Raw genomic sequence first — 72089 nt, 5'->3', positions numbered from 1 at the left:
ATTCAATTGTAAATGGTAATTCGGTGCCTCTGTGTGCCAGTACAGGGCAGGTTCCAAGCACACAAAGGGTCTTTCAGAATCTCCGAGTCTTGAAGAAAAGCCAGATGAGAAATGCCACTTGGAGGTCACCACTGAGTGCCATGGGTGCAAAGGGAGACCCCCAATCCAGGCTGGGTCCAGGGGAGATCAGGAAACTTGTCTGGGAGAAAGTGTCCTCTAAACTGAAAAACACAGAGTGAGGTGGAATTCATCTAAAGAGAGAGAAACAGGAATTCCAAGTGGAGGGGAGAGCCTCGCAAAGGCCGTGGAGGGAGGGAAACCGTATTTGCTGAGTGCTGAGAGAATGGAGTAAGCGGCACCGTCAGAGTTTAGAGAGGAACCCCATTAGAACTGGGGTGGCCAGGGGAGCCGAACCGGAGAAGCTAGAGCTGGGTGCAGAGTACTGAGAAAAGAGCAGAGGATAGGGAAATGTGAGGAATCCCACAAGTAAAGGCACAGAGGGCAGAAGTCATGTTCCAGGGTCGATGAGAAGACCCCGCACAGTGAAGCAAAGGGAACACACCACCAGCACCATCATCCTCAGCCTGACTAGCATTTACATAGCATTTATGACACATGTGGCCCTTTGAGGAAACAGTGCACCATGGTGTCTGGCGTTTCTGCATGTTTTGTGAGCAGAGGCACTGACTGTCTTTGTTTTGGGCCATCTTTTTGAGATGACTTGTATCTCAGACTTGCAGAGACTTGGAAGACATCAGCCCCCTCCATCAGAGGGCAGGTTTGCTTAGAGCTCATTTTAAAAAAAAAAAAAAAGAAAAAAAACATCTGGGTTGCCTGAGCTCAGGGCTTCTTTTCTTAGTGCAACCCCAGATGTCAGGTTGTCCTCTGACCCTCTTCGGGACACCCTGTGGGAACTGGAGCTCAGGAAACTGTTATAGGAAAACACTGATACCCTGGCTGCTGCTACTGCTGTGAGCGATACAATCCTCATGTCTGACTTAGCACTCATGAAACTGTGCCAGGCAGACCTATTAGTTTGCAAGTGGCATAAGATCATAGACCCCTCACAATTCTTGCAAAACCTGTTCTAAGCACTTTTCTAGTATGAACTCATTTAATCCTCACAGAAGTCCTGACACAGAAGTGATTATTATCCTTATTTGGGCATGAAAAACAGTCTAAAAAGTCGATTGTGCTAGATCATGAAGAGTCGTGTGTGCTGTAATGAGTTTGAACTCTTCCATTTAGCAGTGACAAAACGATTTGAAACTAAGAAGGAATATGAAGAAAACAGCATTTTGAAAAGCTTTTCTAGCTGTAGTTTATTGGATGGATGGGCAGAGAGGAAATCCTGTTAGGAAACAGGCTCGCAGGTATTAAGAAAGAGAACCAAGATTCCAGACAGGCTTGATGGATGGACTAAATGTACCCACAGCAGAATTTCACAAGCCTGAATGTCAGGCCTTGGACAAGACTCCTTAACACCAGTGGCTCCAGCAAATGGCTGGGGAGACGTGACTTAGCAGCACAGCCTGGAGCATGAGGCCTAAGGCTTCCAGGGACGAGGCAACCTGGGGTGAGTCAGCAGAGGACTCACCTGCCAAAAGTGCCACCGTGATTCCCGGCTGCATGAAAAGGCCAGTGTCAGGCCAGAAGGCAACAGTCCAGCTCTGGCTGTCAAAACGGAACAAGTTCAGGAAAAATACTCAAAGATAAGAAAGCTACGAACCATGACACTAGTCAGGAAGGTAGAGATGCTCACAAATGAGAAACCAAGCTACACACAGCATAGCACTAGAGCTGTTCCCATGTCTAGAGGCTGTCCCACGGAGTGCGTGCACACACCTGTGTATTGCCTCAGGGTATGAGGACCAATAAATAGATTTTTAAAAAAGCTGTTCATTTAATTCCTTCCTGGAGAATCCCTTTGCATCCTCTAAAACCAAACGTATGCACCACAACCCACAAAGTCTTCCCTGCCTGCTCAGGTGCTTCCCCTCCATGAACCTGCAAGCTTCTAAACTTCTTTCCATCCACCCTTTCCACCCTGGGTGGAGGGTTCAAGGGCCCCCAGCCTGGAAATGCCTCACGGGCAGAGGCATTGTTCAACTCTACACTCTCAGAGGCACGTGGGTGCCTGGCAAAGAGGCTGGTATTGAATAAAGACAACCAGAAGTCCCTGGTAAATGAGAAAGAGAGTCATGACTTCTAAGAGACACAGAGGTCATAAAATAGATCCAGGAGTGCTGATTGGCAAGAAGGCTGGGAAAACAGGGGCCCAAAGGAAAGGCCTGGACACCGTGCCCCTGGCTCTGGCCAAGAGCATGTACATCCTGTTTGGCAGAGCTATTTCTGGTTGCTGGGCAGCTGCCCCAACCGTGCTCAGGCCTAGAGAGGAGGGGGACAGAAAGGAACCACCCACCTTGGGCAGTCATTTTCTGACATCTTAACAACCTCTTCCTCACTGGGCACATTCCAGGGGGCAAAAAAGAACAAGTGACCAGCCAGGGACTGATGTTTCTTTAGTGCCATGAAACTAGTAACCCAGGACAAAACTTCCACCCCTCACCTCTGTGTGTCCACCATGAGAACAAGAAAGTGAGGTAGAAAGAGAATGCAAATGAACAAATCAGACTTCCAACCTTTACTGAGCCCTGCTATCTGCTAGGCACTGAGAGATACATACCAAAGTTAATACCAAGTCACATAGTGCAACCAAGCGTGAACAGGGTAGGGGTTAAGCCCACACTAGCAGAAATCTCAGCTCCATTCCTTATGAGCTGCAGGACACTGGCCAATGACCTTACCTCTTGAGATTCAGTTCCTTCATCTATAAAAGGGGGTCATATGATGCCACCCTCACTGGACCGACGTGAAGATTAATTGGGACCACACTTGAGAAGTACTCAGCAGGTAAAGAGTAGGCATACCCTAGATCTTAATGCTTCTCTGCTTGTGCATCTGCACCCAGAATACCACCGAAAAGACTGGGTGCAGTGAGCTGGTTACCTGGCCCATCCCTTACACTCTGAGCTGGAGTTCTCTCTTAGTAGCGTGGGACTGTGGGAGAGAGCAATGAGGTGATGGTTGTGGGTGTGCTCTGTAAACTGCTAAGCAGTGATCAAAGGTAAGGAACTGTAGGTACTGTTATTCATTCTCTCACTCAGAACACAAAGCTCCATGCCTAAAGAGATGGCCCAAAACAGAAGGGTTTTTTGGAAGTGCTGTAGAATGGGAACAGGCACTCAGAGCTGCAGGCTTGCATGAGAAGAGGCCGTGGCACACAGGAGCCTGGGTGGTTTGGATTGCTTCTTTCCCAGAGAACCAGGCTCAGTGGGATGAATCTGGACAGGCTGACTAAACCCCTCTAGAGAGCATTTCCCGTCTCCCTAACCTAGATGGATGCCCTTCCTCTGAGCTGCCAGAGTTCCCTGCATTTCCAAGTGCATCACGCTGAATGGGAGTCGTTTATTTCTGCTTCCATTTTCTCAACAAACCATGAACTTGGGAGTCATGTTTCTCCACCGTTGTATTCCTACTGCCTAGCACAGGACCTCTCACACAGTGAAGGCCGAATGAATGCATTTGAGGGAAGGCCAGGGAGTGAGGGCATAGAACCAAACTTAAAGTCATATTTGAGCCAAGCAAAGCACTGGGAAGGTTTTCTGAGCCACTGAAGACCTACCAGGTCCTGAGAGCCCTTTGGCATAGGAAGAGATAGGGCCTGAATAATAGGGTTTGGTCCTCCCTGTCCAGTAGCTCCAGGCCCAAGAGAGCTAAGCAGTTTGGAATGGCTTGGCCTTCTTTAAGCCAGACAAGTGCCATCTGGTTGGGAGGGTTTGCTGTCCCCATCCCCGCCCCTCATCCCAGCACCGTTGCCTGAACCCTAATGTTCTGTCCACTAAAAGGGGAATTTGAAGTCTGGAAAAGCAGTGCTCAGCAGCCCTTTCCTTCATGAAAGTGAACCTCACACCTTCTAATTAAACCTCTCAGCACACCTGGGAGGCCACAATTACCTCCCTACCCCTGTCTGCCTTCCCTTTTTACAGTCGGGAGCCAAAAGGAGCTTTTGGGTGTCCTATTCCTTTTCTGCTCCGGGCCATAGAGAAGGAGCCTCGTTTTCAGGACTTTATGGCTCCTCACCCTGTGCTCAGACCCGCACTTACCTTTTTCATAGGGGAGCGGAGAGGAGTAATTACTGCTCCTGGGAACTTTGAAGGCTGGTATGTTCTGTGGTAATGGAGGTGTCAAATATGATGATTAGCATTAATAATAGACATTATTAGCAGCAGGACTTAGCTCTTTTGAAAAGGAGAAATGGCCCTGCAACTACTTTCCAGCTGCTGAGGCTGCCTCCATTGCTCATTTTGCTTTCAAAAGCGATCCATGACAGGGCAGGGTGGACTCGGACTGACTCCTGCCGTGATCACAGGCCAACCCAGCTCAGACAGACAGAGAACACTGGGAAGTGGTCGCTCTGGGTACTTAGTATTTAGTATTTACCAAGATACTGACCTGGCCCCTGCCTCCCTCGTCTTGAGTCATTCTCCCCCTGTTCTCTGTATCAAGACCAACTAGCCCTCTTTTATTTTCTCCACTGTGCTCTTTCCAACCCCAGGGCTGTGGCACATGCTGGTCCCTCACCTCAAAGGCCTTCCCCACTCTGTGACCCTTCACTGAGCTGATGGCGCTGCATCCTTTGGTCTCTGTTCTGTGCTGCTGGGTGCCCTGCACTTCTCTTCCACAGAACAGATATTCAGTCTTCTACCTTCTCTGCTGCACTGGGATGTGTGCAAGCACAGGTCAGAGTTCACCCATGAGCCACTCCATTTTCTATACTAAGTTCCACAAAGTAAGGAGGTACTTATCCTACACGTTACACCTCGTCAAATTTTTCTTAAGCAAGGAGTAGCAAGATATCCCAAGTACAATCAGTGCAAAGTTCCCCCTTACACCTCAAGGCAGGCCTGTACCCCCAGAGCTAGAAGATCCTGGAGAAACCAGAAGCCTGCAGAAGTCTCCCCTTTCCGTATCTTTCATTGTTTAAATCTTGTCTTTGTGAATACAAATGGACATGGACCTGTCTGTCCTTTCTCCACCCCTTGGCCACAGGTCTCAGGTCCTGAGGTGGACCACGGGTAATATCTACCCTTGGTTCACAGTGATTTATCCAAGGCATGCACATGACCCACACCTGGCCAATCACAGGGCTTTCATGGGATTTTTCTACCTTGCATTATAGGGAAAAAAACATTTTTCTCTCTCTGATAGCAAGCCGAGAAAAATGGAGCCTAAACTATATGTATCACTATATAGATTTCTATAAGTGTTATATTTCACAAATTCAAAAAGACTACAAAAGTTGAAGGGCAAGCCTGGAGCTTCAGCAGCCATGGTGTCCACCCCATGTAGGAAGCTCACAAAGAGCAAGAGAGGCAAACATTCACTGAGTCCGGGAGAAAGGACACAGGGAAGGAGGGCTCTGGCAGTACCGGAGACCCAGCTCTGGCCGTTTCTGAGGCTGATTCCATCCCTGCCCTTGATTTATCTGAGCAAATAAAGCCCCCTTTTTTGGCTTAAGCTAGATTGGATTTGGGTTTCTTTTACCAAAAAAAAAAATCATATTTGATTTATGACTACTTTGTTCTACAAAGGATTTAAAGCTAACATCCTTCCTCTGTCTTACATTTTATGATTTATAATTTATTACTTCACTCAAGATAATCTCTCAATACAGTTTTGTGAGATAAGCAAAGCAAGTATAATGCATCCATTTTGCAGACAGTATAACTGAGGCCCAAAGAAATAAAGGGACTCAGGTCACATAGCCAGTAAATGGCAAAGCCTGGACTGGAGTCCAGGTTTTCTTACCTTTCTCTCTGTTTTGCTAATGAATCACAGCTATCAGCACTAAGACAGAGACTGATTGCCTGGGCTCATTGTGCAGCATCCTATTATGGGTAATTATGTCCCTTTAAAAAGCACATCTTCATAAGACAGTAACATTTGCTAGAAATAATACTGAGAAATAATGAAAGCTAAAAACAATCACAAAGTCCAGGTTGAAATAATATATTTAACGTCAAAAAGATACCAAAATCCTGACTTTTCCCTAAGGAGGACAGGGTACTCTGAGCTCCGTGGAAGGAATTGTTGGGTGGATTTTGTAAGGAAGCTTCCACTGGTGTTGAGAGGGGTCAGGAGGTAAGAGGGACGAGGCTGGGGAAGGTTCTGCTTTAAGTAACTGAGATACGAAAGGAAGACGGGAAGTGGGAATCCACCACAGTAAATCCAGACAGACTTGAGTACAAATCTAGCTTGCACCAAATACCAGTTAACATTTCAGGTAAGTCACTGAATCTCTTTAAGGCTCTATCTCTTTGATTTGTATATAAAAATACCCAACAGTGTTGGCACATAGTAGTCGCTCAATAAATGTTTCTCTTTCCCTCACATGAGTAATGTACACACTTTCTCTTCCGTAACGAGAATCCAGTAGGAAACACCTGTGTGACCCAAGGTGCAGTAGGACACAGTGCACTGTGATTCACCACCTGGACCTTCCCCCACGGGGTCCCAAGCACCTGCTCCAGCCATGAGGCCCCTTCGCCTTTTCCTCCTCCCATGTCACTCAAACAATCCAGATTGACTGTCTTTATTTGGCCAAATTGCACCTTTCCTGCTCAGCCTACACCTCTATGGATTCCCAAGCAGAAGGTTTTCCTAGATGGTTTAGTCGCCAGTTAGCCTTGCCCTGAAAGACATTGTAATGGAGTCCTTTCTGCAAAGAGCATTACCTCTTCCAACAGAGAAAAGGGAAGGAAGCAGAAACGGAGGTGGGGGAGGGTCTGCAAGATAGAAAAACGGAATAGAGGAAATACAACAGACTTACTGTTTCAAGGGCTTTCCCCAAGAGATATATTAATAGCCATAGGAAAAGACTAGACTCCATGAAACATCACATTTACCATTTACTATGCCCACGTTCTCTTTCTTGTTTGTTTGTTTTTGGAATCTTCTACCACATGCCACTTTCTTCTATAGTCAAAAGCTACAGAACCTTCCAGGCTCAGCTCGACTGCTTTCTAACTTGTATTAATTAATTTATGTATGTGATTAACACCAGTTGAATTCACACCATGTGCCCAAAACTGTGCTGGGTGCTGGGAGCTGGGAATATAGTGGTGACCAAGATAGACATTGTTCCTGTTCTAATGAACTTGGAGCCTTGCCCGTTCCTCCCTAAAGATGATATGTGCCTCCTCTCTCCGCTCCCAAAACAGTTGCTGCTGCTGTTATTATAATTGCTTTCATGTCTTCCTTCCTTTTTTAAAAAACCTGTAAAGTAGTGTGACCAACTCATCTCAGTTTGCTTGGGACTTTCCTGGGCTTAGCACTGAAAGTATCATGTCCTAAGAGACAGCTCAGGCCTCACAAATGGGAACGGTTGTTCACTCTACTAAAAAGTGATCGTAGTCAACAATAGCAACAACAAATATTCCTGGAGGAAAATCACTCAATTGTTCATTTTTCAAATATTTATTGAGCACCTAATTGTCCTAGTATTATAGCTGGTCGCCCCTGCTTTATGTCATATCTCTGTCACTGTGCTGTGAGCCCTGGGGGCTGGGGCCCACATCTTCTGTTTCAGTGTTGCATTGCTAGCTCCCCACCCCCAGTGTCTGGCATGTAAAAATAACTTAGTTCTATGTAAACTACTGTGTTTTTATTGAGAAACAATATAAGTTTGTGCAAAAACAATTCTAAAGTAAGTGTTTCTATGATTTTTAAACAGAGATATCTATCTCATTTCTAGCTGGGAATATTTAAAAACTCATAAGGTCCATTAACAACTCTCTTCTCCTAGTTTCCCTTTGGCCCCTCCAGCAGATGAGGCATCTCTCCGCAACTATGACAGCGTGAAGGCTGACAGTCACACATATGCAGGACCAACTCTAATTACCCAACCCTAATTACATCTTTAGACAATCCAAGTTTTAACTGTAAACTGATGTGAAATACAAATTTCTGTCACCTCTACCTACTGGTTGTGGTCCTTCTAGTCAGAGACACAAAACACAAACACAAACTGCAATAGCTGGGAGCCCTTCCAGTATTAGAAGAGCATTCTCATGCCTCTTATGTCTCACCCCATCCACCGCCTGTATATACACCTGAGATTTTCTTAGCCATTCTGATAGTTCCTTCAATTCCCGTCAGATTAATAAGATTTTAATGGTTCTATCACATGGAGGGTTAGCAACAGGGGAGTGGGAGAAGGAGAAGGGGGGAGAAGGTACAGAAAATAAGTAGCATAGGCAGTAGATAGAAAATAGACAGGGGGGAGGGTAAGAATAGTAGGGGAAATATAGAATCTAAAGAACTTGAGACACGTGGTCATGAACTAAAGGGGGGAATGGTGGGGGAGGGGTGTGCAGGGTGGAGGAGAATGAAGGGGGAATAGAATAAATGTAATGGCATAATCAATAAAATTTAAAAAATAAATTAAAAATTAAAAAAGATTTTAGTGGTTCTACCACTCATTAGGTATGTGGCCTTAAAGAAGCAACCTCACTTTGATCCTCAGTTTGATTACTAGCATTACAGGAATGCAAACACACAACACAGGAAATTAGTTTGAAGACAAGGAGTGGACAAGGAGTGGAAGTGTGATTTTAAAACTATAAAAATTTTTCAGATATCAGTTATTAATTTTTTCTCTTTTTCACTTAAGTAGACTTTTTAAAGTTTTGTCTATTTTAATTTTCTCTCAGAGAGCCATCTCATGAGTTTATTTATAAATTCTACTATTTTGCTGATTTACTAATTCACTTATTATCCTTGTACTTTTTATTGTCCTGCTTTTCTTGGGTTTGTTTTGGTGCCCACTTTCTAAATTCTTAGGTTAGACATTTAAGTTGCTTTCTTTTAATTTATTCTTATTTGTAAGTGAAAGCAGGAAGGCTATAAATTTATCTCTGACCATGGCTTTGGTTGCATTATGTATATTTTCAGATCTGGTGTTTCATTTTTTTTCCCTAAGTAGTTCACAACTGTGTATTTTTAACATTTCCTTCTTTGAGTTTATATTACTATCATCCTATACTCAGCAGTGTAAGTCACGCCTACTGATGCAGGAGCACCCATAGTTATCGTGCTGAAGCTGGAGCATTACAATTTTCTGTAATCAGCTTTCTCTCGGATATTTTTTTAATACAAGTAGATCATGGCCCCCCAAAAAAGTAGAGAGTCTTTACTTTCTCATCATGAAAGCATCAGCCACAAAATATTACCAGCATTTTCATTTCAGTCATTTGTTAGTGAGCACATTTTTTTGTGTTAAATTTATTTTATTTATTTATCTTTAGAGGGGAAGGGAAGGAGAGAGGGAGAAAATATCAATGTATGGTTGCCTCTCATGGGTCCCCTGCTGGGAACTAGCCTGCAACCCAGGCATGTGCCCTGACTGGGAATCGAACTGCAATCGTCTGGTTCGCAGGCCCACACTCAATCCACTGAGCTACACCAGCCAGGGCTGTGAGCACATTTTTAGAATGTTCTCAGATCTTCTTCCAACCCCACCAATAACTAACGAAATTGATAATCCTGCTGAAAGAGGAGGTGTTAACAGCACTAGTCCATGGCCCTAGCCTTGCCTTATAAATTATGTTTCCAGGGTTGCAATCGACACGTGAGTCTTCCTTTAAGCTTAACATGAAACCCAATTTCTCCCTGCAACCTCCACAAACCACCACAATACAGGGGGATCTCTCTCTCCTTTCTTAGATCATATCCTGTGCCCACAAGTCTAGAGCTCAGCCCTGACTCCCAAACTAGACTGTAAGCTTCTGAAGAGTAAGGCAATATCTTATACTTCTTTTCATTTCTCCTTATACTCTCTAGAATTTAGTTCCAATAAATACTATGATTATTTTATTATGATTCTTAAAGAATATTTCTTGAGACAGTATATAATCATAAAATTTAGGGTCACAGATTTTTAAAACAACAAGTGGCAAAATCAAAGACCTTTTAAAACCCTTTAAGAAGGTTGAGACTAATGCCTTGGATGCATGCCTTGAGAAGAAATATTAGTATCCCAGGTATTACGAAACCTCATTTTTATACACTATGAAACACAAAAGTGACACTCTGATATTTGTCCAACTAGAGCTACCTGTGGGGTCATGTTCTATTAAGTATGACGCTCACACAGTTGGGGTCCAAAATGATTCTAATAGTAATGTCTCACCTGTGTAAAATATTTCATAATCCACAAAACTCCCGCATGTGTGAGCTCCTATGATGCACAAGGCAAACCTCTAGAGAAGGCAAGTTAGGAACTATTACCCCCACTTTGGGAATTAGGTTTATTTTGGGGTTCAGAAAAGATTGGCTAATTTACCCAAGGTCACAATGTCAGGAGGTAGCTGGAATAGAATTGAGCCCAGCTCTTTGGATTTCCCATCCTCCATTCTTTAGGCGGCAGCTACTCTAACTTGACTTGGGAACTCCTGAAACAAGTCTCTGTACTCAGTTACCGCTTTCAATGGCGAGATGCACACGCACCAAAATTCCCTACGGAGAGCCACATGTTTGCCGGTCCTGGAGAGAGAAGACACCGTCCCTGCCCTCGACACGCTCGCAGTTAAGCATGGCAAACCATATTTGCTGCAGGTGCTACGAGAGAATGAAGATTAATAATAAGGACGATAAGATGGTTTTGAGCACTTACTGTGTTCCAGTTTCTGCCCTAAGTACTTTGCATATCAGGTGGGTAGCATTATGTACCATACTGCCTGGTATATTGCAATAGTTTAAGAGTTGGCAGCCATTATTATTATTACAGTTTAAAAAAATAAAATTAGGGGCTGCTATCTGAAAAGAAAAGGGAAGAATATGTAAATTTTAAATTATTCAGAGCAACTTCATAGAGGAGCAACTAATGGTATGGGGAAATCTGATCCAAGGGAGAGGTGCTGGAGCTGGATGTGAAAGAACAAGAAGGGCGCACAGACAGGGAGGGGAAGGACATTCCAGATACAGCAGGCGCTTGCAAAGACTTGGCCTCTGGGCAGCAGGGAAGGGAGAGGCAAGGGAAGGAGGCACTGCCCACTGGGCAGCCAGAGACAACAAACAGAAGGGGAAAAAGGAGGGGGCCTCCAACTAGACAGCAGTGGAGGGGTGGGGCTCTCCCTGTGCCTGACCCAGGCAACTGAGGGTGAGGCACAGATTTTCCAAGGCTATTTGTTTGTAGGTTACATTTTTCCTGAACAGGATCCAAATCTCTTTGTTTTCGCAGAGAGCACCATAGTTTCCAAAGAAAAGAAAAAACAGACTTCTTGGTCCAAGGGCTTTCCCTGAGAAATATCCTAATGGCTATGGGCCAAGACAGGGTTCCACCATGCTCAGTGCTCAGAAAACAATAGCACAGCAGGCTGGAATCTTCAAGAATGTAGGAATTCAGTTATTCCCAGGGAGATTCTGAAATATAAGTAATACTTTCTGCTGGTTCTGATCCAGCCAAACCCTCCTACTTGAGGTCCCAGATGACTGCACACACACAGGGGGAAAACTTCCTCCTCCTCTCTGTTTGGCATGCCCCACTCTTCCTGCAAGGCTAGACAAAAGACTCCTCCTGTGAGCCTTCCCAGGCGGCACCCGCAAACCTCAGCCCCAACACCAGGTGGGTGGCTGGCTTTGATCTCAGTGCTCCTGCAGGGACCCACCTCTGTTTGCAGTCATCACACTGCCTTGTAATTACAGCACCCCCCATGAGTCCCCCAATCTGGATGCTGTGAGCCAACAGTGAACCAAAGGTAGGGAGGTAGGGGAAGCCCACCCTGAATGCAGGTAATCAAGGGGTGTGTTATCTGTAGTGAACTTAAAAAAAATAAAGTGAAATGTAATGAGTCGGTCTCTTTTTTATCATTACTGTGTGCAAGCAGTTTTGAACAATGTCGGGGATAAAATACTCTTCCTCTCCAGGGTAAATGGCATGGGGGCAAGTGGTGTACCCACCCCTGTGAACATTTTCCAATTACTTCTCTCAAGTAACATAATATGCTATCAATGATAGATTATACTGCTGGGCAGACTCTTCCGTCAGTCAACAATTACTCGTTAAGGCTCCTATGTGCCTGGTACCATGCTAGCCATTTTACATGCATTATATCCAATAGTCCCAACAACCCCTAAATATATGCATTCTACTCACCCATTTGTCAAATGAAGAAACTGAGTCTAGGGGTAGGTAAATGATTTGCCCAAGGCTCTACCACAAGGAAGTGTTAGAGGGAAATTTGAACTCAGACCTATGAGCCCGGTGTCCCTGCTCTTTCCCCTGTGCCTACACCTTGTCCACCCCATACCAGGGGCTAAAATTGCAAGCCACATGTCCTCTTCTTAAAGAGTTCACAGGCTAATGGAAAAAGGAATTCATGCAACTCACCATGATTCAGCTTGGCATGTGACACGTAGCTTTAGAAATAAGCCAGACCAGCACCCAACTAGGGCCGTCTCATTGAAGATCCCGGTAGGGAAGGAAGGTTGGCAAGAGAAGTAATCAGCCCTGATTGAGCTTATACCAGATGCTGTTCTAGACACATGCACGTGCTCTGCTGCTTGAGTCTTACCACAAACACCTGTTGAGGTGAGTCTCACTGACCTGAGTTCTCAGAAGCTACCCGGAGAGGCTAAGTGATTCACCCAGGATCACACAGCAGCTAGTAACCAGGAGAGCAGTGATTTGAGAAGAAGCCTTTCTTACTCAAATAGCCTGTCCTCAGGGGACAGCAGAACTCTGTTGAAGAGGGAATAAGACCACACTGGAAGTCTTCTCAGTGACTGAGGAATGTAATGACAAGATGGACAAGGAAGAGAAAAATTGTAATTCCTTATTTTTCTATTGACACCTTACGGTCTACAAGATGCTTTCTCAACCACTGTATCATTGAATCCCTATGAATTTGGCAGGACAGGTATGGCCTCCATTTGACAGATGAAAGCACGGAGGCTTTAGGAAAGGCTGTGGTGTGCCTTCAGTGGTCAGTGGCAACAGCTATCCTTAGGAGAACCATCGGGGCCAGGGCATCCTAGCCTGGGGAAGGCATAACTCTGAGTTGTGACCCACACCCCTGACTACCTAGCAGCATTAAGCTGAAGCTACCTAACTCTGCAGGTGGCATTTTAGTGCTATCCCCAAATTCCAGTGGGAGAAACTTTAACATTTCAGTTAAAACAACCTCAGAATGAATTTGGTAGATTCTTTTTTAAAGAATTAATACCAAAATGCCACCTATTTTACATTCAGAAGCTCATTCTTTTTTTCTATTTTGATCATTTACATTCATTTTAAAGATCATATTGTTTTTGTATTTTGCTCCCCCCCAAAGCCTTGATTTGTTGCTGACTAAAGCTATAAAAATCTGACCAAGGTGTCCAGTCCAATTTCCTGGCTGATAAATCATGCTTCATTCATTCACTCATTTATCAACAGCTGGGTTGAACACAGAACAAGCTGCCATGCTAATCTCATCTCACCCACAAATTACCATCTGACCCCAGGAGCTGCCATTGAGAACAACCCAGGACCTGCCCCAGCCACTGCCCACGCTGTCACTTCAGCCATTTTGTTTTTCTAATGGGCCCAGCTTCTAGCCACCTCGGGGCCTTTGCACGTGCTGCTCCCTCCGCTTGTGATGCACTTCCCACAGATTTTCACCTGGATCCCTCCCTCACTGTGTTTACAGCTCTGTCAAATGTCATTTCTTCAAAGAGCCTTTCTGGACCTCGCCATCTAAAATAATCTGCCCATTTCCCACTCCATCTGTCTCTTGTGATCTTGATCTTTCTCCAAGATATTCATTACCATCTGAACTAATTTGTGTATTATTTACTTATTTGTAGTCTTTCTCCCCCAGGAGAATGTAAATGCCATGACAGAAGATGCAGGGTCCAGCAGAAGTAACACCTGAGTGTGGTTGGTAGGGTAACAATGTGGGTGTCATAAGGTATAGTCTCAATTTGAACATTCCACCTAAGATGTCATATGATGTGCTTCAGTGTGATATTATATTACAGGATTACATGCTTATAATTTTATAACAAATGATTTTGTAATAAATTGGGGCATTATTTGTGCCGGAGCCTGTATTTTTGTACACCTTGGTCACTGTTATATCCATTCATGCCCAAAATAACACATGGAGGATAGTAGGCAATATTTTTTTAATAAACAAAAAAAATTAATGAGAAAAACTTCTCCACCCCAGCCTCTTGTTTATAAAATAAAACCCTTCCAGAGAAAAATTACAGAGGAAAAGGTATGGAAACTGGGAGATCTATAGCTTCGATCCCATGAGCAAAGTCTCTCTGTTACCTGCTTTCTACTTCAGAAACCACAGTGGCTCCGTTACTTCAACAGAGGACAGATGTCTGTGAGAGCTTACAGCCTGGGTGAAGACTTAAGACTACTAAAATAAAATGACCTGATTGTGACATTCAGTGTGTCTGTGAATGTGTGTATATTTATTTCATACATAGAGTGCTTGCTACATGCCAGGCACTTTCTATATGCCAGGTACTCTGCTGAAAGAATAGAAAGATATGGTTCCAACCCAGCCACTACGATTTGGTGGTGGTGGTGGTAGGACACCAGGAAGGTTATAACTGGTGTGTGTGTGTGTGTGTGTGTGTGTGCGTGCGAGAGAGAGAGAGAGAGAGAGAGAGAGAAACAGGCAGACTTGCAAACAACATTTGTGTTAACAAATGTCAGGAGATACTTCTACATAGGCAGTCTGGAGAGAGGAATCAGCCCCCTTTATTGGGTTATAGGTGGGAATCCAGAAACTTCTTTGAAGAAGCTGCATTTCGGCCGACCCTTGATGAGTAGTTTACTCAGCAAATGTGGGAAGAGGGGCAGTGAGGACATTGCAAGCAGAGGAAGAGTCTGAGCAAAGGCCTGGAAGGATGGCACATTCCAGAACTACAGGTGAGAGTCAGTCTGAAGTGCGGACTCTAAATCAGGTTGTGGTGGGAGACCAAGCTGAGAGGTAAGCAGTGCGTTTAGACAAAAGACACTACATTTGCAGTCAGACAGACATGAGTGCAAGTGTTGACCATGTCACTAGCCAGTAACGCCTCTCTGGGCTCAGCTTCCCGGGAAGTAAATGACCGAGGGTAGGGGGGCCCAAATCCGCAGCTGGGTGGAGGTGAGGTACTGGAGCAGAAGCTCTGGAGAGGCTCATTTTTTTAAAAAAATGCTGAAAACTTTGTCCCTTTGCTTTGTTTTTGAACCATATTTTAATTATTTTGAGTTTGAAATTAATTCAAAAAGGGTATGAGCTTCTGTGTTTATCTAGTGGGACCTGGATTATAGAAGGGGCAGAGAAACCCTGGCTGAGGTGATTCCTAAAGTCCCTTTTAGTTCTAGCTTCCAGTTCTAAGATGACTAACTGTTAGACATACTGGAAAAGGCAGGGCGGTGCTGCCCTGGCTGGGGTGGCTCAGTTGGTTGGAGTGTTGTCCCTTAGCCAAAGGGTTGCAGCAGGATCAATTCCCGGTTAGGGCACATGTCTAGGTTGCAGGTTCAAACACCGATCTGAGCACATACAAGAAGCAACTGATTGATACTTCTCTTGCATGTATCATTTCTCTCTATCCCTTTCTCCCCTTCTGTCCATCCCTTTCTCCCTTCCTCTCTCTCTAAAAAGCTATGAAAAAATGTCCCCAGATGAAGATTAAAAAAAAAAAAGCAATGCAATGCAATGATGCAGACACTGAACTGGAAGTCAGACCCAAAATTCTAATTCACATTCTGCCTCTTATTCTCTAGTGAGACAGGCAAGAGAATGAACTTCTTAGAGTGTCGACTTCTCTTCTGCAACATATTTTCCTCACAGGTTTACTGTGAGTTTTACTTGAAATAATGGACTTGAAAGCAACTGGAACGTAGTAGATGCTCAATAAATGTCAGGTGAGACTAAAGTCTTCAATTGCACTGCTAATCATAACACCTTCTGTTTGAGTGCCTACTGCGCGCTGAATGCTTTCCACAGGCTATCTTATCTTGAAGAAGACACTCATGATTTAATATTAGATCATCAATTGAGCTCACTGAATTGTCTAATGGTGGTTTTGAGCCTTAGAATACAGCTACAATGAATATAAGAACTTAGAGTATGCTACACAGAACCAGACCAGGCTTAAAATCTTTTAAAATTAAAGCTGCTTTTTATTACTCTGGAAACCTACCCACGGCCAGTTTTCATTTCCAACCGTTATGCTTTTTTTTCCCTTACTTTCCACATTTAACTCAAGGCTTCAAATGTGAAAGCCAAGCTTGAAATAATCATAACATTTAAGCGATGAATGTAATGACAGCTTACACTTGCATCACAGGAAGATCTATATTCTAAATTTAATAGATTTAGCCACTTACAGCAAAAATTATCACAGGGACCCCAAAGAGGGAGGGTGGGAGAGGAAGAGATCCGCACCCTTGACTAAAGATATCATACCCGCAGCCTGTTTTGAAAATGATTAAACAATGAATACACTAAACTTGCCTGCAGTTCTGGGAACTCCGCAGCACAGACAGTAATTCTCAGGGGCTGAAGCAATTACTATTATTAAAAGGTCTAAACCTTGAGTATGTGCTGTTTCAGTCTATTTGACTGTACGATCACTAAGTACTGGGAAAGAAGTTTGTGGAGCACCTACTAGACACCAACTACTCCATCACCCAGAACACCCAACAGCCACATTCCACTTAAGTACGTGTAACCCAACCCCCCAAAAATACAGGAAGAGGGAAACTAGAAGCGTCGAATACCTCCTTTGTACACAGTGCACACACTGTGCATATAAAACATAATAAAGTGCATACAAATTGCTTCGGCATATGTAAGGAAGGCCAGTAAACCGAGAAAGGAGACCCTGCCCTTTGTTAAGGAGGTGATGGTGGGGCGCCTGGTATGTTGCATAGGGGTTAGGAACATGGAGTGTGGGGCCAAATTTTGTGGACACAAATCGTACTTAGCAGCTGTGTGGCCACACATGAATCACTTAACTCCCTGTGCCTAGGTTTTCTACGGTGACATGGGATAACAATAATACCTCCTTCTTACTGTAATTGTGGTGTTAAATGAGCAGGTATGTGCAAAGTGTTTAAGACGGTGCTGGCAAATAATGAGAGCTGCAAACACAACCACTTGTGGACTTGCCAGATGCAAGGGAGGTCGTCTGTCCTCTCCCTCACCCTGAGATGTAAAGTGTAAGGAAGCCCCCTCTTCCAGGGGACAGAACTGAAGAAGGTACACCTGCCCAAGTCACTTAGTTCTTAATTGGCCTGAGATTCTACCCAGGCCCACCTAACAATAATAGCAAAATACAACATTTAATTGGTTTTGTAGATGCTAGGCCTTTACAGATAGGCACGCGTTTACTTCTCACAGCAATTATATGAGGTAATGTTGCTAACTCCCATTCTACAGATGCAGAAACTGAGACTGAGTAAGCTTAAGTAATTTTTTCAAGGCCTAATAGTAAGTATCACAGTAGGATTGCAGTCCAGGCCTGACCACTTGAGTGTCCTTACATGCGAGGGGAGGGCCATGATCCCAGGTGCCTGAGGCTGAGCAGGCTGGCCAGCAGTCCGAGTACCCCCAGCCCCTGCGGGGCCTGGGAATTGGGACAGAGGTTCTCGGCCGCGGATGGGTCTGGCGGGTCCAGGGATGTGTGGCATGGTCCCCGGTGCTCTCTCGCTGCGCTCGGTGGACAGCCAGTGAGCTGCTAGGGCAGGATGCAGACAGGGCTCGCTCCGAGGAACCCCGGCGCCGCTCCACCCCCCTCCTGTGCGGGCGCCTGGGCTTCCCACCCGCAGCCCTCTGCCACAGTCGCCCGCGGCGTCTTCCTTTCGCTTTTAGCCCCAGCCGAGCCACTTGCCTGTGATTACTCAGAATCGCCCCCACTTGGTTGGCTGAGTGACAAAGATCTGCAGATGTCCCAGGAAAGCTATTTCCAAACAGGACCCCCGCCCCCAACACACGGCTGCCTAGGCGGAAGTCCGGTAACCTCGGTTCTACGCCTGCTCTGCCTCCGCCTCCCGGTGGGACTCAGGATGGGCCTCAGTTTGCCCAGCTTCTAAATGGCGTTAACAACGCAGAGAAGGTGGACGGTATAGGATCAGCCAGAAATTCCCTTGAAGTTTCCTATTTTCAGCTAAAATAATTCTAGGAGTTTTATATTCTTCTCTATCAGTATATGTTTTACTGAGAATCTATACTTTTTAATTTACAAAGGGGTAATAGTTCAGGAAAAGTAAACTGCGGTTTATCCTGTGGTTTAAGAGCCCATCCCTGTTTGAGAACCAAGGAAGCTCAAGAAGAACCTTTCTTCTCCCACTGGGCTGTTAATATGACCCGTTGCTGTTGTTTACTGTGTTCTTCCCCATCAAGACCTTTACAATCTCACTGATGGCAAGTGGGGTGGGGAAAAGACCGAGTCTGCAACCAGATGTGTTTTGTTGGACCTTTCCATTCTGCTTTTTTTGGCCTGTGGGACCTTAGTCAAGCGAGTTAAACTTGGCAAGCCTCAGTTTCCTGTCTATAAAATGGGAAGAACACTCCTTGGACGGTTGCTGTGACGACTTGGGATGATGGGCCTGCCAAGTGCTGGGTGACCAATAAAAGAGGGTGCTAGTGGGTGGGAACACTGACGGTCCACGTCTGGATTTCCTCCCCCTACTCCCTCTCTGGCCCCAACTCCGCGCACCTGCGGGAGAGCTGGGCGTGGCCGGTTCCCAGACTCTGGAGGCCTCGGAGGAGGTGGCGACACCGGCTCCTGCCTGCCCCCAGGGCCGCCTCTGCAGACGGACCCGCGGCGACTTGCAGGCGGAAGGCCCTGGGCTTTACTTAAACAAAAAGCAGCCGGCGGAGTTTGCCTTGTATGGATGAAATGCTGGCAGGCCGGAAGGTCCGCGGGGTGGGGGCGGGGGTGGGGGGGAGCAGTAAGAGGCGGCCTGGGCCTGATAGGAATCTGAATAAATAAAATACCTGAATGAAAGAATGCATTGAAATGCCCTCCTAGGGTCACAGCCGGCCTTTGGAATCCTTCCAAACGCCCCGTCCTGTCCCATTTGATAGTTTGAAAAACAGGCTCAAAAGGTGACCTCCTGCCACCCAGATCCCACCTCCTAGAGTGGCCTGTGGGGGAAACTTCAGGGCCAGCCAGGAGGGAGAGCTGGGTCCGACACAAAGAAGGTAAGGGGACCCCTCTTCATTAGCACCAGCTATGTGCTAGGTAGTGTTCTTATTTGACTTCTCACACCATGCTTAGGCAGATATCCCATATCCCAAAGTTTCATCTGGGGAAACTTGGACTCAAGTAGGCAAAGTCACTGGCCCAAGAACACAAAAGCCTGTAAGTGGAACAGGTGGGAGTCAAACACAAGTCTTTCCCAGGCTCTTTCTATACAAAATCCCCGCCCCGGAAAGGTGCAGGAGAAAGGCACAACACTCGATATTGTGACGTCAAGAGAGCAGGGCCATTAGCCAGGTATTTCTGGGCACCACCCCTTCCCACATTTTCCTTCATCTGCCTACTGGATGTCCGAAGCCGCTTCCAGTTCTATCAGCTTATTTGCTGCTGCCAAGCCCTCTTGCCTTCATTAGTAGCTGGAAGTCGTACACCCTGTGACTGCTGACCTAGAACCCCCAGTCCTATCACTGACAAAGCCAGTGTTGCCCTGGAGGACACAGGGGTGTGCCCAGGGAACCCATTTATCCTGCCTCTGCCCCCGTCACGAGTCAGGAGGTTGTATCCGGTCTGGGAGCAATGAAAACTGGTTCAGCCACCCCCTTCCTGGCAGGGCCCCACCCACACCCTCCACAACAAGGCCCCCGAACAGGTTTCTTCACTTTCCCCAGCCCAGCTCCTGCCAGGGGGCAAAGAAGGGAAGCTGGTTGCTCATTGTGCTTCAGGATTGTTCTGGTTCTCATGTAACTTGTCAAACAGCCATCAGCCATGTGTGGTCAGCTCAAGCCACCTGGCACATGCAGTGGGTCACATACCTAGGGCCACTCAGGAAACCCTTAGGGCTCCTCCCGTGACATGTGAGCTTTGTGCTCAGACCACCAGCATCAGGTCCCGTGGAGAAGGTAGGAAAGACTTGCTCAGACCTCAAGTACTACTCCTCTTCTTTTTTCTCCCACCTTCCTACACACATTTCTGGATCACCTGCATCATACTAAGATCTCAGGAGCAGCAGTTGATGGTTTTCAAAGGAAAGCAGGTTACAGTGTCATAGTGTAGTGGTTAAAAGGCCAGGGCTTCAGTCACAGCCACACATACTCTGTGCCTCTTGTGATTCACATAATGTAATGCTTCCGAACTTTGGTTTCTTTATATCTGCAAAAGAGGGACAGTGATAATACCTACTTCATGGAACAAGACCTAGCCCAAGGTAGGCATTAATGAATGGAATCTATTGTATTATTTTGTTGTTGTTCGAACTCTTCTGATCCTCAGGACCCTCCCCTCCCCCCGCTGTGTGGTTGGCAGGACAGGTAACTCCATGTCCACGTAACAGATGAGAAAGCTGACTCCGACAAATTACTAGGATCATCCATGTCTCCTAAGGTTTCAGGACCAAGACTTGTGGGGAGGAGTGACCTCTTGAAATAAGGAAGATTTTATGACCTTCACCTGCCCTCCCTGAAACCCTAGATCACTGACGGAGACTGAACTGTCTGGGGAACTTCCTTTGACCTAAATCCTGTGGGCCATACCCAAACAGCAGCCAGAAAATCCAAAGAGCCACGCCCTCAGCATTTTTGCCCCAGCTTGCACTTCATGCTAGGGGATTTCTCTTTCAAGGACTATACTTGAAAAGGAATAATATATGCTGATTGGACACCCACTATGTGCTAGACACCACACCAGGAATGTTCCTGTGGGTTATTTCATCTTATGTGAGCCATCATATGTGGGCAGGGAAAGGGAGAGGAAGAGGAGCAGGAAGAGGAAAGAATAGCTCTCCGTAATATAACTTGACACATGCACATCTAACCCTGAGTGTCTTCCTAAAATGCAAAAGTGATGTTACTCCAACTTCCTTGCTTAAAATCTTTCTGTGGTCTCTCACGGCCTTGATACGAAGTTCACACTGTGGGAAATCGTACTTAGCTAGCCATGTTATCACATCCTCGGTGCCGCTTATATCCTGGCCTTTGCACGTTCAGTTCCTTCTTCCTGGAATATCCTTCCCAGCTCCGTCTTTTCCTACTTGTACTTGATTAAATACTATTCATCCTTCAGCTCTCAGCTTTAGATGTCACCTCCTCCAGGAAGCCTTCCTTCTTTACCCAAACAGGGCTAGGCCTGTGTGCACTCTATAAGTTTCTGCTCCTATAGATAGTGAGCCCCTTAGAGACAGGGACTCTGTCTGTATTCTTTCTGTGTTGTGTTTCTGCATTCTCAGCACTAGGCACAGTGTGATTCATAACAGACATTCGATAACTATTTAATAACTGTTTAATGGATAAGAAAAGGTTGAGCATAAAAGTTATCCCCGTTTAACAGAGGGGAAACCCAAGTCTCAAAGACAGCAAAAATGTCTATCTAAGGTCAGATAGCTGATAGTGAGTTACGGTACAGCTAAACCCCTCTAAATCCTCAGTCTTGTTTCAGTATTTCACTAACACTGAAGAAAATACAACTCTATTGTAAGTTTTCTATGTCTTTCAATATTGCACAGAAACAGTATCTGAGTCCTGATCATGTAATAACTATATATGCCAATCATGAAGTCTATAGTTAGTCCCTGGTACTGCTTTTAAGGTGCCTGAGACCTCATGACATGTTATAGAGGCCAACATTGTGATGTCTATTTAACAGAAGAGAAAGCTGGTTCAGGGAGGTTAAGTGACTTGGCCCAGATTCCTTCACACCCAAGTTCATCTCCAGCTCCTCAGCCCAGGTTCTTTCCACCTCCCCAGGCAGCCTTCTGACCGTGGCTATGGGACCAACTGTCAGGCAGTCCTACACCCCAACTGGACCCTGGATCTCCCTCTTGGCCCAAGTGTCATACTAATGCTGCCATTTTTCTCTGGCCACTCTTCTCTTGGGTTCCAACATCTGTACTGGCTCCACCTCCAGGGAAAAGACAGGGCATAGGAAGCCATCCTGGTTCCCAGTAAATGCACCCCTTGAGAACTGGGCAGGTAGGGGCAGATCCTCTCATTTTCAAGTGTCTCAACAAACAAACTAGTTAGCAATTACACACACCCTTGGCCAGAGCTCCCACCACCTTTCCCTCCCCATAGAAATTGCTTTCTAACTCTAGGGTCACCCAAGAGCTTCCTTGAGGTGCTGGCCCTGATTTACTTGTTCAACAAAATTTGCCCATCTATTACTCTTAGCTCTTCTAGCAAACAGTGTTCCCCTTAGAGCCCTGGCACTCTTAAACGATCTGAGATGAAGAAGTCTTCCCCAAACCATCCAGACTAGACTAGAAGTTCCATGAGGGCAGGAGCTCCATCTGTTTTTATTTGTCATTCCATACCCATCACCTAGTGCTGTGCCTGACATGGCAGACCCTTATTAAGTATTCACTGAGTGGCTAAATAGATAAACATTAAAAGATCCATTCATCTCTTAAAAGTTGCTTTCAGTCCTCTACTCAGAGATAGGAATCAAGGAGTGCTAGTGTCAAAAGGGTCCAGAGAGGAAAGGACCTACTCTCATCCCCCCCATTTTACAGAAAGGAAGATTCAGAGAAAGGAGAGTGTTCAGGGCAGACTCTAGAGTACCACTTAGGCCTCTGGACTTTGCCTAAGTCCCTTCCCTGTGTTTGGACCCTGCTCCAAAAGCAGAAAGATATTCTCATTTCATTCTCACAGCAACTATCTGGGGCCGGGATCAGGGAAGGGAAAGCATCACCATGGCCAAATGGCAGAGGAGAAAACCGGGGCTTAGAGAGGTAAAGCCGAGTGGACCCCGGGTCACACCCCAGAACCTCAGGCTTTCTCCACTACGTCCCACCCTCAGAGCTCCTTCACTCAGAGGCTCTCTCCCCACTGCTCCCTGCTTTTGTGAGCCTTAGAAGAAGATTTGAAAAGACAGGTCCTTAGGTTGCAAAGACTTTCACCTCTATTATTCATTCTGCTTCTGGAAGGTTGGGTCCATCTGTCTGTCCAGTGCAAAAAATTAAGACCATTTCAGTATGCAAAATTGTCATCTTCTCTTAAAGAGGCCCAGTGGCCCAAAAACTTGTCTCAAAAGCCAAATTTTCTCAAATGACACTGAGGACATATACTTTCTATTGTGGCCTTGGGTGAGTGGTGACCAGGGGTCTTCGGGAGACTATTAGAGCCCATCTCAAACCTCAGGGGTCTCTCTGGACTTCATGCACAGCAGGTCTCTCTGACCACAGGCTCGTCCAAGCTAGCTCCTGCCTTCCCTGTCATGGCTGGTTCCATCTCAGCAGCCACATACTGTGTAGATGGCGGGGGAAGGCCTGTGAGGAGGCTGCGTGCCTTAGGAAAATCAGAAGAAGAAAAAAGACCAAATGAGTGAGTGTAGCCATGTTGTGCTCTCCTGACCTGGAGTGACTATTTCTATCTCTGGGACAAAGCAGCTCGGCTACTCAATAATATATATAAAAAGACATTTTGAATACTAAAAGAGCAGAGGCAAAGTTGATATTCCCGTATCCTGCTCATGCACCAGAGATAATTTATAACTTCACTGAAAAATGAAATGTCCTACTAATAACTTTAAAATGCCAGACTGGCCTGTTATTTGAACAGCACCAGGCAGAAGCCCCAGCTCTGCCTCACACCAGCCGAGTGACCTTGAGCGAATGGCCCCACCTTCCTGAATCTGTCTCCTGGGCTGAACAGAGGCACCAATGCTGCCCCACTGGCAGGGTTTGTGGGAATTAAATCATGTCATGAATGTAAAGCCTTCAGCACCATGGCTGGCACATAGTGGGTACCAACAAATGTTAGTTCCTTAAAAAAGAAAAAGAATGGAGAATAAATTGTACTTTGAAAATAGAAGAGTCATGGAGAACCCCAAGGCCCCCAGCAAAGTGAAGCTCCACCGGGGCTAACCAGAGCCATTTCCCAATCACTCGTTCAAGGACCAGCCCTCACACCGTGGGACTGGCCTCCCACACAGTGGGTTCGCACACTTCCGTTCCTGTTCTCCTCGAGACAGGCCTTACCAGCAAAAATGCAAATTTAGTCACTCAAAATACAATTGTTACAACTCACCCAGCAGGCACGTGAACATGCTGTTGACATGTGCACACAAATACTAAAAATGCATACGATGCGATGCAGCCCCATAAAACACATGGCTGCCTTCCACATACCCCCCGTGAAACGGGAGAGCAGAGTGAAAAGAGAAGGAGCTTTGGAGCTGGATGAATGTGGGTTTGGAAAAAAAACACACTTTTTTCTTTCTCTTAATAATGGTATGACCTGGAGCAACTTACCAGAAATCTCAGTTTCTTTGCCTAAAAAAATGGTAATTACAATTCATACTTAGCTTATGATATTGTTTCAAGATCATATAGGACAATGTATATAACAGGATGGTCAGATCAGCTACACGTGCTTAAAGAGATTTATTGCAAAAATGCCAAGAATCTGAAATAGGAGGAGAGGGGGGAGTCTGGTGCCGAGCTCGCCTTCTTTATGGGGTTTTACCCAGTGAAGTGAGTGGTCTCTTCTATTTCTCACCTTCTTTGGGGCTTTTTTGCCTCTTATCAGTAAGGTAAAGTGAAGAAATACAGATCTGACAAAGATTAGAATGTGAATCATATTAGCAACTATTTTGCACAGCACAGAGCTTTTCCTGGCTTTACCCTGTTCTACCTGCACATCATCTTGGTGAGGCGGACTGCTAGCCCATTCCACAGATGGTAAGACTGAGGATAACAGATATGTGGCCATTCGTCTGAAGTCATACAGCAGGGAAACACCAGATATGGGGCTCAAAAATGAGTCTGCCTCCTCCAAATCCAAGGTTCTTTCTGTTATGGGGATCATTTCTCCATAGAGCAAAGAAGAGGAATTCTGAGTCACGGGCCCATCTCGAACTCTGTTCCACTCTGACAATCCATCCACCAAGACGATCTAAGTGGTGTGCACACAGGGCTGGTCACTTATTTATCAAGTTGTGTTCTTATGATTCATAAACTTTTCTATGTATATGCTATACTTCTTTTAAGAACACATTAAATGCAGTTTTAAAATCTACTGGAAAACCACTTTTCACTGAAAGTTTTTCTAATTTTTATTTTTAATATGCCTATCTGGTCGTGTCTCTCCTCCCCCTAAAATCTTTTTGTGGCTCTCCACCACTCTCTGGACGGCTCTTAGCACCCTGCACAATCTGACCCCTTGCCTGTCCCCTCAGCTCACTGCCCCCTACTTTGTGCAGGAGGCACGAAGGCCAGGCTGTCTTTCCTCTGTTGCTGCTTTCTAGAACTCCGCTCCTCCAGTCATGACTCACTCCTACTCCCTCACCCTTCAGGCCTCAGGTAAGATAATCCTTCCTCCAGGAAGCCTTCTGTGACCACCACTCTGCCAAGGTTGTAACCAAGACCTGCTAACCCCCCACAGTATTAGGCCCACTTCCACCACAGCCCTACTATGCTGAGCTGAGAATGCCTATTTCTCTGGCCCTTCTACCAGTCTGTAAACTCCTTGAAGAAAGGGACTGTGCCTTGTCATTTCTATTTCCCAGCACCTGGCTCAGCAGTGGTGCAGCAAATGTTTCTGGATCAGAGAATGAATGAATCAACTCCCTACCCACTTCCTACAAGGGTTTGTTCTACTCTTTACTTGAAACTCTGGTTCCTCACTTGTTTGTGCTGTGTCCCTTTGCCTAATCTGGAATTCCTGGATGGCACTGGAGTGGGTTGAACTGTATACCCCCAAAAGAGGTGCCCCTTCTGGAGAAGAGGAAGCTGAAGTAAGGGGAGGTGAGAAAGCCTGCTTGAGACATCACAGTGAATAAGTGGTGGTGCCGAGGCTGGAGCCCTAGGCTCTCAGTGTTACATTCCCCTTCACTAAGCTCCCACCCTCTACAACAGGGAGAGAAACAGGACAGGGAGGGTGAAGGGGAAGGAGGGATGGGCAGAGAAGGGTGATTCAGTGCTAGAAGACTCTGTGTTTTTGTTTGCATTGTCTAGAAACAATTGGCTAGCACACCTCTAACTTTCAATTCGTTGCACTGGGTGCTAAATTTAAATCTGGAGTGATCTTTATCTGATCTATGTGTGTCTGTCTGGGTGACGTGAATCATAGTAAAGCTACCAGAGTAATTCTAGACGACACTGCACCATGGCACAGAGCGCGAGCGTGAAAGCAGGCACGTCACTGTCACAGACGAAACACTGTCGGTCCCGGAGGCGTGTGTGTAGGAAAGGAGTGGGCCCCGAAATGGCCACCGAATTCTCCTCCCCAGCAGGGGAGGCCCAGCAGGGCCATGCCTCTCCTCGGCTTGGTTAAAACAAATACTGGCCAGTGAGGCATCCAGGCCTGGAATCATCTGGATCATCTAGGTAGGCTCTTCCTTGTCATTTTGTAGAGAGGTCACCCACATTCACGAATTCAGCCCCTAGAGTGTTGAGAAGCCACTGGAGTGAGTGGCACAGGGCAGTAGCAAGGTCTGGTCAGGCTATGGAAGAACACCTGTGTGGAGAATAAAACAGGGGGCCGGCGGAGGGAGGGAGGCCAGGGAGAAGGCTGTGGCGACAATCCAGCGGACAGATGATCCTGGACACGGAGGCTGAGCCACAGTTGATCAAAACTGACCAAAAAAGAGAAACAAAGGGAAGGGAAGAAAAGAAGAGGGAAAGAAAGAAAAAGAGTTGGAAGGAGAAAATAAAAGTGGAGTGTGGGAGAAGAGAATGTTTTCTGTAGCAAACAAGAACTCAGATCCTCAATTATCGAAAGCAAGACTCTGCGATGGGAATATAGGAAATGGTACCTCATGTGGGCTATTTGCTGTGCCAGGAGGTTTGAGGTAGGCACATTGAGCCTCTGTTTTATAGACGAGGCATCTGAGTCCCAGAAAAGTTAAGTAATTTCTCCAAGGTCACAGAGCCAATGTGGGAGTGCCAGAATCAGAATTGAGGGATTATCTAAACCCAAAGCCTGGCCTTTCTAAACCTCATTCTGGCTGGTGCAGATTGGAGAACAGACGGACTCCGTGCCCTCAAAGACTTCCCTGCCTTACAATAACCCCATGATGTCAGAACTGTCATTATCCCTATTTTTAGCAATGAGAAAACTGGTGCCCAGGGAGGTTAAGTGACTTGCCCAAGTCACAACGGCTGATAAGTGGCAGGGTCAAGATCAAACCGTGGTGTAGCTCCAAATATCTTCACCACCACTCTGTGTCACTATGTAATGTAGTTGTTTTGAACATTAGTATAATATACTTTTAAACCTCATTTCAGATAAAAGGGTAAAAGGTAGGTAAGGATGGAACCAAGTTATCCAAGTCTACCAGTACTCCAAGACTTCCTGAGAATACACACGCACATAGTACATTTATTGACATACAGACAGACACATCTAGGTATAGACACACCCATAAACTACACGCGTACCCAACATTCCAAAGCATTCCAAAGTCAATTACTTCCTAAATTAGGCTCTGTTATCTGGGTCTCTGGGGACGGTAAGTCATTTAACCAATTATGATGAATTGCCAAAGCCATCTATCCATTTCCAAGAAGTACACAGATGTAGTCTTCAAATTACTTTTTAAAAAGTCAACTGGAACCCTCTGTTAATATTTGCTTGAGAAAAGGGGTGGGAGTTGGAAGGTCGAAAAAGTCAAATATTCAACCCTCTGAACTAGAGGCTTCTCCCAAACACCCATGATTCCTAATGCCTGGCTTCTCAGGAAGTACAGACCGGGCCCCACTGGTATGCAAGTCAATTCCAACATCCAGAAGGAAACGACCTCCTGTTGAGAAGGACTGTGCTGCAGGGAAATGTGCCAAGACAAAAGGTGTCCTCTGGCAGCCCGAGTTCTAAGCCTGACTCTATGCTTTCCTAGCTATATGACCCAAGCAGGTACCTAACTGGGTTCCTGTATAAAAGTCCCTAATTCTGACCTATCGTGAGGATTATAAAAGATGCCTTAAATAAAGTATCAAGCACACAGTTGATGCTTAGGGAGGGCAAAATCTTGACCTTTCCCCTATAAGGTAAAGAGTTGCTAACTTCCAACCAATAGAACCTATAATCTTTGGCCACCACAGGAAGGAGATGTAAATTTAAAAAAAAAAAGGCAGTCAGTCAGATGTTTTCACGTGGAAAGGCAGGCCTAGGCATCATTACTACGTTGCTAGGTGTTGTTAAGCCACCCACCTAGCGGCAGAGTGGGCAGCAATTAATGTAATTAGTGCAGTGATGAGTGTCCTCTGCAATGATAAACAGCTCAGTCCTGCAGAACTTGACAGACCTGCTGCTTCCAGGAGGCCCTTGACCCTGAACATCCACTCGGGGAGTGGTAGTTTAGTGCAGGGAGACAGACTTTGAATCAGATGGCACCAGCGGTAGAGCCCATCTTTGCTGATTTCTAGCTGTGTGACTAAAGACAGGCTATGCCACCTCTCTGAGCCTCAGTTTCCTTATCTGTAAAATGGGATTAATAACATCCCCCCAGGACTGCTATAGTCCTCTGTATCTTTATCACCGTCACCACTGAAGAAAACCACAAAGCAGGCCGGGGCTGAGCTGGGAAAACTATGGAGCGTCTAAGGGGACCTGAACACTGCCTGGACCTAGAGCTGGAACAGCTCATTTCTCTTCCTCTGACGAAGTTCGGGGCACACACGCTGACCCAAGTGGCTTTAGGGAAAGAACTAGAGCTTGGGACTCAAACAATATTGATTCCCGGGGGGCAAGGGGGAGTTAGAGAGAAGGACTCTTTGATTTGATTAATTATTTAAGATAATGTTATAAATAATGATGACTGTTATCAGCAATACTACCACTTACATAAAACAAAAGTGTCACAGCAATCTGGCAGCTGGTAATAAAAGCACAAAACCTGCCTATAACTTAGAACCTAGAAATGCTATCTTAAGAATTTATACCCTCACAAAGGCCGACAAATAATCTAAAGGTTGTAACATGTGTGAGTATGTATGTGTATGGCAAGGTTCTTGAGAATCATTAAGAACTCTCTAAACTGCCCAAGGGTCGCTCAGTGCCCACCATCCAACAATCACTGTGTGCCTCCTGGTACCAGGGATAAAGGCACCGAGTGTTGGGAGTTATGTCACACACACACACACAATTCAGATGTGTTGAAGGCTCTGAAAAGTTCTGCAAAGTGGATCAAAAGGGAGGTGTCAACAAGGAAACCGCTAAGCAAAATGAAAGCATAATTCCTGAGACTGACTGAGAGAACTATGTGGATTCTTGAAAACATGCATATGAAGGGGTGCTTAATGAAAAGAAACACAGAAAAAGCATCACAGAACTCAGAGAATGTCAGAGCTAAAAGACCTGGGGGAACATCCTGTCAGCACTGCTCAACCCTTTCCAAGGAGCCCTGGTGGCAAGTGAGGTTCACATATCCTAACAAACTACCACAAAGCAGAAAAATTAAAGTCTGGGTAATAATACAATTATTATTAGCTAGCTGTTGCTCCACTATTTCTCTCCCACTTGAGAAAGCTTTCCAGTGCACCAGAGAGTTAGGCTGAAACTATTAAAAGAATAACCTTGTATCCACTCTAATTTGCTTAATAAAATGGGGATGGAGAGTCAACACTGCAGTGGGAAAGCAGCAATCTGACCCAAGCCCCCCATGCTGCTGGGGGAGAAGCCGAGGCTCCCAGCGACCTTCCTTTGTCCTGCTAGCACATACTTCTTGCTCACTTGGTATTCCTGAGTGAGTCTTCATGAATGAGCAGGCCAAGGAGATGAGGTGACTGAGGTCACCCAAAGGATGCGTGGCTGATTACATATACTGACTGATTAAAACTTAGGGACTGGGAGTGAACCTAGACCATGGTACCTAGCAATGCATATTCATCATGTTACCATTCATTAATTTGCTCAAGTGTACCATGAGAAATAAAACAATGGCCAGCAGACACAGCGATATAGAGGGGGTCACAATAATAGCATGAAAAGATATGGGGTCCTCGAACCCTCAGGCTATGGATAGTACCAGTGTCTAGTCTCTAGTGTTTAAAAGCCACAACCGAGGGCTCCTCATAAAGCGACACTTTAACTGACCGTCTAGGAACTAAAAATCTTTTAACAAAATCAGCGAAGGCAGAGGCCGTAGGCGAATGTCCTCACCACCTGATCATTGGCGATGGCTCTTCCCTGCCTTTTCTCTGCCTGGAATGCCACTCCTGCAACTCTCTCCTCTCAGTATCGGCGCTTATATCGTTCACAGTGTAGCCCCTCTTTAGATAGGCCCTTTCTGGTCCTCCTCTTTGAGAAGGTCCCACTTTTATTCTTCTTCAAAAACAGAAGGGTATCCACCTTCTAGGTCTGCAGGCTCCATCTCAGCCCCCGTCAAACAATACTTAACGCGTTCTACTAGCTACACCTTAGGAAAAACATAGTTCCCACCCAGTTCTTTTCACTCACTACATTTGTGATTTTACATAATTTATTTATTATCTATATACAGCAACCATAATACTAGCAATTACAATGAATATTTATTGGACACCTCCTGGGTCAGGTAGTATTTCTAAGTACTTTACATATCAGTTAATTTCATATTCACAGCAACCCGCTAAAATAGGTTCTATTATAAGTCTCATTTCACAGATGAGAAAATGGAGATTTAGAGCAGAATTGGGACAAGTTCCTATGTGAGTAAAGGACAGAGCTGGAGATCAGATCCGAGTGATCCGGCTCCAGAGGTCAAGCGCTCAACCTCCAAGCAATCCCGAAGCACGGTGAGGGCGGATGTCACATCTTTTTTGCCCGCCACTTTGTCCCCAAGACCTTGTAGCACTAGTGCCTGGCATGAAACAGGGGCTTAATGAATATTTGTTAGAAGGAAGGCAGAGAGGGAGGGAGGGAGGGAGGGCGGGCATGGGGGGCTGAGAAAGAGAAAGCACCACTAGCCCCGTCCTGACCTTCTTGCGGGTTAGGTAGGGTTGGAACCCACTGAGGAGTCCCCATCTCCTTTAGGAGCAACAGAGGTGCTGAGATAGAGCTGAATGAGATACTGTTTCCGTCCCAGGGAAGCACCTGATCCTCGTCTCCAGGTGGTCCAGAGGTTCTGATGTCCTCAGGTGAGCCCAGGAACCCCCTCCCTGGATCCTGGGCTCTTCCCTGCCTACAAAAGGAGGTTCAACTGTATACAACCATTCGGCTCCAGAGCCCCTCTGGGGACCCTCAGAGCATGTCAATAAATATGATGGATCTCTCATTCAAGGAGCTCACAGGCTAAATAGACTCATATCTCTGAATGAATTCTACCTCTGGGAGTCTCTGCTTGTTCTGCTCATGAAGCTTGCAAATGCCCTTGCTCCCCCCCACCCCCTGCCTGCCATCTGCACAGGTGGACTGCTTTGCTGTAATATGTGATACTGTGTTGTGATACATGTTATTGTAAGGTTAAGACTGGGAACTAGAGGGAACAACATAACATGTAAGTGGATTTATTTCACACTGATTTCTCTCCAGATGCTAGCGTTTTCTTCCGCTAAGGAGAACCTACTGAGCAGAAACTACTCTAACACAGTAGACTGTGGCTGACACAGAGGCATATGGTACTGGTACTGCTGGACAAGATGCCCTTTCACCCTTCACCTCCTTCTGAGCTGTTTACCTACTTGCCCTGTCCTAAAAGAGTTTATTGCAAGCCAAGGTCAGCCCCCACCTGTGTTCTGCCCAAGGCCACCCTGCCTGAGCTATAAGCAGTCTGAGATGGCTGCTATTTGTGCTGGGCTTGGAGATTCCCAGATTAAGCCAAGCTGTGAATCCAGGCTGGCTGCTGCTGGTGGAAGCCTGGAGTCCCTGAGAAGTAAGGGGCTGGGAGCTTGCTGAGGCTGGCTGTTGGTTGTTGGAGAAGATTTAGAAGTTGGGAAGTATGAGCCAAGACTAGCCATTCGTATGGAAAAGCAGCTTGGGTGAGTCCCTCAGTTGGGTGGGATGGAGTCTCAGGGGATCTCCAGGACAGGGCAAACAGTGTTGGCCAAGTTGATGGAGTCTCAGATATGGCGCCAGCCTGCTGGCTCTGTCGGGGGAGGGTTCAGAAAAGGGGCAGTGGCCTTTGCCCAACTCTGTCTGGGAGAAAACTGCCCCCCAGCTCCCACCTTGATGCCAGACACTTCACTTCCTCCCTATAGGAAGATGCCTTTCAAGCTGCTACCCTGGCACCAGAGCTCAGAGGGAGTGATTCTGAGTAAGTCTATGTGTGGGTTCTTGAAGAGGAACTGCTTGGGACTCCCGAAGTTTCTTCCAGGAATTCAATCCCCACTGGTTGTTGTAGCCAGAACATATAGGGACTTATCTTCCTGGCACTGGAACTCGGAGCTGGGGGTGGGGGCATGATGTGGGGCTGGGACTCCTCACTCCAAAGATGTCCCTCCTGATATTTTATCCACCACATGTGGAGGTGGGACCAGCCTGTTCTGCATCTCCACCCCTCCTACCAATCTGGATGGATATGGTTCCTTTAATTCCGTAGTTGTCAGACTTCCATTCAACTCGATTTCTGAGGGTTCTGAGTGATGGCTGTTCCATAATTTCGTTGTAATTTTGATGTGGATGTGCAAGGAGGTGAGCCTAGGTAGTACTTATGCCACCATCTTGACCAGAAGTCCAAACACGACTCTTAATCCTAACAAATAAATTCCGTAATAAAACATTTGTTTGTAAATGGAGTCCCGTGAGCTATATCAGCATATACTGTCCAAATTACTGAAAATAGAAAGGGAAGTACACAAGTGCCATTTCCAGGCCAGTATTTTAAGGAATTTAATATGCAACTCCCTATTTGTGCATCTGTACCATTTGATGTTTCTTTGCAGGACTCAGGTATAGTTGGTCTGAAAAGTGGTTGGGTTCCCTTAAAACAGAGGAAGCGGTAGAAGAAGGAGTTTTAATACATTTTTAAAAAGAGTAATGGAAGTTTCAGAGCCTTCCATGACTTCCATTGGGAATTGTGAAAATTCCCAAATGATCCATATGCTTGAGAAACAATTTGTGTTATGCAGAGAAACAAAGTAAAAGGCCCTAGGCCCACTCAAGACACCTGGTTTCCATCCCATCTTTGGTCACCAGCTCACTACCACTCAGGCAAGTGACAGCGGGGAGAGGCACACTGTCCCTATCAGAGAAATGAAGAAATTTTGATTTCCATAAACCACTCTCCAGTGGTAGGAGACACACGCAATCAAGAATGACTCTAATTGCCAAAAGTAGCTATCATGTAACTCAGGAGACACATGCCTACCACAGGCACCGAAATCCTTCCAGGTCTGACAGTCTGTGATTTCATGATTCAAGTTCCTTGGATGGCAGATGGCCACACAAGTAGCAGTGATGTATACAGAGAACCATTAAACAGTCCCTAGATTATGCTTAGAATGTCACACCACAGGCAGCATAAGCCAAGCTACTGTAAACACCTACCTAGGTACTCTGGTTAATTAAATGCCCAGTTACTATCACTGTGCTCATTACGATTGTAGATATGGAGTTGGTATTTTTAAGAAATGTATAATGAGACTTTGGAATATATTGCACACAATTTGAACTATCCCTGGTAAATGTTTTCATTTCCTCACTTTACTGTTAACTGAGAGAACAATGAATGCTTACTGCAGTAGATTATATACACAAAATATTCCCTTCCACAACCCTCATGACTTCCCAGCTCACTGATATTGGACTTGGCCATGTGACTGACTTCAGCTAATAGAATGTGGGCAACAATGGCAACATACCAGTTTGAGGCCTTGGCCTTAAAAAGCCTCAAGTGCTTCCATCTGCCACAACCTCTGCTAAGAGAACACATCCCTGGTAGCTTCTGCCTCTCTAGGATGGGTTCTGTTACAGAATGAGACTCACGGAACAACCTGACTTTAACCCTCAGCCCTACTTCTTCAGGGTGCACACAGACACAAGCCACACTGCACTAAAGTCAGCGGTTCCAGGAAAAGCCATCATCACTGCTTAGAAAACTGTAGGGGAGGAAGGGGCATGGAGGGGAATGAAGACTGAGTCAGGGGTGGGGGGCGTGGTCTAGGAAGACTTCGCCACCTCAGCTGACTTGCAGACGGATAAGCAGGAAGTACAATACTTAACACTGTCAGATTTCTTGGTGGTTTCTTTCACAACAAAAGGCGATTAATCTAGCTATTGTGATAAGCAAAAATTTACAGAAATCATACATTTTTAAAAGTGAATAAAATTTTTCTAATCACATCCCCAAATAAGATAGCTAATAATGACCATTTGGTATATAACTTTCTTCTCCTCCCTCTGGGTTTTCCAAGGATTAAACGATCAAATGCATATAATAAGCACTTAGCACAGTGATGGGCATATGGCGTAAACACTCATTAAACATTAGCTGTTTTTATTAATATTCTAGTGCAAACAAATATACAGAGATAGGTTTTTAATTTATGCAAAAATAATACCATGCTACAAACATTACAATTTGCTTTCTTCACATAACACTGTATCGTGGGCATCTCTGTAGGGCAACTCATCTTCTTAAGGGCAATTAATTCATCTTTCCAATGGCTACATGATATTCCGTGGTTTGAGTATACCATAATGTATTTTACCTACTTCCATTTGTAGAAAAGGAAACTGAGACTCAGAATGTTGAGAAGGTGTTGGTCAAAAGTTTTGCTGCCCTGTGACACACTTGGGCAATGGAAGGTAAGTGGAAGTGACATGTGAGCAAACTTTAAGACCTGTCCCATGGTGTCGCCTCTCTCTCACCTGTGACCACACCAGCAACCTCGCAGACAGGGGTTGCTCCTGCAGCCTGGGTCTCAGAGCAAAGAGCTAAGGCCTAAATCAGGCTGAAAATGTAATATACACAGGAAATAAACTCATGCTCTTTTAAGCCTCTGAGATTTGAGGGGCAGTTTGTTGCTATAGCATAATTTAGAGACTGCTGATACAGTGTTTCAAGACTTACAAGCATTTGGGTGTTCACTGCAAATATTTATCATCAATGGTTTGGCCAAGCTCCAACGTGCTAGTCAATCAAGATGTGGGCTGACAAAATAATGGGAAACAATCTCCTTCCCTACCTACACTTTTCAAAATTATTGGTAACCCTCTCTCTTACTGAAAAATCACTAGGCGAAGGACATAACAGCATCGACAAAACGAGACCTCTAATGGCATAGTTCAGTCGGCTGAGTGCCATCCTATGTATGTGGGAAGCCTCTTCAGTAGGTCAGGAGAACATTGACCCTATTTCTCCAGGTTGCACATACGTACACATGAACTCTCAACACAACTCTAACATCACTAGTTCCAAGAAAAGCCATCATCACTGCTTAGGAAACTGCAAGGCAGGCAGGGACAATGGAGAGAAAGTAGACTGAATGGGACCTCACCACCTCTGAACCTTGTTTTACTCAGAAGACTGCTGTGGGGATCCTATAAGAGATGACAGGTATAGTCACAACTAATAAAAAACCATCGTTTTGAGTTTTTAAGTGTAATACATGTTTATTGTAAAAGTTCTGAAACAGAAGCATGAGGAGGAAATTGGAAATTACTCGAATATCACAGTGTTGACATCTTGATGGTTAATCAACTACATCTTCCTAGGTAAATGAATACACATTATGGAAGGCCTTCTGTGTGCATTTATTAAGTACATAAGGCCTGTTGTATACATTTCTTAAGTACATGCACACATGTATTACAAGGTCCTTCTCTTGTGCTCATCCTCTCCACTCTTCCTCTCCACCTTACCTTTTGGTCCTTCCAGACACACCCCATAATCATGCCCCACATTCAGACCTTTGTACATGCCGTTCTTCTTTCTAGAACACTCTTACTCCACTGTCTCCTCTCCTTCTGGCTACTCCTCCTCATTCTCAAGATCTCAATTTACTCATCATCTACTTAGAAGGTAATTCTCTGATCACCACCCTTGTCAGATGTCCTTCTCTGTGTACCCAGAACACCCTGTCCTTCCTTCTCACACTGTATTACCATACTTGACTAGTCTAGCCCTTGTATTTTCCTTGCTATACCCCAACATGTGGGCAGGTACTGTAGCCTTTGCCCACCAGTGTTTATCAGTGGCTGACACATAGTAAATGCTCAAAAATTGTTGAGAAAATGAATAACATATTGAACAATATATGCTACATTTATTTCTTCGGAAAGCCCCAAAGCACATGGCACTTCTCAATAAATATCCCCTGAAAGATTAAATACAGAGAGGATATCAGACATGGCAACATGTCTCATGAAGCCTGTGAATTTCAGACAGAGAGAGAACAGTAACAACAGGAAGCATCGGTGTGTGATTAAGTGCTATGTCCTTCACTTCTGCCTCCTCCACTAATTCTCTCCAAACAGGAAAGAGAACAAAACTCCCTAACTTCAGTTCCACATTCATTCCCTCACTGAGGGTTTCCTGCAGCACCAGCGGGAATAAGAAGACACTAGCAGCTCTAACATACACACTCCGAAATTTCAGTGGTTCGACACAGTGTAGTTGACTTCTCACTCGGGCAAAGCCCAATGAGACACAGGATGGCCTTCCTGTCAACGGGCAATCTTCCACATGGTCATTCAGAGACGCGGGCTCCTTCCATTTGTGGTTCTGCCCCCCTCTATGTCCCTTACTTTTAACCAGGAGATGGGGAATGATGGCTTTATGGGCCAAGCCAATAAGTAGCACTCTTTACATTCACCCCCCTTTGCATTGGCTAAAACTCAGCCAAGCAACGGCACCCAGTTACAAAGGATGCCAGAAGATGCAGTGTAGCTGGTGGGGGGGGGGCGCGCGTACAGGAGGAAAGAGAGTTTGGTGAACACTTTATAGTTCCTCCATGACAAATGGTATCTAGTTCTAAGTGACCCCAAGTACAGGTCATTTTGATTTGTGGACACTGAAAACACTTGTTTTGATAGAAGAATGTCTAACTAGCACTGGACTTGAGAGTAAAAAAAGGGTCACGAGAAACCACTAATGGTGATAACCACTTGCAGGCAAATTCTAAAAGACAATATTTAAAAGTGGCCTTTATAAACTTTGAAAATGAAGTGGTGGTTATTACAGGTCACTGTGGACCCCCTCAGAATCATCATAACTAACTGAGCACAGTGCCTAGCACGTCATAGACAATGAACATGCAGGGAGTGGGTGAACTTCAATTCTACTTTTAAGGCAACTATCCCATTGACAAAAAATTTTAAGAAATGTAACTTCACAAAGTTCTTCCATAAGTATAGCCATTTTCCCCTCTAACTTCTAGACATTACCCGCACTCTGACCTCAAAACCTATGGACTAAGTGAACCCCCCACACGACAGTTGCACAACTCTTGGGAGATTTCTACATATGCTCCCGCCGTCTTCATTTTTCTCTTTAGGTAAATATTCCCAGTTCCTTCCTTTCTTCTCCCCGGGACACAGCTGCAGGCTTCCCACCACGTGGCCTATCATCTCTGCGATCTCTCAGATTGGTCTAAATTGTTTTCCACAGGTTCACGTTCATAATGTTCCCAACACAGTCCAACCAGCTGCAATCACTAGAAATATCGCTCGCCGGCTCTGAGTATTTAAGCAGGGTGGATGCTGCCAAAGCCACCCCTGCACTGGGTACAGGGCAAGACTGGGAAGATGCCTTCTAAGGACCCTTGCCACCTTATGATCCCGCACAAGTTTTGTGGAAATCCTGACTGCTGAAAAGACATCGCCTTGAGGATGATAATGTGTGCAATTCCACATTCCTCCCTAACACAAACCTAGTCTGAGCATACTCTCCAACAACTCAATTTACCTACTAACTTGTATTTCAGTTTTCTTCTTTTCTGCCTCTTTACTTACATTGAAATGTAGATGCATATATCCAAGCTGACAATCTGAAAAAAGCAGGGGGAATAGGAAGAAAATGGATCCTTCCAAAATTGGAAACCACTCTCAAGCAAATGAGAACTAATTTTGTTCACAGCTAATCCAAGGGAAAGACTTCCAAAGAAGCTCTAACGTATAAGAAAGATTTATTGAACACCCTCTATGTGCCAAGCATTATACTAAATCCTGTGGATACAGTGAAGACAAAAAGATCTGCTTATCCTGCCCTTTTGATGCTTGGCCTCTGGTGAGCAAGACTGAACTAAATAAATAAAGAAATAAAAACGACACGAAGAAATACGGAATAACAAATGAAGATAGATTCTTTTGTGATGAGGAAATCTCCATTTCCCTGGCTTATTACATGAAGGGGCATTTGCTACAGCAGCCCTCTTGTCCACTCTCTCCGTCCCTCATTTACCTCCATGGGAAGAGGGTTTGCTGATGGCTGAGTTCCGCGTGCCCATCTCGGCCAGCTGCCCTCTTTTCGGAATCAATTTGTCCACAGGATATACACCCTCACTGTCCACTTAGACGACGTCTGCCACTGCCCACCTGAGCCAGGGACTGGTAGTTAAGTTTAATTCAGGGTGAAGCATTAGCAAATCCACTGTGGCCTGTCTGCCACACCCTCCAATCTATCCTATATCAAGTTAGCATTGCAATCTCCATTCATCTGCTTCCTGTATCTAACTTTCAGCGGGTCCTGGGGGGAAAAGGAGGTATTTATCACTGAAATCCCAATGCTATGAAGAAAAACCACAGGGACTTGTGAGAAAGTTTAAGAGGGGAATCCAATTTAAATGGGGGTGGGGATGTAGTCTGGAAAAAAAAGGCTTTTTTAATTGTAATTTAAGCTAACATTCAAAGAAATGGAAATTGACCAAGGAACCGGGAAGAAGTGGGAGGGCTCACATAAAGGTTCTTAGGCAAGAAACAGTTTGTCTTGTTTGCAGAACTGAAGAAGTCCAGTGTGGGAGTCACTAGGCCCGTCACCAAATGCCTCCAGCTCTGCCTTCCAGGCAAATAGGATTGCACTTCCTGGTCTCCCTGCGGCAGGGTGGGGCCTTGAGACGACTTTTGGGCAGTGAGTCCAGAGAAGTGACGCAGGATGTTCTGTGGCAAAGGTGAGGGAAAAATGAGGATGTGCATTTACGCAAGGGCAGTACCTGAAATACCTTGTACCTATTCTTGTGTTTTGTAATTATTTGTTACAGAAAATTTCTTGTACCATAATGTGTTCAAAAGAAATGCTAAAATTCCTTTATAATATAAAAAACCAAATATCTAATGTAAATACATTAAAATTTTATTTCAAAATTTAAATGAAAGATTTTTTTTTCCTGAAAGTTTGGGTCAAAAACGTGGGTGTGCATTACAGGTGGGAGCACATTAAGCACGGCAAACAGGTAACTGTGCCTGGCAAGATCCTTCGAAGCTCTCTTTCTCTCTACTTCGATTGATTATCTGTAATGATCCTGGAAGAAGGGAGTCTACCAGGCCAGGTTTCAGAGGAAGACAATGTAATCAGAGTCTTACCAATCCTTACTGAACATGGAGAAAGGGAAATACAATTTTTCTGCCCTGAATCACTGAGCTTTAGAGTTGTTTTTTTACTATAGTATAACCTAGGCTACCTTAATACAGCCATAGCCAGTGTAAACAAGGAGAGAAGTACTAGCTATTTCAAACCGGTGAGGTAGGATATAGCCCAGATCATGTGAGATCTTATAGGCAAGACAAAGATTTGGGTTGTATCCCAAATCCAACAGGATGGCTTAAGGTGGTTTCAGCAGGGCATTTGAAATGTTCCCAAGTTCTATGTATTAAAACAAGGTACTGTTGCTATTTGACTATTAAAACACCCCCCCTTAATTCCACTACAGAAATGACTTTTTTTAAAAAAAATCATCAACGAGCATTTATTGAATACAGTCTACCCCTCCATGTGTCAAGCATTACATTAAGCACAACAGATATAAAAATAAATAAGACACAGTTCCTGGATTTGGAGTCAGGAATGTTGGAAGATATTTACAAGAACACATGAGAAACATTCTTTGCTTCAGGTATGCATCCAGTTTGGTGAGAGCCAAAGAAGGTAATAACCATTTGAGGGAAGGGTAGTAGATGTGGTAATAGAAATCTTCAGAGGAAGCAATTATTTGAGCCAGGTGTTGAAGGCTGAGTAGGAGTTTGCCAGGTAGCAGTTTGACGAGGGACAAAAGTAAATGGAAAGGCAGGAAAATATTAAGCGGAATGGACAAGGTTTAGGGTGGCCAAGACTCATAGGAATGGGTGGAATGTGCTGTTGCAGGGTGTGGCAAACTGTATTCCCCGCTGCAAATGCTGCTCCTCCCCACTGACATCAGGTTTGGCCATGTGAACTGTTCTCAGCAGAAGCTTTAAACACCATGCTCTTTCCTCTCTGTCAGGACAATCAGCAATGTTTCAGAAACGGTCCAACGGCAAAGATGAAGTGTGTGAAGCAGAGACACAGCCAACCCATAACGGGTGTATACTATGAATGAGAAATAATTCTGTGGTTGTCATGCAGTGAGATTTTTGGATCACTACCATAGCTTAACCTCGCCTATACAGAGGCAAGCGTTTCCAGCTCTTGACTTCCAGGAACATAGTAGGATTGCACTTTCCTGAAGCCTATAAAACATGGTCATGTGACTAGTTTTGACCAATAATATACAAGCATAAGTAATGTGTCTTATTTCAGGAAGGAAGCTTTTAAATCCAATGTGAATTCACCATGCTTTCTCCCTCATTGAAGTAATTGGGATGAGTGTGGAAGCATACATCAAGATGAAATCTTCTTCAGCCTTCGTTTCTGAGTGAGTACATTGAGCAGAGCCCCTTTGATTTTGAACATGTAGTATGAGCAAGAAATAAGGTTGGATTTTTTTTTTTTTTTCGGTTAAGCTACTAAGATTTTAGGATTGTTATGGTGGCAAACCTATCCTATCCTGACTGATATAAAAACTGGCACCTAGACATGGGGTAATGTAATAACAAAAATCATATTAAACATTTGCTTAGATGACAGTAACTAACAACCCTGTTACCAGAAACTAAAAGGATACTGATCTATTTGGTGAATATAGCACTGTGATAATTTAGAAGGCATATCATGAAACTAATGAACTGAATGAGACTGTAAAACAAAGTGTTAGTAGCATGTATTGGTGGCTGTTGGATGCATTTGGAAACTTATTACAAAAAAAGAGAAATGAGTTCAGAGAAGACATGGCCAGTTTGCAAGCAGGAATGAAAGACAGTAGGTACAATCTAGACATTCAGAGATTTGCAGGGTTAGAAAAAGGCTACCATTGCTCAATCTCAACAAATAATACAGTTAAGAAATGTTTTCAGCAAGAAAAAGTCCAGGTAAAATCATCCTTGAAGTACAGATCAAGTCAAGGGTATGGCCTCAACACCTCTGGAGAAGTTAAGATGTCACACGGCACATGTTTTCAACTGGACAGATGGCTCTAGAAAAGGGAGGAGAAGTGTGACTCTCACACTGTAGCCCAATAAGTTGAAAGCACTGAAAACCAAGTTAGGGGGTGGGCGGGAAAACAAATGAGAGACAGAAAGATCAATAGGCATGAGAACAAGAAAGCAAAGAAACATGGCAGACCATAGGCCTCCTGTGTCTAGAAAAGAGCTGGCTGTGGCTGTTGGGAATGGAATGGCTGGAAGCAAATTGACAGGAAACACACATGGATGTGAGACTTCTGCTGCCTGGATTGAAGGAGACTGTATTGGAGACTTAATATCACTCTGTAGCCCTCTCCCTAATTTTTAAAAGCTTATTTAAAAACATATTTCCTATGACTGCTTTAGATACAGAAGAGGAAGTATCTCTCAGAGGCAAAGCCAGGGATCAGGGAAAGCAATGCATGGGGCAGCTACACTCAGGGAGCAGAACCAGGGGCTGAGTGGGGTGTTGAACAGGGGGTCCTCAACAGGTCTGCTCCTTGAACTAGTGCCTACTGTGGTCTCCTGTTCCTTTGCCTCCCAAACAGTGTGTTCATGGCAATAATCCTGGCTCTGTCCTGACATCTTTCCTTCAGATGAAGAGTCACACCTGGAGCTGATATAGAGTCTACTACACATCGCTCAGAACCCAGAAAGTGAGCTTGATACACTGTGACTAGAGGGGTCTGTAGAGTTGTCCCCCTTGAGAAAAGAGTGAGGGAATTCTGCTTGTGGGAGGACACTGAGCCAAACATTTGGTGAACGGAAAAGGACACTGTTAGAACCATTGATGTTGTCCCACAAATCTTCCTGGCTCTCTCCATTCGGACACTTGGCAGGGTTACAGTGATTCGAAGTTAGACCTGGCCATCTGACTTACTTTGACCAATGATACACCAGCAGAGTACAGGGCGTCACTTCCAGGTGGATGCTCTGAGAGCCAGTGAATAACTTCATGCCTTCCCTCTAGCCCTACCCCACCCTTAGCCAAGACAGTAATAAGAAGCATGCTCTAAGATGAAATTTTCTTTAACTGGAATCCTCAAGTGACCACAGTGAACAGAACTGCCCTGCAGATGCACAGTGAGCACACAGCATTAGCAAGAAATAAGCTTCCCAGAGGTAAGTCACTGAGCTCTTGGGGTTGTTCCTTAGGGCAGCATAGCCCAGCCTTTCCTGCTGGATACTGGGAGATGAGGCCTGAGGGAAGGAGCTGGACTGTAAAAGGCCCCCTTTCCTAGGCAAAGGTGTCTGAACTCTCTTCTGGTGGTAAGGGGACGCCAACGAAGGCTTCCAAGCAGAGGCGTCAACATAAACAGATCTGTTATTTTTTGGATGAAATACGCTATTTCTCAACATAAGGAGAAAATCAGCCTACTAAACCACATAAGGCAGCAAGGAACACGCAGAACCCTGAAGCAAAAGATATATATATATTTATACAAAGTCCTGAGTCTTGAATTTTCTAAATACGGGAGCTCTGAAAAGAGTTACAAAGGATCAGGCAAGGCAAGTTTCTGCTTTACCACCATCCAAGCTCTATTTCCTGCAGACAATATATTACAAGAAAGTCTCCCAGAGCAGAGAAGATACAAGGGAATGTAACATACACCTGAGGTCAATTTCCAGCTACCTGTGTGGCCTAAGCAAGATATGTAACATCTCTGGGCCTAGTTCCTCACATGTTAAATCTACCTAATAATAAACATAGCTCTAGATGGTTGTGAAAGAAATTGCATATTTAAATTGCTCAGGCAAACGCCTAGATGATAGTAGACGTTTAATACATGAAATTTAATTTAATTGCTCTCATTATAAACATTATTAAGAACACCAGTTCCCTGATTAAAAAGAAAGTGAACTGGGGCAATAGTAGAGAATGTTCCCTCCTTGAGGAAAGTAACTGAATCTTGTCATCACTGTATCTCTACCCCACCCCTGCCCCCGAACCCAGACACTACCTGGCTCACAGTATCCACTCGGTTCTTCTCTGCTGCAAGAGAATGAAAGGTGAGTGCCTGGAGTGAGGAAAAGTCGAGATTTCCCTGCCCCCGCTGCTTTTGGGCTGTTGAATCTCTCTCAAAGCCACAAAGACCTTAAAGCTCTGGGCTCTGAACCTAAGGTTGAATTCCCTTAAGTTCTGAAGCTGAAAAGCCAGAATTAAATCCTAGGTATGGTATAGAAACTGCTGCCGGTCCAACTTCAAGCCCCAGTCTTAGGCCTTTTGCCCCGGGAAAGAGCTTACTTCTCACCCTATTTTTCCTCCCGCCCCCTCCCCCCGCCCCCCCCTCAGTGCTCCGCACAGACGTATGTACACCTGCTCCTACCAAGTCACATTCATATCCTAGCATTCCATCAAGCCTCTGGGAAACTCAGGGAAGGGGGTTGTTTGGCGATCACTTCCTAGCCCTGAAAGTGATGATGCCACACTACCTCAGCACATTGAGGTGGTTCCCCACCCCCCAAAGATAAAGGAACTGAACGAAGCTCAGAGAAGCTGGGTGACTTGCTCACTTCACACCATGACAGCGTTGGCTACGACAGAACCCACGATTCCCGACTTCAGTCTTTCCACCGTACATTTTTGTACCTAAGATGTGCGGGATGGGGGGGAGGATAAAATAACCACCCTAGAACAGGAACCACTTATATGTGTCTAGCGCTTCCTAGAGGCTACACAGGATATGGGCCCAGAACCCGGCCAAGGGCGAAGAGATTTTAAATTCTGCTTCCATCCGATTCCTTGCTGCGTGACTTTTGGCGAGAGTCCGCGCTCTCGGATTTGTTTTCCCGGAAGCAAACAAGGGCGGGAGGAGAGTGAGCGTAAGCGTGTTCTGTAGCCTGATGTGTGGTGTGCGTGTTCTTGTTATGCGGGGGCAGGTAGACAATCACCGGGGTTCCCCAAGTTTCGGATTCCCTAAACGCTGGTTCTCAACTGGACGCTGAGTTGCCTCCTAATTCTCTCAGCTGGAGTTCTCAACTCCCTATTATATAAAGGGGGAAAAAATCCTCCGAGACGAAGCTGTGACCCCCACACTCTTTCTCCCGTGGTCCGGAAGGTGAAGTACGGGTGAGGCGGGGACCCAGAGCTGAGCATCCAGTTCCGAGCAAGGCAAATCCCTCGGCTTCTAGGGCGCAGCCAGAGAGCGGGGCGGACGGTCTCTGGTGAACTTGACCAGGAAAGAAACTTCCTAGTGTCCTCAACGCGGGGGACAGACTCTCGCGAGACCGCCCCTAACTCAAGCCCACTTTCATCCGCCTACTCCAAGGGGAACTTGACAGAGCCACCTTAAGGGCGGCGCCCCGCCCCCCGGAAGTGCGGGGGGGTAAGGACTCCGGCGCTCGACCTCCCCGCCTTGCGCGGCGGCGAAGTGCCCATAGGTGACTTCGCGCCCCAACAGAGTGAGGAAAATATACGCCCCGCACCTTCGGTCCCAGACACTGGGCAGGGCTCCCCAGCTTTCCGGGTCCCCGCAGCCTCGGCATTCCCGCCCAGAACTTGAGCCGGCCTCTGTCAAAGGTTGCGAGCGCCCGCGTCCGCCGGGCTCACAGTAGCCACCGACACTTAGACAGTCAAACCCCAAGACGTCAGCCCACAATGCACCGGGCGGGTCGGGAAAGACGCGCCTGGGAGGGGAAGGCGAAGAGTGGGGCGCGAGTCGCCCGGGAGGGTGAAGGGGAGGAGGAGAAAGAAGGGCCCAACTGTAGGAGAGCAGCAGAGCATTACCTCATCCCGTGAGCCTCCGCGGGTCGGGAGAAGAATCTTCTAGGGTGGGGTCTCCATGGCGACGGGCGGGCCCGCCCCCTTGAGAGCGACGCGAGCCAATGCGAAGGCCTTGGGGTGACATCATGGGCTATTTTTAGGGGTTGACTGGTAGCAGATAAGTGTTGAGCTCGAGCTGGATAAGGGCTCAGAGTTGCACTGAGTGTGGCTGAAGCAGCGAGGTGTGAGTGGAGGTGCGCGGACTCAGGGAGACAGGCAGACACAGTCAGGACCATAGTAGAGTCCGAACCGCAAATCCTACTTTCTTTATTATTTTCTCAACAACTGCCTAGAACTAGCGTCTGTGGCTCCCGGACTGGTGTTTTGGGGAACGTCTGAAGAGCCCCATCTCCAGCCACCCCCAGAAGGAGCGCCCCGCTGCTTGGGGGCTGCTGACAGCGCGGAGAGCGGCGACTGTCGCCCGGAGAAGTCCAGTGAGCCGCAGCAGCGGCAAAGAAGTTTCCTGGCCAGGGGGACAAGTAGCCCCTGGGTCCCGGAGCGAACTTGTGCAGAGCTTTTCTCCGTCCGAAGCTGCCGCAGCTGCGATAAAGAAAAGCAGGAGGCGGAGAGGAGATCTAGAAGGGAAAGAGCGCTCAGCTTCGCTCGCACCGGTTGCTGAACTTGGGCGAGCTGCGGCCGCCGGGCGCCCCCTCCCTCTCTCGGCGGAGGAGGGGACAGTCGTCGGAGTCCGGGCGGTGGAGACCCGCCGGCGGCCGGCCACTGCAGTGACCGTGGTGAGCCGCCTCCAAGAGAGCCACTGTCACCGGGTAACGAGTTCCCGGGCTCCAAGGAGCCGCTGCTCGGAGGAGCGCTCAGAGAGTGACCGCGACTTTTCAAAGCCGGCAGCGCGCGCGAGCGGACAAGAGTGCGGGCGGCGTCTTAACCCCGCGTTCCCTGGAGCGAACTGGTGAGGAGGGCGCAGGGGGGAGGACAGCCAGCGGGTGCGCGCGCTCTTAGAGAAACTTTCCTTGCCAAAGGCCCGGGGAGGCGCGGGTGTCCCCCGTTTGCCAGCGCGCTGTTGCGGCCCCCAAACTTCTGCGCGCTGCCCAAACTAACCCCACGTGAAGTGACGGACTGTTCTATGACTGCAAAGATGGAAACGACCTTCTACGACGATGCCCTCAACGCCTCATTCCTCCAGTCCGAGAGTGGCGCCTACGGCTACAGCAACCCCAAGATCCTGAAACAGAGCATGACCCTGAACCTAGCCGATCCGGTGGGCAGCCTGAAGCCGCACCTCCGGGCCAAGAACTCAGACCTCCTCACCTCGCCCGACGTGGGGCTGCTCAAACTGGCGTCGCCGGAGCTGGAGCGCCTGATCATTCAGTCTAGCAACGGGCACATCACTACCACACCTACCCCCACCCAGTTCCTGTGCCCCAAGAACGTGACTGACGAGCAGGAGGGCTTTGCTGAGGGCTTCGTGCGCGCGCTGGCCGAACTGCACAGCCAGAACACGCTACCCAGCGTCACGTCCGCGGCGCAGCCGGTCAGCGGGGCAGGCATGGTGGCTCCAGCAGTGGCTTCAGTGGCGGGCGGCAGCGGTAGCGGCGGCTTCAGCGCCAGCCTGCACAGCGAGCCGCCGGTCTACGCCAACCTCAACAACTTCAATCCCGGAGCGCTGAGCACCGGCGGCGGGGCGCCCTCCTACGGCGCTGCTGGCCTGGCCTTTCCCGCGCAGCCCCAACAGCCTCAGCAGCAGCCACCGCAGCCGCCTCACCACCTGCCCCAGCAGATCCCTGTGCAGCACCCGCGGCTGCAGGCCTTGAAGGAGGAGCCGCAGACGGTGCCCGAAATGCCCGGAGAAACACCGCCCCTGTCCCCTATCGACATGGAGTCCCAAGAGCGGATCAAGGCCGAGAGGAAACGCATGAGGAACCGCATAGCCGCCTCCAAGTGCCGGAAAAGGAAGCTGGAAAGAATCGCCCGGTTGGAGGAAAAAGTGAAAACCTTGAAAGCGCAAAACTCGGAGCTGGCGTCTACAGCTAACATGCTTAGGGAACAGGTGGCACAGCTTAAACAGAAAGTCATGAACCACGTTAATAGTGGGTGCCAACTCATGCTAACGCAGCAGTTGCAAACGTTTTGAGGAGAGACTGTCGGGGGCTGAGGGGCAACGGAAAAAAACATAACACAGAGACAGACTTGAGAAATTGACAAGTTGTGAGAGAGAGAGAAAAGAAGTGTCCGAGGACTAAAGCCAAGGGTATCCAAGTTGGACTGGGTTGCGTCCTGACGGCGCCCCCAGTGTGCACCAGTGGGAAGGACTTGGCTCGCCCTCCTTTGGCGTGGAGCCAGGCAGCGGCTGCCTGCGGGCTGCCCCGCTTTGCGGACTGGCTGTCCCAGCGCAAACAAAACGTTAGACTTTTCTTTAACATTGACCAAGAACTGCATGGACCTAACTTTCGATCTCATTCAGTATTAAAAGGGGGGAGGGGGAGGGGTTACAAACTGCAATAGAGACTGTAGATCGCTTCTGTAGTACTCTTTAAGAATACAAAGGGGGGAGGGGTCGGGGAGGGGTGGCGGGAGGGAGGTTTGTGAGCGTGAAGCTGAGGCTACAGATGAACTCTTTCTGGCCTGCCTTCCTTAACTGTGTATGTACATATATATATTTTTTAATTTGATGAAAGCTGATTACTGTCAATAAACAGCTTCATGCCTTTGTAAGTTATTTCATGTTTGTTTGTTTGGGTGTCCTGCCCAGTGTTGTTTGTAAATAAGAGATTTGGAGCATCAGTTTACCATTTGTAATAAAGTATATAATTTTTTTATGTTTTGTTTCTGCAAATTCCAGAAAGGATATTTAAGAAAATAAAATATTGAAAAAGTACCCCTCCCCCAACCTCTTTTCTGCATTATCTCCAGATTTCCTATCCAGGTGTAGCTGAAGGAGTTAAGAGGGTCAGTTAGAATTACTCTCAGTGCTGCTCCCTCTCAAGCAGTAAAAACGGTTCTCTACTGGACTTGAGGAATAACTGGCTGCTCTCTTACCAAGTTATACTGTTACTTACAAAGAATAGTGTGGCCTTTCAGGAGGCTGAGGGAAGGGAGGTGGTGGTGAAGAGGGACAGCCCACTGGGGAGTCAAACATTTTAAAGTTTGGATTAGATCAAGTGGCATGTGCTGTGACCATTTATAATGTTAGTAGAAGTTTAACAATAGATGCTTATTCTCAAAGCAGGAATCGTGGCAGATTTTTGCAAAAGATGTATCCTTCCAATTTGGAATCTTCATTTTAACAATTCCTAGATTAAAAAAGATGGTCTTTGCTTATGAATATTTATAACAGCATTCTTGTCACAATAAACGTATTCAAATACCAGTAACAGATCTTGAATTGCTTTCCCTTTACTACTTTTTTTCTTTCCAAGCCCTATATCCAAGCTTTTCTTTTCAGTTGGAGGGGTTAATTAATGTCACTGACATCTGAAGTTACTCAGTACTTAAACAGAGAATTTAGTAGGAGTTAACACAGAAGTTGCAGTGCAGATGAAACAGTTTAATTCATGTTTCTCCCTCTCTCTGTCTGCCCCTCTCAAACAACTATACCTATGTAAGTTACCAGTATAGCAGTTTACCATTTTAGATTTTTCTATAATTCATTTCTTAGTTTGTTTCTAAAATAACCTGTTTAAGTAATTATTTTAGAATTAGTCTCAAAAGATGGTAATCTAAATACTATGGAAAACATTCCTAAGAGGAAACATGAACACCAACACAATGATTACTTGTGTAAATCAAACCTTAACTCTAGGGAAATGGCAAACTTAAATTCTGTCTACAGATACAACTTTGGAGATCAACAAGGCAGTACTCAACAAGGGAACAATTTTTACTTAGTTGCTTTTCATCCCAAGAGCCAGTGTGATTATCAAGCAGCAAAAGCAATTTGATATCCAGGAATATTTATTTCACAAACCACTAATTGGGGTAGGGCTGTTTGCTCATTAGCAGTACTCTAATACCCAACAAGGTCTGGGAATACTAATATCCTGCCTGTGGCTATAAATCCACACACAAAGAATTTCTCCGTGGTATATCCAGGAGTGGAAGAGATTGGACAGGCTTGTTAGCTATCAGATCCACTCCATTGTTAGTAACACTTTTTTTAACAAAGGGTTACTGGGAGCAGGGCCGAGTTTGCCAAGTAGTGAATTTGCCGATGTCAGCAACCCGGAAGGTGAGTTGATTTTGACCATATGTAGGAATCGTCAGCAGAGGGACAATAAAGCACTTTGGGGTGGGGCTCTGTGGAAGCTAAACAAGAGCCAACTAGAAAAAATAAGCAGGCTGGAGAATTAATTACCTGCAAAGGTAGACTAAGCCCAGACAACAGTGCAGTACAGAAAAGCCACACCACTCCCTGATTTGCTTTAGACTCCAGTGTTAAAAAGAGAGAAAGAAAAAAAAAAAGCCTGAAACTCAGGCTTATCTCCACACTTGTTAGTTTCAAATAGAAAAAATAATTGTGGTAGAGGAAAATAACTAATGATCTGCAAACTTTGGAGACAAAAAAAATCAGCTAATTACTTGTAGGCACTCAAAGGTTAATTTTATTTTGGCATCCAATGAGTTATTGTCTGGGTAACACTAATAGTAGAAAATGAAGTTAGTGGCACATAAAGCCATTTATCCTCTTTTAATTTGTTTTATATGTGAATAGTTCAATTAGGGATTTTTAACCCCTTGTGCCCATTGGAGCAGAGGGTTCATGAACTCCATGAAAATGCCTGTAAACTTCTTTGTGTGTGTCTGTGTGTGTGCTTGTATGTGCACATGCATACACACACACACACACACACACTGTTCTGGGAGGAGAGATCATTAGCTCTTTTTGGTTCCCACCAAATAATTCCTGTTACATACTCATTTTGAGAACCATATCTGTCTACGGCCATACCACCCTGAACGCGCCCGATCTCATCTGATCTCGGAAGCTAAGCAGGGTCCGGCCTGGTTAGTACTTGGATGGGAGAGAACCATATCTTTGTGTGACTGAATCCCATGCCTTTCACTCCTTGATGCTTCTGCTTCTGCTCAGTCCTCTGCCTGATACACATTTTCTTCTGGTTCAACCAATGAATCCCACCCACCCTTCGAGGGCTGGCATAAGTGACAGCACCTCTGTGAAAGCCTTTTTTGCTGACTCCATATTTAAGGGGAATGAATATTCCCCACAAGCATCCATAACACTTTATCAAGACTTCTATGATAGCACATTTTGAACCTCTGCATCTCCTGACCATATCCTACTCATCTGTGGAACCCAGACTTCTAGTACAGTGCCTGGTACATACAGGATATTCATAAAATAAATGTGTGATTACTGAGTGAACAATAGGACTTAAACCCTCCTCCAAAATAATTCCAGGTCTTAATTTCTTCTAAAGAAATATACCTCATTCATTTCCAGGTACACAATTCCAGATGGGTTGAAGACCCCCAGAATAGCCAAATCTGGCCAATCACCAAGTTCTAAAGCCTAGTTCTCAATGAGTGCTCTTAAAAAGAATTAAGCTGTTAGCACATTCATTCTTCAAGTCACACAGAGTGTCCCTTCACTCCCAACTAATGCAAGTGGGCACCTTGTATAAAATGGGTCTGCCTGAAACATTAGGCTTGGAGGTGGAGATGGGGAAAGAATAATATGGGATCATTAGGCAGGCACAAAAAAACGATTCCAGATGTGGCTGTATTAAAAGCAACCACTTCATTGGTAACGGCAGAGAGGACTTTCTGTCTGTGAAGTTAGTGTATTTCAGGTCTCCAGAAGTCAGTACCCAATACTTGCTTGACAGAGACAGTGATCGTGATAACGTATCTATTTTCCCATGTTCTTTTATCATTAGAAGATGTACATAGGTTAAACCAAGGGAAAAGACAGAGGCTTTTAGTCTGCCCTGCCCCTTGCCTCCACCACCCACTTCTACTTAGCAAAATGTCATAGAAGAGGGGAAGAGAGATGGCTAACGCTGGGATGGTCCCAGAAAGTAAAACTACCACTTGCTAACTCTGGAATCTGGCCCCAGATATTTGGTTGGGCTTTTGATGTCCCAAAGAAGGGCATTCCCCAGGGTTTGGGTCTCACTGAGGCCCTGTACTAAGTGAGGGGATTCAATGATGAGCTAGACAATCCCTTTACTCAAAGAACTCACAATCAATGGGAGAGGAGAATGAAGACAGAGCAGAAAGAAGTGCCCTTGCGGGGAGGAGGAGCCATTATAAGGAAAGACTTCATGAGAGCCACAACATTTGAGCTGATCCAGTGGGACTCAGGGGGCAGAAGAGGTAGTAGGGGGGACTTGTGTGCAAAGGCGTGGGAGCATATGAAGACATGGTGTGTTTAGGGATTTGAAAGATGCTTGCCGAGGCTGAGAATAAAGGTGTGGGGAGAAAAGTGAAGGGAGATGAAACAGGAACGTTTAAGGGTCAGGACAAAATAAGTAAACAAAATTGAAACAGACTCATAGACACAGAGAGCAGACTGGTGGTTGCCAGAACGGGGGGAGTTTGGGGGGTTCAGTGAAGGAGGTAAAGGGATTAAGAAATGCAAATGGGTAGTTACAATATAGTCATAGGGATGTAAAGTACAGCATGGGGAATACAGTCAATAGTATTGTAATAACTATGTATGGTGCCATGTGGGTACCAGAAATACCAGGGGGGATATTTTGTAAAGAATATGATTGTCTAACCACTCTGCTGTATGCCTGAAACCAATGCAAAATAATATTAGAATAAAGTCAAATCAGTCGGTGTTTTTAAAAAAAATTTTAAAGTTCAGATCATGAAGTTAAATCTACTCTATGTTAAGAGTTGGGTTGCCATCCATCAGTGACGGAGGAACACAGAAGCACATGAAGCGGAGCAGGGACGTGACCCCTTCGGCTGAAGAAAGAGTCATGGCAGCAGCAGTTTGGAAGATGGACTGGTGGGGAAGAGGCTAGGGACGAAGAGGAATACCAGAGAGAGGTTTTTAACTTAGTGTAAAGTACACGTGGTGTTTAAAGCAGCCGTAGAGTTGGGGAGACATGGAAAGGAGATGGTTTGGTTCAAGCTACCTCAAGCCCCAGGTCTTCCTACACAACTTTCTGAAATGTTACGTTTTAAGGACAGATATGGAGAAGTTCACTTTTTACCTAGCCTACCTGTCCCATACTTAAGTTTTCCTCTACGCTGTGTCCGTTTGACAGGTGAAGGGAAGTCTCCTTACGGAATGGCTCAGAGTTCAACTGCCCGGTGTCAGCACGCGCAGACAGACAGATGTACGAGGGGGAGGCTGTGAGCCCCAGGGTCACGGTGCAGAGGCCGCGCTAGCCATGCAGGCCCCACACAGAATTTTATCTGCTCACTTCGGATCCATTAAGCTCAGTAAGACTACCTGACCCAAGCTATACAAACTCTTCGATGTATAAACAAAAAGGCCAATGGTTTTATTTCTTTTAGGAGAATTGAATTTCAAAACCTTACATTCATAAAACTTTTATTTTTATGGAGCAAGCAATATTGAATTCCTATTTTGTGCCAGGCACTACAGATGCCACGCAGAGAGAAATTCACAGGATGCCTCCCCTCATGAAGTTTAAAATCTGCTAAGACACACAGTAAATAAAAAACACACCAATAAGTGTATGATTCTACACTCTGACAAGTGTACTTGGCTTTTGAACAATACAGGTTTGAATAGTGCAAGTCTACTTATACACATATATTTCAATACATACAGTAAATGTACATTCTTTAATGATTTTCTTAATAACATTTCCTTTTCTTTAGCTTATTTCACTATCAGAATACGGTGTATATATAATTCATATAACATACAATATATGTGTCAACTGTTTATATTATTGATAAGACTTCTAGTCAACAGTAGGCTGTCAGGAGTTAAGTTTTGGGGAGTCAAAGGGTGTACATGATTTTCGACTGTGAGGAGCCTGTGCCCCTAACCCTCAGGTTGTTCAAGGTTCAAGAGCACAGGCAAACAGGCAAACTGGACACTAGAAAGAGAAAAACAATCTAAACTGTTTTGACAGCAAAAAGAAGGAAAGAAAGAAAAGGAAGGAAGGAAGGGAGGGAGGGAGGAAGGGAGGAAGGAAGGAAGGAAGGAAGGAAGGAAGGAAGGAAGGAAGGAAGGAAGGAAGGAAGGAAGGAAGGAAGGAAGGAAGGAAGGACGAGTCGTTCTGGAGAAATACTTGAACTGAGACTTGTCAGATAACTGAGAGGTCATCAGGGGGAGAGCAGAAGAGGATGGATAGGGAATTCCAGGGGGAGGGTCAGCATGAGGTGAAGCATGGGAAAGACTTGGGAGTACTGTAGGAATTAAAAGAATGTCTGTGTTCCTGGAGTAGAGGGAGCAAAGGGGAGAGTGACAAGCGTGAGATTTGCACTCACCACTTCATGCTGTTGTCATTTTCAAAGTACGCTCGCCTCTTCTATCTCAATTTATTATTCCCACTGCTCTGAGGATGTTCATTGTTAGTAACTGTGTTTCACAGGAACAGAAACTGAGGTCCCTTGTTAGTTGGAAGTGCTTCTGTTGAGGATCCTAATCTAATCACTGGTGGGGCCACAATTAGTTCCTCAGTTATCAGGAGCCATATACTTCTCCTATGTTGTTCCAGGAACCAGATGCCCTGGTGGTCCTGGGTTCTTTACCCAGAACACACCCCAAGTTCTACATCAAGGACCTTGAGGAACGGAATTAGTCATCTGAAGGTTCTTTGATGTGCACAGCATCTCCACAAAGGTAATCAGATAGTCCCCTTGCACACGCCACAGCAACATTGAATGAACTGTCCTTGCCATGCCACAAACTCCTCCTCTCTGGAGAAGCCCTGACAGTTTCTTGTTAGACAAATTTCCTTCATGTAATCTGCTTTAAAATAAAAAAAAAAAGAGCACTGCCTGATTTTTGCACCATTACTGCTTCGTAAAATTGGGTTATAAGATCATTGATTAAAGATACTGTCTTCTTACATGAGAGGTACTCACTGGCTAACTGCACAGAATTTGGGTATTCCCAGATCTCCTCAGGACTGTCTCTCCACCAGCTTCTGCTGACAACTAACCTCTCTCAGGATATATCCTAGGGTTATCCTTGATTCATCCTAGGGTCATGCTTAGAGGATCTTTGCTAACCTTATCACAAGTCCAGAAAAAATGTCAACGGGCACCCGGGCTGTTTCATAATTGATCACTCCACAAGTTGGGATGCTGACAAAAGCTAGTAACAGCAGACACAGTTTAAACAAGCAGCTCATGCATGAAACAGGCCCAAGGCAAACATAGTGGCTCTGTGACATCAGCATGGGCTCAGGGGCTTTCCATCTTTTCATTTCACCTTTCTTGGTGTGTCGAGGAAGTTCCTTGTGTGGGCTCAAGGTAGCTGCATCAGCTTTTGGCATCATAGGTAAACACAATAATCACTAGAAATTCAAGGATGTTCAGTTTAGTCTCTCTTTTTTTATTAGCGAGAGAGATTTTTCCTGGAAGCTTGCCACCTCAACCCCAGTAGACTTCCCTTTGGGTCCCATTGGCCATGAACAGGCCACAGGCTTATATCTCAACTCATCTCTGGCAAAATAAAAATAAAAATTAAAAATGAGACCACTAGGATTGGTCTACAGGATGATTCATTCCTTAGGCTTACCTTTTACTAAGCATAGAAGAGAGTGGACAGCAAAAGTAAATTTTAAAAATAAATTAAAAGCAAGGCTCTGATAGCGAGGAAGAAGTGGTTTCTGGGTTGGTGAATAGTCATTAGTACTCTGCACCAAGTATTTCCAGTTCTCTTGGGTACCAGTAGGGTGGTGATTACCCCTTGACATTGAGTGAGAGGTCTTGTGACTTGTGTCAGCCAATACAATGTGAGTGGTAGAGGCTTACATCACATCCAGGTGGAAGCCTTAAGAATCAGCGTAAGAGTCAACATTTCCTTTTCCCAGCCTTGACAACTGTAAAAGCAGAAATGAAGTGTCCAAAATTCTGGGTCCCTAAATGATCTTGATGTACAGCAGAGTCCCTCCCCACCCCTGGTGTACCCACGAGCAAAAATTACACCTTTGTTTTAACACACAGAGGTTCAAGGGATGCTTGTTGATGGAGCATGACCTAGCCTTCCCTCTAACTGCTCCAGTAGGAACCAACAGTATCCGCTACAAGTATGGAAAAAACTAACACCTGTGTAATGTTCACAATAGATACCATTTACTAGTGTCTACTGTATGGAGTATGCACTGGGCTAGGACTTAGCAGGCAAATGTTATGGCTGTATTTTATGTACGAGAAAATGTTCAGATCTTGGAAGTGACCGGTGAAAGTCCAAGCTGAGTCCAGGTCTTTCTCACTTCAAAGAGCTTGCTTTGTACATTCAAGACTTTGCTCCTGAGTAGCTGAGATTTAAAGGAGAAAACTACGTGAGTTGTCAAACTTCACAGAACTGGGAAGACAGTGGAGCCTCTGCCCTTTCCACTGTTCCTGGCTACCCTTCTGACCACACAAAGAATCCAGATATTGTGAGTTACAGGAGGGAATCAAGGTGTTATGACTTAAAGGAAGTGCACAGATTTTGGCGTCAAGTGCCAGGGCCCATTAAATCTGGCTCTGCGGCTCATAGCTGGGGAGCATGGGGCAAGTCCCGTAGTGTTGCTAAACCTCAATTCTTCCCTTCATAGAACTGAGGCTGACCATGATCTCAGAAGGTTTTCAGGAGGATCATATATGTAAAGCCCTGCAAAGAGCAGGCAAGCAGTAATCTGGTGTTTTTCACTGTAGACTTTTTAATTTAAGAAGAAATGCTCAGGAATCCCCCCATCCCAAGCCAGTGAGTCAGTGAGCACACACACACACACACACACACACACACACACACACACACCACCCTAGCTGAAATGAAAGTGTTTCCCATTAAGATTCAATAAGGTCTCCCAGGGCCTGCTTCATAGTCACGTCAGGGCTGGCAGGTCCTCTCCGAGGGCTGGAGAAAAGTTTTGTTTCCCCAGCTGCACTCACAGGGGAATGCTCTGCAGGCACGGCCTTGGGAACCTGTTTGGCTTGGCTCAGAAGCCTGTCAGCACATTCAGGAAGTGAAGTCAGAGAGAGGCAGGATTTCAGAGCCAGCTGCCCACAGATGCCCAGGCAGTGAAACGCCTGGTCCAGGCAGGGTGCCTATCAGCCCGGGTTGCCCCGGGTGCTGTGAAAGAAGCCTCTGAGAATGCACCTGGGCCAAAAGGAAGAAGCAATCACTCACATCCAGACAAAGACAGTGACTTCCGCAGCAAGGCCATCAGAAGGGCTATGCAAGGGTCATCTCAGCCAGCCCCTGCCTCAGGCAGGGGGATGACTAAGCCCGGCCTCCCAGATCTTGCTGGGTTAAAGGGGTTAATGTTTACCTTCCTGCAGTTCTGAAGTCAAGGTGTGGGAGGGGAGGGGAGAAGAGGAGGATGAGGATAGCAAAATGAAGGAATGGGTTAGGAGTGTTAGAGAGGGTAGGAAAAAGCGGATGGTGCCTGAGAGGGTTATGGAATCCAGAGAAGGACCATGCTACCGCTCTCCAGCCATGTTCCCATCTTCAGGAAAGAGTACAGTGGCTGAGACTTAGATTCTCATTTCCAACTCCAGCATTTCGTAACTGTGAGTGGGAAGATATTTAATTTATTTTCTTTTTAAGATTTTATTAATTTTTTTAGAGAAAGAAAGGGAGGGAGAAAGGGAGAAAAACATCAATGTGTGGTTGCCTCTCACACGCCCCCTACTAGGGACCTGGCCCACAACCTAGGCATGTGCCCTGACTGGGAATCAAACCTGTGACCCTTTGGCTCTAAGGTCTGCACGTAATCCACTGAGCTGCCCCAGCCAGAGCTGTTATTTAATTTCTTTAAGCTTCAGTTTTATTAGTGAAGAAATGGAGATGTAAGCATTAAATAAGCTAATATATGTAAAAGGACTTCTCCTATTGGCTTATCTAATCCTTAGCCTAGTGCTGGAAAATTGTAAATATCAGTTAGAATTCACAGTTGCAAGTGACAGAAAATTCAGTTTAGGTAAAAAGAAATTTTATTGAAGTGTGTAAATGAAAATCCATCAGTAGAATTAGCTCTGGTGATAGGGGAGGGGAAGATAGAGAGTTGTATACAAGGCTCAAATTGTATCATTAAGCTTTGATTTCTCTCTATCACTTAGCTTGCTATGTGAAGAATTAGCATCATCCTCAGTCTCCATGTGATAGGGTTCAGCAACTCCCACTCTCTGTCCTTAGGAAGAAAGAAGATGGCTTCAGCAATCTCTCACATCCCCCCAGGATGGTGTTTCATGGGTTTGATTGGGTCTCATATCCATCCCTGAGCCAATCACCATGGCTGAGGGATGGTGTGGGATATACTGATTGGCTTAAGAATAGATCAACTGCCCACCTCTTAAACCAGGGTTTTGGAGTCCCATCAAACCACATGGCTAGAGAAGAGAATGAGGAAGGACGCGATCTTCCAAGGAAAATAGAACTCATAAAGAAGTAAATGCTGGAAGCCAAAAGAAAATAAATGGACCAGAGTTGAGTTCATCTCTTTTGTGATTGTTCTTGTTATTTTTATCAAACTTTACAGGCCAGGGTAGAAGGGCATCTGCTACCCTTCAGAAACCGGATCTGAAGTCATAATTCATTCTTCCACCTCTTCTAGTGAAATGGAGCTCTAATGATCAAGAAAATAATTCTCTGGATAAAAAATGCCAGGAAGGGTTGTCTTAACAATGTCGTATGTAAAAAATACTGTCTAAAAAAGTTATTTATTAATATTACTTGCTGTTGTGATGTTTATTGTAAAAAAGTTGGCTCATCTAGACCAATTAAATCAGAGAGTCAAAGATTCTCCAGGCAAGACTTTGAGATGTCAAGAAGCCCAAGCACACACACTCTGGTCTGTGATTTTTCTCCACTCACCTACTCATTGAACTGCATCAGTATCAGGATCTGCATCATATTTCCACAATTCAATTGTTGAAGAAATAAAAGTGGAAAATAGAATGAAATAGACTGTTACAACTGAATCCTGAGCAGGAGAATTTAACGTACAATGAAATATTCTTCCCCCACACAGAAAAAAAGATTTTTATACCTGAGAACCAAATTTGAGAAAGATCTCTGAAAACTCTATACCTAATTATTACCATAAGAAGTTGAATGATAAATCCAGTGTTGCAAGTATGGAACACCAAGAAAAGTTGATGAGTATCTAGTATGCAACTTAAGACATATTTAGGAAGTAAATGGTGACCAATTCTTGGCATAAATAGTCTTACCAGCTTTCCACCTTAAGAGAGTCAGATGGGACTGATTAATTATTGCTCTCAGAAGGCAATGTTACTCTATTCATTCACCCCATGTTTATTGAATGCCTCCTCTGTGCCAGGTACCCCCTTAAACACAGGCAGTGGGAAAGCTATGTAAAACATTTGATCCTATCAAAAGTGGTAGCGTTCAGTATATTAATTGCCATGACAGAGGTAAATACAATGTACCCTGGGAATAAGTACCCTACCTGAGAAAGCTCAGCAATGGCTTTACTAGAAGCTGATTTAGAATCATATCTTAAGAGGGACGGGTGGAAGTTTGACAGAAAAATGGGTGATGGTGTTCCAGGGAGAAAGGACATTGCAGACTAAGGCAAATAAGACTCAGAGTCCATCAGTCAAGCATCATGGGCAAAGTGAATGGAGATCTTGCCCACTTACTGTCAGGCAAGGAAAAGAGATGTTAAATAGATTAATAGTACAAGCAGTATCTCTGCAGATACTGGGAAGGCCCTACCAGAGCATTCAGTGGAGGGAGGGGTAACAGGGAGGGTCCTGATTTCATCCGGTCGTTAGGAAGGCCCCCCCAAGGGAGTGTGACCTTTAAACTGAGACCAAAGAAATCAGTTGGGCATATGTCACTGGATAGCGGGGGCATTCCTGTTTTAGGCAAGAGCTTGTGTTAGAAGCAGTGAGAAGACCAGAGAACACCACTGTGCTGAGGACACTCAGTTCTTTCTGGGGAAGGGTATGTGGAGAGAGGAGACCATGGGGTAGGTGGATCCAGATGATTTGCAGTTTAACATGGTATGACCGAATATAGTACCCAAACCCTCCAGTCTTCGACCATCAGACCTCACGTGACAGGAAGAAAAGAGAACCCAGGCTTTTTGTGAACATCACACACTTTGCTCTTAGCACCCAAGCTCTGATTCCTGCTTCAAGACACTGATCATGATGAAGCTCTTGCGATGTGCCCAGACCCGTGGTAAATGCCTTCTGCAATACCTTGTTTCAGCCTCACAATAGTCATATCAGGCAACTATCACAGGCCTGAGACTCAGGGTGATCACAAAAATTGGCTAAGACCCCAAAACTATAACAGGCAGCAGCAGTATTACAGCAGTATTTGCTGTAAAGATGAGCTCCTGATTATTACATTAACCCACCTCTGAGAAAAACCAAAAGCATTAGAAATCTTATAAAATTCTAATGGTTCAGCAATATTACCCTCCCCATATGGTAGTTTGACACGTAGTAGGTCTGAAATGAAAGCTGATTCCACTTTCTTAATGTGAAAGATGAATTTGAAACTCCAGGGACCTTTTAATTTTCTACCCCATGCATATCTAGGCTGTATACCCCTGCTGTTTTGAATTCCATTTCAAATTTTTTTAAAAAAGAAAAGAAACTAAAAACCACCCTCAGCCAAGCCATTTGGATTTAAAACAGACCAGCAGAAACCTGGAAGAAGTCAGGATTCTCCCTAATATATCAAATATTGCAGCCAGCACCAATCTGAGAGGCTTTGCTCCATTTTGTAAAGAGAACAGGCAGTATTTTGAAAATGGATGAGTAAGGTTCACTGTTGCGACTTGTTTCAGGGTCTGGAGGCCAGGCCTGGTTTTGATCGGACAGGTCTGGGTTTCCAAACGGGGGTTATTCTCTTGCAAAGACTCAGAAAGGCTTCATGCTCTCCAGGCACAGATCTGGAACAGTGTGTCTCTTTGAAGACTTCCTCCCGGGGTCTTAAGTGGGATTTGGTACCCATTGCGGAACCACAGTAATCAGCTCAAAACTAATGTTTTTCATTATGTTAGCAAATCAGTCAGCCCCTCTGTTTGCTCAGGTGTGTGGCTGTGTGCCCCATGCCCTGATCTCTATATAATAACAAAATAAATATTTGTAGAAGGAAGAAAGAATTGAAGATGAAGGAATGTCACAATTGGTGGGGTGAGAAAAGTGAGAGAAAGGAGATGCTGGCCTCTTTAAAGTAACATAATATATTTGCTACCCCCTTTCTTTACTAATTGGTCACCCTCTAGTCCATGGAGAAGAAAACAATACGCTAATGAAGTGCCAGGATTCATCCAGTTAATTACTGAATAAATACGTAAGTCCTCTCCAGGGGTCTCATTCAGACTTGAACAATGCCACTAGATGGCGCCAGAGGGAAGCTGCGGTGCTCCCTGCCTCTCAGGGTGAAAGATTAGAAAAAGCCCAGCCAACAAATTCAGCTGGGACAAAAGTATGGGCGTCGCCCGCCTTCAGAGGGGACCAAGTATAAACACTTTTTTTTTTTTACAGAATAGGGAAGCATATGCACTGAAAATGTTTTTGCTCCACCAGCCGGACGCCAGGAAGCGAACGCCAGATGCTGTTTACAGGGCAGCTCTGATTTCAGGACGAAGAATAAGGCTCAGCAGGTAGGGAGGTCTTGAGAACCAGCACCAAATTTCCAAGAAGCCCACACTGGGACCGAACTGCCCAGGGCTTGGCTCAGAAGATTATTTGGATAAGACTATAGAGGCTTATGTTGTCAGGATAAACCCATCTGCCTTACGAGAGGGACCAACTTGGCATACTGGGGAAATTTTGAATTTCTAGAGTTGGATAGAACTGAGTTAAAATCCTACATGCATGACCCTGGGCAAGTCTCTTTCCTTCACTGAGCAACAGTTTACTCATCCCTGGAATCAACATAACAGTTGTAAAGGAGGGAAGAATAGTTGATTGATGTAAAATGCTTAGCACAATCTTCATTATCCGGCAGTCTCTGAAACACTCTTCCACACATGGCACTAAACTCATTCTTGTGGGCATGAGGACGACTTTCGTGGGAGGAAAACAATCTTTTCATTTGTGTCACACTGTGCCTGATAAACACTGACTCTCTATGGATTATGATACTATTTTGTGTTTTATTTATTTATACAAGTTATTAGATGGGGCGCTCCTTCAAAGTAAGGGCTGTGTGGTAAAATTCTTTTTGCATTCCCAGGATCTATCAGAGTCCCCAGAACATAACATCTGTTGAATGCATGAGTTTTTCTCGTGAGCAAGTTGCTTCAACCCACCGAGATGAATGATTCAGATACAGTATTGTGGCCACATCTCACTTTATTTCTTCACTGAGCTTCAGGGGAAAAAATACTACAAACCTGGTGATGAAAATTAATTCTGAATTTTTTTGTTTAAGCCAAAAGCCCAAATAGGAGCCAGATGCTGATCAGCCGTTTTTAGCATTGGCCAACTCAACCAGCCAAGACTCGGAATAAATTCCAGGACAGAATTACATTGTTATCCACAATTCTAAAATTTTCGTGACATACCGAAGACCTGGGCATGCGGCTTGTTAGTCTCTGCAGGCCAAAGAGAGAGATGCAGAGAAGAAGGAGAAACACGCTGGATGGAAGCAAGTGACAGGGAGCCAGCGGAGTCAGGAATGCCAATGGCAGCCAGTACCAGAGAGGAGATGGAGACCTTGGAGCTTAGCTCTCGTGAGTCAGACAGGCTTAGTCACTAAGTAGCCTGCTTGATGAAGGCAAGTTACATAATGAAAGACTCGATTTCTTCATTTATTCAATGGGTGTGCTAGTCAGGATAGGTTAACCTATGCTGTGGTAACAAACTCTGAAACCTCAGTGATTTCGCAAAACAGAAGTTAATTGTACCCAAAGTCTCAGACACAGGCAGGTTAGTGGAAGCTCATCTACATCCAGTGATTCCAGGATCCTGTTTCCTTCTATCTTGTGACATTAACATCTCAATGTGTGCCTTCCAATGACACTGCAGCAGGGAAGAAAGAGCTGGAGAAAGCACAATGCAGAAGAGACGCAGGTCACTGCTGCTCATAGCCCCTTGGTCAAAATTAGATACACAGCCCCAACCCAACTGCAAGAGAGACTGAGAACATGGAGGAGTGTAGAGATAGTTGGGGTGCACTGTGCATGCCGGCCCAATGGGGTAAAAATTAAAATAATGAAATCAATCAGGATTGGGTTCTGTTGCATAAAATTGAACAGCTAAAATGACAGAGGCTTTGAAAAGTAGGAGGTGTGTGTCCTCTGTTGTAAGAAGTCTGAGGAGAGATGGTATGGCAGCTCCACAGTCACCGAGAGCTCAAGCTTGTTCTGTGACTCTGCCCCACCATGGCTTGCATATGGCTTTCATCCTAAAGTCACGTCATGGTTACAAGGTGCCCTCCAGATGCCAGGCCCACCTTTCAGCCAAGGTTAAGCAGGGGAAGATTAGAAAATGAAAAGCATCCATATCCACTTCAAAGAGCTTTCTCAGAAGCCACTCCATTTGAATTTCTTTGGACACTTTCAGTTGCAAGGAAGTCTGGGAAATGTAGTCTTTAATATTTGTGAGTGGAGGAATGAATGTTGGGTAAGAAACTAGCAGTCGGTGCCAAAATAATAATACATAGCCGATTTATGGGGTGGTGGAGAGCACTTTACAAAAGTAAAAGAGCATTGTCCATGTCCAGTAAATGTTCGATATTGTCATCACTGTTTTCAGTAACCAGGTCATCCTTTAGAAAGCCTGAACTTGGTGGCAGCACCTCAGGGACCTGTCAAGAAAATGGGGCAAGTCTCTGGTCCTTGGGAGGAGCACCTGGCAGAGCAAAGCAGGGTACGAGAGCGCCAGACCCTAGGTTAGAGAGTGGGAGGGGGAACCCTCAGCATCTAGAGGAGGAATGAAGGCAGAACGTCCTCCTGGTGCACTGGGCCAAACTGTGAGGAAGAGGGGGGACAGGAGTGAAAAAGCCCCATGTAGCAGCTACAGGTTTTTCTGGGTTGACTCTGACTAACAGATGTAATTAGCACAGAGAAGAACCTAAAGAAAAAAATCGTGGAAAACCAGAAAGTATAACAGGGACTACTTCAGTTGTCACCTGAGAATCCAGCCCCTGCACTTTCAACTCCACACCTGCACTTGCTTTGCTGGCTGACTTCTCTCTCCATCTCCATGATGTTACCTTAGCCCTTCAGCCCTTCCCTTGGTTTCTGCCCCCACAAATCTCAGCCCTCCTTAGTGCTACTGCTTTTTTATTCCTTCCTTTAGCATATGTTTACTGAGTACTGACCATGTCCAGACATAGCTTTTAGTACTAGGGATACAAATTGTTCACAAATTGTTTTGTGAAATCCACATGGCGTGTTTACCTCTTCCCTTCTTGGCAGGGTGCCTTTTAGGTGATTCCTCAACCTGACCCTGGGGGCTTCCTCTCCTGCATCCTGTGTACAACTCACTCACCACCTTGTTGGTTTGAATCTTCAGATCAAAACCAGGCCTATTAGTCACTAAAAGCTACATATGAGAGGAATGACTTAATTCTAAGTCCCACCCAGTTTAGTGCTGGCTCAGTAACACGGGAGGTGCTGGAGAAGAAACAACTAGAGTAAATAAGGTAGGAAACCGACCTGTAAAATTCCAGATCTTTAGGAAGAAAAATGAATACCTGCTTGGGTCAGTTAGAGTTGTTGGTTGCCAATAACTGAAACAGATTCTAACTAACTGAAAGAGTTTTTCTGGAGGAATTTGGGATGTCCAGAACAAGATCCGAAGGACAAGCTGAAGAGTCCGGCTTCAGAGGAAATAGAGCCCAGAGCAACTGAGGAGCTTTGTCTGAAATCCGTGCCTCTGTTGGGTTTGTCAAGTGACAAGTCCTGGGAGAGAGGGAAGATATTATGCTGGCTGAGTTATGTTTCTACCACTCCACATGCACAGTGCGATCAACTATTTCTTCTACATCTATAATCAACAGGGCCTGGTAGTTTCCCAAAACAAACCTGGGGTGTGACGACCACCATGGGGAAAGGAGGCCAGGCAGGCAAAGCCACAGATGTCTACCTCCCACTCTGGATAATTCTCCCATTCCCAAAGCTGGGGCACTAAGAACATTTCAGGAGGAAACCTTTTCAATTGCAGGAGTAAGACTGTGGCTCACGTGTCACAAATGCAACACTGAAGTTGGGAGTTTAGAATGGGATTGATAGAAATGACACTTATAGGTGACTTAACAATAAAAAACCAAAAGATTTTGCTTTTTTGTTATTTGGGGTTTTTGCAGTCTGAGCTATTTTTGTAATTGTGACTTTATTAATTAAAAAATTAGTAATGCATTCACATGGCCTGGATATCTTCCTCCGCCTGTCAGCAGGAACCTCAGATGTCCCCATCCTGGAACATGACAACTAACCCTCGGGAATGGCAGGACAATGTGCTAGAAGAGACCTAGACTCTGATGACTTTACGGAATAGAGATGTTATGTTAGCCCTGGCCTATATCGCTCTCAATTTCTGTGTAATAGAGAAATAAACTCCTCTCTGCTGAAGTCACTCTTATGTGGGGCTTTTCTGTTATAGCCAGTCTAATTCCAACTGATTCTCTGAGGTTATGCCACTGATAAATGATACAGCCCTGATTCTGAGTTCTAGAGCCTAGACTAGGGTGAGTCAAGAGAAGAATCCATAGCACGAAATTTAAGGAGGCACTCACTCTCAGGACTGTATAAGTTTTGACCTTGCACTTGTATGATTCTGAAAGTGGGTGCATCCTTAAATTTTACAGCAGAGTGCTTCTTGCTTCTCCTGTCCCACCCTGCTCAGCTCCACCAGCTTCCGGAGCTTTGCTCCTGCACAGCACACTAACAGGACAAGACTTAAGACTGAATCAACCAATTGGTAGATACATCATCCCCCGAGAAAGTAGCTGGTCTTCGTCACAGATTTCAGAAATACCTCCTTTGACATTTACTATGAGCTGTGAGACTGAAAACGTCTCCGAGGTCTCCATTTCACAGCACCCCTGCTCTTTCAGGTGCTAGCTTTTACCCTGAGCCCTGAGCCGACAGGGCAGTGCACAGCCCTTCTGAAAGACCTCGCCCTCCCATCCGCTTTCCAAGCAGGCAGTCTTGTTTGTGTATCATTTCTCCGGATGAATCACTTGTAGCAAGAGTACAGCTTTCCACTTGTCCATGAGAAACTGTTCGAAATAATACTTTCTATTCTGCATAAAACCTCAGGAGTAACAATAGACATTCCAAATAAGACTATTTGTCAGCCTGTCGAAGTCGGGGAACAAAGGAAAGTAACTACGTGCCATCAAAAATCATTTTGAAAGAAAAAGCAAAACCTTCCCTGTGCCCGTGACAGCTTGTTTTTGTTGTTTGGCGGGTTTGTTTGTTTGTTTTTTAGCTTCTACATTTTCCAAAAGGCTTTTATGTTATGCTTCCTGCAGAAACCTTTCCAGTTCCTTTCGCTTCTGGTGTCAGTATTATTTTCGCATGAAACTTCCTGAAAACCGTTCAGAGTTAATATGGAAGGGCAAGGGGGTGAGGAGAGGGCTGGGGGTGAGGAGAGGGCTTAATCACCATTTGCATGTTAGGGATCAGAAACCCCCAAATCCAGGAGAGGAGAAATGCAGTCATTTCTCAATACTGTATTTATTGGTATGCTGAATTTTTGCACAAAGACCTTCCAAAGAAACACATTGTTTTACAGGTCCCTAACAAAACTCTCAGGAACAGGGAGGTAGGTAATGAGACAGGCGCTGCAGAAGACAACAGAAGTGGACAGTGGGGTTTGGATCATGTCTGGGGAATAGACATTGTCCCCAAAGCCTCAGATCAATTCTCACAGCCCCCTTCAAAGCGAGTGGCTTTATGTCCATCTCACAGCTGGAGAAAATGCAGCTCAGAGAGACTGAGCTGCCTGCCCAAGATCACACCGCAAAGAAATGGCAAGTGGGGACTCAAATCCAGGTTAACTCAGTCCAATAGCTACACTCTTTTGGGCGTATCACTCACTGCCTATCAAAGTTCATTCTGTTTTTTGCTAGAGGGAAGATCGGCAAGGTGAGGTGAGCTGGGAAACTGAGGGTCTAGTCCCAGCACGGAGACATGGGACAAAGCAGTCTGTTTCACTGGGCTTCAGTGTTCTCACGTACATACTCTCTGAGAGAGCAGAGCTAGCTGGTTCTTACACGGCTTCTGCTCTCTGACAGTCTGGGTTTCCATATCTGCTCTCATCAAAGGCATCCATCAAAAGAATCAAAATAACAGGAAGGGTGAGCCGCAAGCGGGGTCCCTCCCAGTGGGTCAGGAGTCCAGGAAAAGGCCAGAGACAGACACTGCAGGATAAATAAACCGAGCGTCGTATTCCCGGCACCCTCTCGTTTTCTCTTCAACTTCTCCGTTCCCCGCCTCTGCCAGCCACGTCCTCTGTCCCTGGCCTCACCACCTCCAGCTCTCAGCCACTTGTAGCACTCCATCAGGTGCCCGCAATGCTGCGTCGAAAATCTGTTTGGTTTGGGTTTTTGGTTTTGTTGTTGTCAGCCAAATGGATGGCTCCCGTTTTCCAAATGATAAAATGGTGTTTCTTCAACCTGAGTAGATATAGCCCTGACGTGGAATGAGTGGCCAAGAGGGCCGAGCAGGGACTGACTCTCAGCGCTCGCCCTGTGCTGTGCACAGCCCTCCCCCACCCCCACCCCCACCCCCACCTCTGTGAGTGGCAGCCCTGAGACCAGGCCAACAGCTGATTCATTGAAGTGAATGCTACCCGACCCGATTTTGGGTGCCCAAAAGGAACGCAGGGCCCTGACCGGCGTGGCTCAGTTGGTGAGGTGCGGTCCCTGCACAGCAAAATGTCATTTCTTCAATTCCCATCAGGGCACAAGCCTGGGTTGCAGGTTCGGTCCCCAGTGGAGGTTCCTATGAGAGGCAGCCAGCCGACGGTTCTCACATCGATGTTTCTCTCCCTCTTTTCCTCCCTTTTTCCCCCTCTCTCTAAAAATAAATAAGTAACATCTTTTTTTTAAAAAAAAAGGAACCTAGGAGATATTCTTCACCTTTTTTTTTACCTTTATCTTTCATGGTCTACCCACTGTACTATTGTTTTAGCTCCTCAGATTTCCCGTTGCTCTCCATCTCCACCACCACCCTAGTGGAAAGAACATAATCTTTCTTCTGAACTGCAGCTCCAGCTTCCCAACTGGCCTCGCACTCTCTGTATCATCCTGCCCTGCGTTTGTTCCCATTATCACAGCCAGGAGGTATATGAACTCAACTAGCTTGGCACTGAGAGCTAGCAAATTGAAGGATCTTTTTAAAATATAAATATCCCCTTTCTGAAAATGTCTGTGGTTTTTCATGGCTCACAATAAACACAAAATTCTCTGCTGGGGCCTTCTGAACCATCTGCCTCCAGCGTCATCTTACGGGGCCTTCTTTTCAGCTCTCTTCTCTCCAGCCTCTCCGGAGAGTGGCCCATTTATACACTTCCTGCTGCCTACATACGTTTCTGCTGCCTGAAGCACTGGCCCTTCCCCCTTTGCCTATTAACTAGTATTCATACTTCAAGCGGGTCAAGGTCAAGCATTATGCCCCAGCTAGGCCTTGCCTGATCCCCCTAACTGGTCAGCTCCTCTTATGGTAAGTCTCTCAACGACAAGGACCTTCTTCCCTTTGTGGCACTCGTCAGAGTTACAACTCCACAGGTCTCTATTAGACCACCCGACACTGTCTCCCTCTCTAACCAGGCTGTGAGGTAGTAACACGGTGCCCAGCTCATCACGGGGTTCTTGGTTCCTTAGCATATTATTCAGCACAGAGTTTGTGGTTGATAAATACATGTTGAATATATATAGGTGTGTCTGGCTTACACAGAACAACATATAACAATGACCACTTCTGAAAATCACCCAAGGGATCTGTGAGTTGAACTTCCCCAATCTACTTGTGTAAAAAAAAAAAAGAGGAAGAAGAGCAAATCACAGAAAATTAGCGATTGACAAACAGTTCCCTCATAACCAGTCAACTCTGAATGCACCTTGCATGAGGCATTGTGGTTAGTCGACCGGTTTCTAGCAAATACTCGTTGAATCAGTGGATAAAATCTGATCTTTCAAGGCCCACATCACCATATATGCCGCAGCAGCTAGAAAGTCATTTTTGATGTGTACCAGTCTCCAGAAATAATCTCCGTCCCTTATATGTTCAAACCATTCCCTCTCTGATGAGAGTTTTTATCTTATATTTGAGTTACTCAGGTAAATGATTTATATCTTAGAGCATGTTGTAATTGTCTCATTTATTCCCGCTCTGATCCTCCATACCCCAGCACCTGGCACAGTGTCTGTCTATGGTAGTGCTCAGGTAAAATTTGGCAGATGAATAAATGCACAGATTAATAACAGGTGATACTTGAATTGGTTCTCTCCCTCCCTCCACCCCCACTTGGGCATGGACTGTTAGTTTGATTGTATTTCTGACTTTCCTGGTCCTAGATTCTCTTCTAAAAATCTGGGGAAAAGATTACTCAGGATACTTTCAATTACTTCAAGTCATTGTCTATCCTTTATTACCACTCCACTGTGGGAAGCCAGATTTTTATTTCCTTTCCTGCAACCAAGAGTTTTCAGGCCGTATGACCCTGAGAGCTTCCTAACTCAAATCGGAGAACTTCCAGCACCAGGTATTTGGCCCAAACACTCAGAGGTTCGAAATCCAACTTCGGAGATCACAGTGCCCACCGTGTAATTATCTAAATTGAAATTCAGTTTAATGACTGCCAACACCTTTCTTGAGTTTCTTGTCTGTACCAGTCAAATGTTTACACGCACTGATGCATAGAAAACCATCCCTCTTCTTAGATCCTCTAATGAAAAGGCAGTTTAGATATTGTCTGAAATATGCTTTACAGTTTCCGAGTTTGGGACTAGAGAGAGACCTCAGAGGTTATTTGACCTAAATACCCATTTTCCAGGAGATGAAACCTAAGTCCACAGAGAAGTGACTGACCAGGTAGATAGTGGAGCTAAAATCCAACCTTAGGTCTTTGATGTCAAAATTTTTTGGTGCCCCTATGATATGCCAGGCTTCTTAAAAAGCATTTACCCCAGTTATCTCTAATAACACCTCAAGAAAGGTTTATCATTCACATTTTACAGGTAAAGAAACTGGGCTTAGAAAGTTGAAATGATCTGTCTCGTGTTCTCTGGGCTTACTAGGTAGGACCCCACATAATAAAGTTGGGGTTGAACCCCAGCACTGCTGGGATTATATTTTAATAACCCTGAAACACCAGTCCATAAGAACCTATGTACCGCAATGTTCATAGCAGCACAATTGACAATAGCCAAGTGCTGGAAACAGCCTAAGTGCCCATCGGTAAGTGAGTGGATCAAAAAACTGTGCTACATTTATACAATGGAATACTACACAGCAGAAAGAAAGAAGGAACTTCTACCCTTTGAGACAGCATAGATGAAGAGCATTATGCTCAGTGAAATAAGCTAAGCAGTGAAAGACAGATACCATATGATCTCACCTATAAGTAGAACCTAATTGACAAAACAAACAAGTGAGCAAAATAGAACCAGAGACATGGAAATAAAGAACAAACCAACAGTGACCAGAGAGGAGGGTAGAGAAAGATAATTGGGGAAAAAAGAGGAAGGATCAAATCAAGGACCATGAATAAATGACCTGTGGACAAAGACAATGGTGGGGGGCGGGTAGGAAGGATTGAAAGTGGAAGGTGGTGGGGTGGGTAGGGCAGGGGAGAGTAATGGGGGGAAATGGAGAAAACTGTAATTGAACAACAATAAAAAAATTAAGAAAAATAAAAAATTCTGCTGTGAAAGATAAAAAAAAAAAGAAAGCCAGCTCTGTCGAAATCTGAAGATAAAGTTTCTTTCACCACACCACGATGGTCAAGGTCAATGGAGGTTTAGTGAATGGAACACTGCTATTGAGTGAACACTGAGTGATGAGTTTGAGACAAGAAGAATGCAAATTCTAGACTAGAGATGCCATATGTTTGGACCCCGACCTGCCCCCCACACACACACACCCACCACTAGCTCCTTGAGTACCTGTACCACTATCTTCTCAAATTTTACTATGCATACAAGTTACCTGGGGATCTTTTTAAACTACAAATTATAATCACATAGGTCTTGGGTGGGGCCTGAAATTCTGCAGATTCTGAGCTTCTAAAATGATGCAAATGGCTCTGGTCCTGTGACCACACCTTACACAGCAAGGATGCTGAAGATATAACTCAGTCTTCAGCAGCCTTATTGCTGGGTTTGTCAAGCAGCAAAATACAGAAGGTTAAGGGAGGTGAGCTGCTGTTGAGTAGCTGGAGGGGGCACAATGTCTGTATAAGTATCATTTGCTGGACATCTTACTATGTGCTGGGCAGAATGCTAAGGACTTTGTGAGCATAATCACATTCCACCCCTACTACAACCCTCTGAGTAGCTATTGGTATCCACATTTCACAGACAAGGAAACAGACTCAGAGTTTAGGCAACTTCTCCAAATTCACATGGTTCTGTCTGATTTCAAAGCTCATGCTCTTAACCACAATGCCAACTTCCTCCACAATGAGATTGTCTCTGTCACACCCAGGACAAGTCTGAATGGCACTTTTGAGGGGGAAGGAGTCTTTAAGAGGAAATGTACGAGCTGATGTGGACATCGCAAACCGAACACCATGGTGCTAATGGGTCTTTTAGAGCACATCTTGATCTCCTCACTAGAGCAAAGTGCAAAGGATTCATTCACACCCAGATGGAAACAAGCATGAGTAAGTTGAGTAAAAATTAGAAGTTAGTTGGCATGCTCAACAATAGAGGAATGGTTAAATAAAACATAGCATATCAGGCAATGAACATATTAACTAGTCAATGGGTATACAGATTTAAGATCATATATTTACTACTATAACATGATCTAAAATTTGTTTAAAAAATAGGTGTGTGTTTGCACATAGGAAAAGATCAGGAATGAGGCACTTCAGGGAATGAGTACCTCATAGGAATGAGGTACTTCAAGAAATTAATATCAGTAACTTTTGTATAGTATTATTATTCATGCTTTAAAATTTTGTTTTCATACTTATCTGTATTTCTCATATTTCTATAAAAATTTGTGTCATATATACAATTTAAAAAAATAAATATGCAAGCAAAGCCAGGGAAAAGTTGAAAAATGATCATGATTGCTCCGGCCCGCGGAGCAATCAACTGGGGCTCGACCACCTACCTAGAACAAATGAGTTGGGGGGACAAGAGGCGCGAAGAATGGCAGCAAGACAAAAGATTCTGATCAAGCTGCAAACTTTATTTTTCCGAACTGGGTATATATATGGGGGGGGGGGGAGAGATTAGGTTGCTTGCTATTGGCTAGCTTGACACAAAGAAGGGCCCGCTTATTGATTACTTGGGTGCAACTGGTACTCGTGGACACCTCATGTGCCTGTAGCTGATTGGCTTGTGGAGCGCATGCACACCTCATGTACCTGTAGCCGATTGGCTTGTGGAGCGCACAGGTTCCTGTAATCAATGCAATGTTTTTAGCTAGAAGCCAGGTGTAAGGTTCCCAACAAATGATGGTAGACATGTGCTACTAGATATTAAAATAAATGATAAAGTCATA

General features: G+C 45.3%; 1 protein-coding gene across 1 annotated transcript; it reads left to right on the top strand.

Moving 5' to 3' along the window:
* Nucleotides 1-45459: 45459 nt before the first annotated feature.
* On the top strand, nucleotides 45460-48116 carry JUN (Jun proto-oncogene, AP-1 transcription factor subunit). The gene has a single exon (XM_037148528.2). It carries the CDS (start codon nucleotides 46424-46426, stop codon nucleotides 47429-47431), a length of 1008 nt encoding a protein of 335 aa, XP_037004423.1. The 5' UTR covers nucleotides 45460-46423; the 3' UTR covers nucleotides 47432-48116.
* Nucleotides 48117-72089: the final 23973 nt, after the last annotated feature.

This window comes from Artibeus jamaicensis, unplaced genomic scaffold (genome assembly GCF_021234435.1).
Source record: "Artibeus jamaicensis isolate MK-2021 breed Jamaican fruit bat unplaced genomic scaffold, CSHL_Jam_final scaffold_1019, whole genome shotgun sequence".
In the NCBI taxonomy this organism is placed as follows: Eukaryota; Metazoa; Chordata; class Mammalia; order Chiroptera; family Phyllostomidae; genus Artibeus; species Artibeus jamaicensis.
Note: the sequence above shows the minus strand (reverse complement) of the source record. Positions and strands in the feature narration are given on the sequence as shown.

Coding starts and splice junctions, on each gene's coding strand:
- JUN (XM_037148528.2), top strand. CDS start 46,424: ATGACTGCAAAGATGGAAACGACCTTCTACGACGATGCCCTCAACGCC.